The 58,271-nt window shown below is 41.1% G+C and overlaps 4 protein-coding genes across 5 annotated transcripts; 3 read left to right on the top strand and 1 right to left on the bottom strand.

Moving 5' to 3' along the window:
- Positions 1-529: 529 nt before the first annotated feature.
- Positions 530-21,893, bottom strand: LOC114366151 (mediator of RNA polymerase II transcription subunit 13-like). The gene is made up of 2 exons (XM_028322928.1): positions 21,672-21,893; positions 530-889 (listed from the first exon to the last, which is right to left on the bottom strand). Exons 1-2 carry the CDS (start codon positions 21,738-21,740, stop codon positions 530-532), a joined length of 429 nt encoding a protein of 142 aa, XP_028178729.1. The 5' UTR covers positions 21,741-21,893.
- A 272-nt stretch (positions 21,894-22,165) lies between these two features.
- On the top strand, positions 22,166-23,497 carry mRpL50 (mitochondrial ribosomal protein L50). The gene is made up of 5 exons (XM_028322940.1): positions 22,166-22,345; positions 22,460-22,545; positions 22,621-22,817; positions 23,037-23,156; positions 23,321-23,497. Exons 1-5 carry the CDS (start codon positions 22,301-22,303, stop codon positions 23,434-23,436), a joined length of 564 nt encoding a protein of 187 aa, XP_028178741.1. The 5' UTR covers positions 22,166-22,300; the 3' UTR covers positions 23,437-23,497.
- A 1,158-nt stretch (positions 23,498-24,655) lies between these two features.
- On the top strand, positions 24,656-53,089 carry LOC114366150 (protein KIAA0100-like). The gene is made up of 27 exons (XM_028322927.1): positions 24,656-24,822; positions 24,911-25,037; positions 25,189-25,488; positions 25,659-25,913; positions 26,094-26,258; positions 26,346-26,435; positions 26,880-27,041; positions 28,005-28,146; positions 30,291-30,458; positions 31,189-31,392; positions 31,620-31,747; positions 32,247-32,580; positions 32,831-33,178; positions 33,581-33,770; positions 34,199-34,367; positions 42,160-42,282; positions 42,727-42,965; positions 45,183-45,355; positions 45,893-46,057; positions 46,466-46,666; positions 48,028-48,221; positions 49,527-49,642; positions 49,917-50,064; positions 51,039-51,263; positions 51,955-52,155; positions 52,699-52,806; positions 53,051-53,089. Exons 1-27 carry the CDS (start codon positions 24,764-24,766, stop codon positions 53,087-53,089), a joined length of 4,773 nt encoding a protein of 1,590 aa, XP_028178728.1. The 5' UTR covers positions 24,656-24,763.
- LOC114366158 (uncharacterized) lies at positions 35,899-42,088 on the top strand. Of its 2 annotated transcripts, XM_028322936.1 has the most exons (5): positions 35,899-38,188; positions 38,494-39,305; positions 39,339-40,004; positions 40,146-41,689; positions 41,841-42,088. In XM_028322936.1, exons 1-4 carry the CDS (start codon positions 35,995-35,997, stop codon positions 41,661-41,663), a joined length of 5,190 nt encoding a protein of 1,729 aa, XP_028178737.1. In that variant the 5' UTR covers positions 35,899-35,994; the 3' UTR covers positions 41,664-41,689; positions 41,841-42,088. The 2 variants fall into 2 exon arrangements, with proteins under 2 accessions (XP_028178737.1, XP_028178736.1); XM_028322935.1 differs by having other exon boundaries at positions 38,494-40,001; positions 40,143-41,689.
- Positions 53,090-58,271: the final 5,182 nt, after the last annotated feature.

Genomic DNA, 58,271 nt, shown 5'->3' with positions numbered 1-58,271 from the left:
GTAACATTTTATTTTAGTTGGAAAAAGACAAAAAGTGGTAAATGGGTTAACGTGCGGGGGCTGCAAAATCATGTTGTGACGTCACGCGCGAATATTAGAAATTTTTGAAAATTTTAAAATGTCCGTAAACTTCTCGAGGCTCTATCTTCGGTAATACTGGATGGATTGAGGTGAAATAAAAACTAGTGTAATGTGTGTGATCTAAACTTTAAATTAAGTCATAATTTAACTTAATATTACAACTTATGCGTGTTGTCCATTATTAATGGAAACTGTGTTACGGAGCAAATGTAGTCATTTTGTTACAAAGCAAACTGGAGTGTTGCTAATTAATCATTTAAAATATTAAGTTATGTTTTCTACATTATCGCCTGACTCGAGACGAAATTATGGTTGTTGTCGCTTACATTTGTTTACATATTTCATAAATATGTATAGGTTCCCACGATAGAATATGACATGCTTTAATGCACAAAGGCATTCGTAATCCACAGTCATAACAAAGTGCATTAGGGGATGCCTATGTTTATCAGTCGATTGATTGAGGCTGTTGACTATAAATCACTGAGTACTCACGGCTGGCGATCAGCTCCGGCGCAACCAAGCCATTCAGGTCCGGCTCCTCGCCGTACCAGAAGATCCAGAGCTCCTTGGCGGCGCGCAGCGAGAGCGGCGGCGGCGGCGCGGGCGCCGGCGTCTCGTAGATGTTGTCGGGCGGCGGCTGCGGCGCCGGCACGCGGCGCCACACGCACAGTATGTCGCCCGCCAGGCAGCGCGCGTAGGAGCTGATGACAGGATCCGCGAGCGGCGCCGCGCCCTCCTCGCCGTCGCCGCCGCCGGTTGTCTCGCCCCATACCAGCTTACGCCATTTTATGCCATACAGCTCCGTCTGGAAGAGAAGAGATTGCCATTAGTTCAGCTTCATCAGGTCGTACAGTCACTGCAGAAGTGTAGCTGTACTAAGCAAATGGAAAACTTAGGTCATTCATTGTTATTGGAAAACCAAGGGTCTCTCTTCTCAGTCGGTACACTCGTGCCAGAGTGGTCGTGGTCATCATTGTGAATCACGATCAGTGATGTTTTTTGCAATACGGCCAAACCCAAGGCCAAAACCAAGGGTACTGTGATTTTAAGGTTCTTAGAACTTTTAAGGAATTGATATCAATGACGTTCCCCCGAAATCAACTACACAACAGAGTCAGCACTCTCTACACATCCGTACAATGTATTGTGTTTAAACATTCTTTGCAGCGAGCCTAGTGTTTTTAAATTTGTAGAGCTGTTCTTGAATACAATTTTCTCCACATTCTTAATGCTCAACCTAATATTAGACAAACAAATAGGCCCAATGTGTTCACAGGTGCTATGGCATTATCTAAACTAGAATCGCCAGCCTTTTTACTGCCAGCTGTCAACACGCAGAGCATCGCGATGATCTTGCACAATTAAAGTTCACGGCGCGAATTAAAACTGTATCCAACAACAGAACGTGATACATCGATGATTGTTTTTTGATATGAATGATCATTCAAAAAAATATCAGATAAGAGTTACGGATACGGATCAATAGTGCTTTAAGCTTTTTTTTGAGATTCAAATACATAATTGATTTAAAGTAGACTAAATGTCATGCCACTTGTGTTGTTATTGTTGTTATTCAGGTACTTCTTTACAAAAGGAACAGGAACACAGCCTAATCCATTAAAGACGCGAAATGAGTAACTAGGGCTGATATCGAACCGCTATATCTGGTAACAACAATTTCGTTATGGAGACTAGGTAAACGGAGCGTGGTGTTCTCATTTGGAATTATTTTGAATCCACAAGGATGATGGAGGATGCGGCAGGCCTCGAGATCTAAATGTGGTGTTGGCAGCGGGCCAGCCGAGGTGCACAAAGGTGTCCCGTACTTTGCATATTCCATGCGGAAATGACTGCGCGGCATTGTCTTTGTAAGCTCTTAGTTCTGTTAGGACTTAGCGAGCTTATATCTTTTGGCAAATGATAATTTTCGGGAGTGGCAAGGACAAAGAGACAAAAGAATCCTTTATGTTATTGTGAACAAAAAATTACAAGACAACCATCGACAAGTAACACGAAAAGTTTGAAGAGTCACATTTAACGAAGGTCGCGGTAACTTTATCGCTTAGATATTAATACACCTCGTTATTATTGGATCGTCCAAAACTGTACGACTTATTCCCGTCTCGTTTCTGCTGCATTTGGGATGTGGCAACGGGATCTGGGATTCGGTATGCGCCCTATGACGCGGGGCAATAAACACTTCGTTTGCGTCCGTCGGCAGGTGTTGCGGCGACCTTGGCTTCGCACTGCATGCAAATATCAGGTCAAGAACCTCGCGTTCTTCTAAAAAGTATTTTCACCAGAAGTTTTGTAGGTGTCCTTTGGACTTGATTAAGTGATTCCGTCATAGAAAATTTTGAAAACAAGTGACACGTCTCGGGACCATAACAATGCATTTTGCTTCGTAATTGCAACTAAGTAGACCGGTTTGACGTTAATATTCCCCAATAACAAGAGCCGTCTGCGGTACTTCACCTTCACGATTGCGTTCTTCATTGTTATTTTGATGACTAAATGTCAAATGAATTGAATAAAATACAATAACACGTTCAGGCTTTTCCACGGTTAATATAAAGGTTGTAATTTGGTAGTGCCTATGAGTCAGCAAAGCGAACGTCACTATAAATCAATGTGGAATATTCAAAAAACTTTGTAAGATTATTGAAGTTGAGCAAAGACATGTAGGTGATAATTCCTTCAGCGTCTGGTCGAGGTGTGTGGACTTCTTGCCACAAGGTTACATCTGCAGAGGGTCGCCACACCTGGCCGACTGGCCCGTGGGGTCGGCACCGTAAGGGTAGGGTTAATTGCCAACCAGTTTAGCGCCGAAGAGGGTTATTGCTTGTATGTTTGGGGAAGGGCGGCGTGTTACGATACGATAATTATACGATGCCTCGAAGTGTTACCAGTCAATTTTGCGGTCGCTACGCTTTTAACACGTATGCTTTTGCAAATACATAATTTGCAAGTAGTAAAGTTTTGAAAATATAAAGATTGCAAATAAAGACATTAATCCGTTTGCGATCTACATTTATCTAGCACCAGATCGACATAACAGTAGTCATAATGATAGATTTAGTCAAACCGACCCAGACAAGATTTCTGAGATCGCATCTTAAGCAGTCTGCTGACCTACTATCCCTTTTTATTAGTAACTGGGCTAGTTTAACCAAAAACCCTCAGGCTACGAATTTATGAATAAAGCTTCTTCTAGACAAGCTCAAGTAACACAAAAACTTCAAATTTCATAGCTGAGGTCCCGAACAAAGATATCAAGTGCGAGGGAGACCCAGATCGTGGTATTACTACACTTAGTCTATTTTACACATCTATCTATTTAGTCTATGTCACACCGAGTCTATTTTACGATATTGTGAAGTTCTGAAAACCAATCAAACTCTGAAGAAAAGACGAGACAGTTTGTCGGACCATTAAACCTTCCAGAGAAGATTTTTAAGGCTCAGTAGGCCTAAGATGCGCGCCACGATAAGCGGTTATCACGCCATTTTATCGATTTTGCCCATACATTTTGACGTCGATAAAAGTTATCACGGCGCGCATCTTAGGCCTACAGGCTACATTTTATGTACCTACTCGAGAATATGAACACGAAATAGCTCACGTGAATGCAGTACATACATGTGAAAGAATGCGCCATGGCCGGTGTCGTGAACGTTCGGCCGGCCGCTTTCTACCGGCCCGATGCGCCTGCGCCGCTTCACTTTCTATTGTGTGACGCGCCGCGCCGCCATTGAACCAAACCAAACGTCTTTATTGGAGCACTCTTATAATGTTGTCGTGGAAAGATAAGATGCATGTTTAAGATTTAATTAGCAAAAAGGCTTTTAAGTATTCCGCTGCTTAGATTCTTTTGTTGCAAAAAGGATGGACCAAGGATGCGAGGTGGTGGTATGGCTTTGCTATGTATACCTTAATATATTTTTGGAAAGCTTTCTGTGTTGGTTTTGACAACAAACTTTTAGTACCTTAGTACACAGTAACAAAGCAATTAGTATACCTAACAAGCAAGAAATCTATTTAAAATCGGTAGGTATGTCGCATAAATCAAACTTTTCTAGTAATTAGTAAGCAATTTACTTTGAAAAGCTGACAATGTTCAGCGCCGAGTTGAACAAACTAGCAAATATGAAACATGTAGAGATGACATTGATGCCGAGCGATAAGCTGGTAAAAGCTCCGATTAAAATAATTAATTATTATTGGCAGCTAATGATGGTTTGTAATTACAGTTTACAGGGAATAATATAACCAAAATCGAGGTGGTTCTGTTCTATTTGATAATAATGTACCGAAAAAGAGAGCTTTTGTGCTCATCATTCGTTATTGCACTTCATAGAATTTATTGGTTGGTTCAATTTTAATTTGATTTGTATTTAGCTTCATCAAAATAACAATTGCTTGTCTGTTAGGGTTATTGATACTATAAATAAAATTTATAGCAACTAAAAATAACATTTTTGTGTTTGTTACGATGTTTACGGTACGGTTTAATGTTAAAACTTAAAACATGAATGTCTTAGTAAGTCAGTGTATTATGGTAACATTGCTGCTCTAACAACGCCGGGAGCACAGGCTCTCCGGGAAAATCGCGGTTATTTGAATTTAAAATGCGAAACGAGCGACGGATGGACGAGCAGACCCGGCGATAACACCCGGATGAAGCCAACCGAGCCGGGTGCTCTCCGGAAAAATCCGCCCGTAACCGGTTCTAAAGCGGAGTTACGTCACTTGAAGCAGGCTTTGAAAAGTTGGACGCAAATGAGGGTAGCGCTAGAGACCACACAGAAAATCCGAAAACTTTACACGCGAAATAATCTATGCCTTTAAATATTCGTTGATCGTATAATCAAATTATGCTTGTTTGTCATAAATGGGTGTTTCTCTGCTATTTGGAAAATCGTCCATACAAGACTGTCCTGAAGTAATTTTATTAAATGTTGAGAAATTTTGTTAACGAAATTTAGGGCAATAGTAATTTAAATACATATCTAAAAAAAGCCCACACATTTTCCCCTTAGTTTTTGGGTTATTGGCGATTTTTCGCAAAATTGCGACAGGGGAATGTTGCAACCACCCAGGGGAATGTATCATGGACAAAAACAATTAGTATTTTTCTTTGAATAAACAAACTCTTTATTTTTCTTTGCTATTATAAAAATATGTAAGTTTTTGTAACAAAAAATATTATTATTAAAACAAATATTACTAATTTTAACGACTTTTCTTAAGCCTAATAACAGTAGCATTAAACTTAACGAACAATTAAGTTTTAAGACTTAAATTGTATGACACTAAAGTCAGTCTTTATAATAATCAAAAATGTAGTATCCTGCCTTTTAAAACAGAACCAAAAAAATACAAAAAGAAATAAACAAAAAACATTATTACTGCTAATTTTTGTTTTTTGACCCCGTTTCTGGTGAATGTAGTATTGAAACGCTATTCTTGTTATTTTGTGTTGGGTCAANATTCTTTTACGGCCGTCCCCACACGGCACCTTATCACTATCAACATACTGGTCAAAAGCAATTCAAACGATTAAAGTTAAAGTGCGCGGGAGTTGTTTGTAGCTGAAGAATTATCAAGATAAACTCAAGTTGTAGATATAAAACTTATCTATCAACGATCTTAAAGATCAGTATGGAGGAATAGAAATTTGAGTCACGTTTGTAGATTACGCCCATAATTTTGTTAAATGTTCAATGTAATGAGATTTCCCGAATAATTAACTGCCTAACATGGAATTTCCTTTGGCAGGTTTTGTAGAGTCACAATACTCTAAACTATGTTACAAAGTCAGGGAAATAAATTTCCGAATTTCCATTCCTGATTGTGAACAGGAAAACTGTATGTGTAACCCCATAACTATTGAGCATGAGCATCTTGGGATTTTAAATTGCTTTCAAGGAATTAATCAATTAAAATTAAATGTGACCCATCTGACACATTGTGTGATAAAAAAACCGGCCAAGTGCGAGTCGGGCTCGCGCACAAAGGGTTCCGTAGCAGCAAATATAATAAACTTATTATGTCAATTTAATCAACCTATCTCAAAAACTATAAGAGATACTTTGATCAAACCAAAAATCGTTGAAAGAGTTAATTAGCATGCATCACCTCTATTTTTTTTAGAATTTTATACCCCGTAGTTATAAAAATAGAGGGGGGGGGACATACTTTTTACGACTTTGAGAGCTGATATCTCAAAAACCGTTCACTTTAAGAAAAATGTTTTTTAGAAAACTTTATATCATTTTAAAAGACCTTTCCATTGATACCNGCGTGGTTCACCAGATGACGCAGTAGTAGCATTAAACAAAATAGCGGCTGCCCACTAGCTACACAACTGAACAACCTTAACACCTATTGCGTTCCGTTTTGCGATCTAAGTGCTTTGCGCCAAAACTAAATATGACTTTAAACCGGTTTTAAAATTTTAACAGGGGAATGTTTTAATAATTTGAGGACAGCATTCTCAGAAGGATATTTTGAGTAAAATTATATTGTAAACATTGTTTGTGATGTATTAAGATGCTAACTGTTATTGTTAATGTATTTGGATATTTTTTATTCAAATATCAACAGCAATATAATAAACATTTGTAACAATATGTGTAATTCTGGAAAAGGGACGTACCAGGGGACTGTGATTTGAGACGTTTGAGGTTATTTATTCGAATATTCCATGATTAAATTACTAAATATGCTATGTCATGCTAAGAATACCTAATTCTATGTCGGTATTGATACAAAAACCTGAGAAATTTTAAGGTTTACTACATAAATTTAGCTTGGGACAGCGATTTTCCATTTAGTGGAGAAATGCCCAAATACCAATCAGTTCAGTTATTAAATAAAGCATGACGTGATGATAATTCTATTTTTAAGATTGTGTTGTGTTGCGTTGACACAATCATTTGTTGAACCTCAACGCTCTGCGCGGGCGCGTCCTTGCGTTGATGTCTTTTACATGGATGTGTTCGATTTTATGAAAAATCGCGAAAATATACGCTCGCGCTATTAAATATGATAAACACACGAAACATTGTTTAGAATGCATTATAGTACAATAAAATAAATTACTGATACTAGTATTTTTATATCTAAAAAAGGCAATAATTACAGTTGTCTGTAAACAATAATAGCCCCGTAAAGCGATCATAACCGAGAACGGAAAAAACTGCATGTCCAAAAAAGTCGAGCACCGCTAGTCGTGGGAGTGAGACGGCGATATAGCGGTGAGCGGGAGAGCGCGATCGCGAAAGTGAGAGGAGACGAGCGCGATGCGGCAACATCGCGTTACGTTACGAGCGGGGTAAACAATCGCTGTGACGCGCTGCGCGTGCGACCGCCCTCGGCCGGCGCCCGCCGTGCACTCTGCCACTGCATTTTTGTTCCGTGACGTCACAACTATTCTAATTTAAGGGTAGTGGCTTACTGAACACCGCAGCCGATACGATAGTCACAGGCAGAGGTCACACTTTGTGTAGCCTCCCTCGACTGGGGCCCATGACCTGACCGGCTAGTTTGATGGCCTATTGTGTTATTCGTTTACTTATTCCATTTGTTCTGGCAGTGTAAGGAGCATGCTCGCGTCGAGAATATTAGTGGTTATTATAAGCGTGAAGTACGCATAAAATGTTTGTAAACACGGCGATAAATATAAATTCAGCCGTACGAGCTCTCAGCAACGTTGAAATGTATACTAGTTACAAATACATCAATACTATAGGGAATTATGTGCAAGACTCTACTAGACTATTGTTAAACAAATAGCAACATGATGTAAGTACATGCTAAGCAATTATAAGTTAACTGGCTGTTTCCCGCTGTTTTGCACTGGTGGGGTTACGTTTGATATTAGAACATTAGTTTTATTAAATCTTGACTTCCTTACACTTCAAAAAGATGAAACGTAATATTTTTAGAACCAACATAACAATTTTACTAATAAATAAAAAATAATGTGTTATAGTATTAATTTTACTTTTTCAAAGATATATTGCAAGCTCAGCTCATCACAAACAGTTCCTAAAGCTAAAAAGATATTGTTGCAATAAATCCCGTGAAGCGATAATTTTATAGTTCCTAAAGCACCATACAATATTATTGCTGTCAAAAATTTCATGGTACAGCAAAATCAGTGGCTTATACTGCAGAATTGTATTCCATCAATGAAACCGAAACCGCGAACGCATTACATATTTGCAATTACCAGAAATCGCGGCGGTTCGCAAACAAGCCTATGCGATGCGCAAATAGCAAACAAATTAAATGAGCGCGTAATACCCACACAATGCTATTTTACACTTAGCTGGTCAGACAACTATTTTCCGGGGGTTTTAATAATATAATTCATTCATCATTGTAGCGAAAAACAAGTTGTGTAATGTGTAGATTGGTTTGGAAGATTGAAAAGTTTTGCAAGAGCAAGATTTATCCTTTAATCTTATGCTTTTTTCAGCTTGGTAGTTTTACAAAGCTAAAATGGTGGGGTTAGAATAGAAGCATCTTTACCACCTTAATAAAAACCAAACAACCTGGGTGGTCCTATAATACAGGTCCAGATAGCGGTGCAGAAGACATTCCAGCCAGCCTGCTAATGACCTCACTAGAGTACGAGACTAATGCCCGTTTTCACCATCGATCCCTATTTTTTTAAGTGAACCCTATGAAAACAAAATTCCTGTTACGTGTTACCATTATGGGTCACTTAAAAATTTGGAATTGATGGTGAAACCTATCGCCTGCGACCTTTGTATAGCCAGGATCTACAGATAAAATCATACTATTAGCGGTTGGGCGGTTCCTAAAAACAGTAGAGACTGTTTTCGAATCTACAATGTATTTAACCAGAAATATTTAGGAGGCTTTCGAAGCATAATATCAACTTCTCTCAGCTGTAAAGCAAGAGACATGTGATTTAACTTTTCTAAGAAAACATGATAGATGATGATGATTCTTCTTTGATAGCCTTACGTCAATAACAGGAGCTTTCGTGAGCTCTCATCAGAGATCTCAGAACAAACGTGAGAATCACATATTACGTGCGAATACGGAAGTGTTGCGATGGACATCGAAAAGATAGATAAGTGAAACCTTCATATTACGAAGTGAAAAACGGTTGCCGGGGCGAACTCACGCGCAGCTCGCGCGGTGCGTGACAGAAACGCTATACCGCCGTGTCGCCGACTTCCGTGAACATCAGCATTATTATGGGTAGCGCGTTGGTTTACATCAGTCTTTCCCAAAGTGGGCGATAACGCCCCCTTGTGGGCGCTGCAGGCTTAAAGGGGCGGTAAGAGACCCAGAAAAAAAATCAGGACGTTCTGTAGAGGCTTGGGAGGCGTCATCTACTAGGAGGACTCTTAGACATCGACTGAGCTCGACTCTTGACTACAAAAATGGGGGGCGCTAAACATAATTTATTCTCAAAGTGGGCAGTACACTAAATAAGTTTGGGAACCACTGGTTTACATGGTACACCGTTGTCTGCCCCACAGTCAACCATCAAGCCTGATGTACACCTTATCACTATCAACATACTGGTCAAAAATAATTAAAACTTACGAGTGCGCGGGAGTTGTTTGAGACTGAAGAGTTATCAAGATAAGCTCAAGTCGTAGATGTAAAACTTATCTATCAACGATCTTAGAGATCAGTATGGAGGAATAGAAATTTGAGTCACGTTTGTACATTACGCCCATAATTTTGTTCAATGTAATGAGAATTTCCAGAATAATTAACTGCCTAACATGGAACTTCCTTTGGCAGGTTTTGTAGAGTCACATTACTCTAAACTATAAAGTCAGGGAAATAAATTTCCGAATTTCCATTTTTGATTGTGAACAGGAAAACTTTATGGGTAACCCCATAACTATTGAGCATGAGCATCTTGGGATTTTGAATTGCTTTCAAGGAATTAATCAATTAAAATTGTGACTCATCTGACTATTGAATAATTTTAGCTCAGGACACATTGTGTGATAAAAAAACCCGATGAAAATGTATTATTCATAGATTCGCATAAATGGAAAATCACTATTAATGTACAATTTGTAGAAAATTAAAAAACACGAGTAGCTGAATAAGATAACTATAGAAGAGAGGGAGAATTACATCATTCACCTACATACAATAGGCACAATGATACTGGCCAGTTGAAACTATCGCCGTAAACATTAACAAGTAACAACAATAACCGAAGCACCTAGCCCACACGAGTCGTGTCACACATACACGCTGTACATTCCGACATCAAACTGCCATAACTCTGCAGTGGGCGGCAGCCAGCCACTCGCTATACCTTTCTCTATCATCCCAGCAGTTTATAGTACGGTGGAGCGAGACAACACTACTGATAAACACGTCACCAAATCGCACAAACGGTAGTTTCATTTTTCAATGATAAGTGATTACCTCTGACCTTAAGGATTCAGATTATTCCGACTTCAAAGACAGTGCGCGTCGGTTTTATGTAGTTGGCCGAAATAAGGCGATAGACATGGAGTCGAATGATTCGGAACGAGCGGCGAACATCGCTAGAACATTGTGTAGATGAGGAGTTGCGAGGCAAGAAAATGCACGGTGATTTAAACCGAGATTTACATTCTAGTCCGACCACGATGATCGTGTATTGTCGTCAAAGGAGAGGCGGGACTAACATTCCGTACAAGGTTCCGTATCAAAAGTTAAAAGGACATGTTTATTTATAGGGTTTGATGCTGACATTAAAATCAAATCAGAACGCAAATAATATTTTTAAGAGACGTTAAGCAGATTGAAAAGAACTAAGAAGGAAGAGAAGGTTACATTGCATTAAAAATAATATCACAGACAGGGTTCGAGGATATNTACAACACATATTCCCATCAAATTTCATCACTGTAGTACTTATAGTTTCCGAGTAAATCGGCTGTGACAGACGGACAGACGGACAGACGGACAGACGGACAGACGGACAGACGGACATGACGAAACTATAAGGGATCCGTTTTTGCCATTTTGGCTACGGAACCCTAAAAAACCCGATGAAAATGTATGATTCGTTGATTTTTTGTTCGAGACTAAGCTGAAGATTTGCATAAATGGAAAATGACGCTATTATTGTACAATTTATTAAAAATCTGAATGAGAGAACATAAGACAAGGAGAATTGCATCATTCACCTACATACAATAGGCACAATGATACTGGCCAGTTGAAACTATCGCCGTAAACATTACCAAGTAACAACAATAACCCAAGCACCTAGCCCACACGAGTCGTGTCACACATACACGCTGTACATTCCGACATCAAACTGCCATAACTCTGCAGTGGGCGGCAGCCAGCCACTCGCTATACCTTTCTCTATCATCCCAGCACTTTATGGTACGGTGGAGCGAGACAACACTACTGATAAACACGTCACCAAATCGCACAAACGGTAGTTTCATTTTTCAATGATAAGTGATTACCTCTGACCTTAAGGATTCAGATTATTCCGACTTCAAAGACAGTGCGGGTCGGTTTTATGTAGTTGGCCGAAATAAGGCGATAGACATGAAGTCGAATGATTCGGAACGAGCGACAAACATCGCTAGAACATTGTGTAGATGAGGAGTTGCGAGGCAAGAAAATGCACGGTGATTTAAACCGAGATTTACATTCTAGTCCGACCACGATGATCGTGTATTGTCGTCAAAATAGAGGCGGACTACACATTCCGTACAAGGTACAATTCCGCTGACATTAAAATCAAATCAAAACGCAGATAATATTTTTAAGAGACGTTAAGCAGATTGAAAAGAATTAAGAAGAAAGAGAAGGTTAAATTGCATTAAAAATAATATCACAGATATCATTGAAACTATTGAAAGTTAGGCCTTCGTGATGCCATAATATGCAAATGCGTCTAAAGATTAGCATGGAATTGATATGCTGGTAGCCGAGCAGCAGGCACGCGCGATTGGAGGCCGAGCGCAGGCGCATCGCGAAACAAAGTGCTGCTAAATGCGAGTTATAGCGATATCATATTACAATCATTTAACAAGTAAGCAGATCAACCATTGAAATGATCGTAGGCATTAAATAACATTCTCCGAATTTGATTGATAATCCGCAATTAAATAAATTAGAAAAACCAACCATGACAATTTCAAATAAAGGTAACATGGAATTCAATTGTTAGACAAGTACATTCGGCTAAAGTTCAACAAATCATGTCATACAAGATTAAAGATCTAATCACTGTAGGGTTTCATCTGCCTCACAGAACGAATAGAAACATTCGCGACCTTGACAACTACACGAGTGGCTACATTTTATACAAAATTCATCAATGCTCTATTGATTTTCGTCGGCCATTGTGTCCTGTCTGTCATTGGCAAGCAGTATAATGTAATAAAATAGTTTTTTTACTATTGATCGACGACAGTTTGATTGAAAATTGTGTGACATCGAGTCTAGGCCATTGTTTGCAGACCGTACGTGTCATAATGATGGAAATGGATGGCAGGAGCGAAACAATGAACTCGGGGAGCGAACCAGACGAATACATCTTAATAGCAGACGAAACACCCACGTAGGAACGAACGAACATATTATTCAGGTGACCTCGAGGATGAAATGAAGAACGAAATGAGAACTTCAACTAGCAAAGCACAGTGTACATAATTCTGCAGTAAAGTAGAGTCTTAAAAGTTAACCATGATTTTATTTTCAATGTAAATGTTTATTTTTCGACCGCGGTAAGGTCAGTAGCAAATGCAGATGCATGAAAAATAAAGAAGTAGAATTGACGTATTTGAAGTTTTGAAGCCATTCAATGCAAAATGCAATATCTAGTAATATTTATTTCGATTCCTTTAACATCAATTAATGGTTTGACACAAACTAATCAAGCTCTTTTACCAGATAGCACGACTTTTATTGGGTCGTTGAACCTACTTCTTTCATAGTCAAAGAATACTGCAATCTTGCATCAAGTCTAGGCATCAAATATTCCTAGATTTCCACCCCTTTCGGGTCAGGTAGGGGTAGAAGCAGCAGACGCGGTGCGATACGCGCGTAACGGTACACGCCGCGGTCACTGAACTCGCCGAATATAGTCTAGATATTTTGATGGTGTGGCCTACTTTTGACATACATATTTATGATAAGAACACCATGCTTTTTGGGTTCCGATGGTGTTAAAAAGGTGGTTTTGAGCTCCGATAGCGTTAAAAACGGGATGTGAAAAGATTTTTGTATGAATAATATAATGAAATGAACTAGTGATACATATTTCAAGTTATGAATCTAATAAAACTGCTATTAGCTTTTAGAAGCTATTCGGATCGTTACACAAAGCTTTATTTTAGACTCAAGGATGGGATTTGACGTGACTTTTGGTTCAAAAGTGTTTAAAAATCATCATTTTCCTCGTCACGTCCTATACTAGTGTTAACAGCAAAGCTTTGATACTTAAAGTAAGTAAAAAGCGGGAAATAAAATCCCGCGTCATCGGCGTAAAGTAGACTTGACTCCGTAGAGCTTTTGAGCACACAAAGGATTTGCTATTGGCCCGGACAAGCCAAAGGTGCCTCCCACGGAGAGAACCACTCGCATACGGCCGCAAATGCACTAGGAGTAATCGACTTATATGGTTACATTGGCTACGTTGCATTACAAGGGGCTGACTTAACAATGTTACACTTTCTATTGCACAATTAGCAAGTCAAGCCGAATCCGTTTTTGGAGACTTGCATATGAAAGTCATATGACCATTTGATTTCACGAAAGGATCAATCCTGTCCATTAAGACAGAGACTACGGCGAAATTTTACCTTTATCTAGGGTATGTTAAAGAATAATTTACTGGTAGTTCAGAACAGCCACCATTGCNACCATTGGCCACCAAACCCGAGCATGGTGACACGTAAACACGAATCCACGCACCGTTTGGCAAGTGGAGCGCGTCTGGTCCAAGCGACCGGTTTTGCAACGAGCTTGAACCTTCATCTGCGAGCACCGAGCCAATCGCAGCCGCACAAACTGGAGCTCGACCTAATATACTTGCTTGACCATTCTTTTATTTCTCTTTGGGTTGGTAACGCGGCCCTCATTGCAACGGCTGCCGTGACGTAACAGCCCTTTGATACGGCTCTGCTTGACGTCAGACAGTCGAGAAACGAAAGAAAAGATTACTACAAAAGTTTGTTCACTGTTGGATTTTAAGCGGAAACATTGCTCTTGCTTCTGAAGTTAAATACAAGAGAAAGGCACATTTATTAATAGGCACAACAAAATTGTTCCAACCTTTTGGTACCTCATAAAGATCTACAACAGATTAGCATAATACAATTTTGATTTCAGTTGATAGAGATGTATTACCGCAATTACTATGAGTGACACGCCCAGTACAAACAATGGCCTGTCAACAACTAAAACTGATATGTCCTTCATGGCATGACTCACTACAATTGCAAATTCAAGACGCGGGATCTCACTAATCCTATTTAAATAATACTGCTCCTAATTCTGGTGTCACAAACACGAGCTGCCATGATCGTAAGTCTGTTTGATACGGCCGTGTTTTTGTAGACCGGTTATTTTGCGGAACTACCATTCTTGTAGTTATGTAATCAACGTTTTTAATGGTACTCGTAAGCGTCTACGTCAAGGGACTATAGACTAAAGAAGATGGAATAAAAGTTCTAGAAGCAAAGAGATCACTTTGGAATCGTTGGAATTCGATGTCAGTGAGTGGCATGAACGAGTTCTCACCTTCGCGCCGCTGTCGGAGGGGATACAGTGAAAGCGTTTTAAATTTAATCGCACGCCCTCTGCGGCTGACGTAGCTTTCGGCAGAATTCAGAGGCCCTTGTTTACGTCTAAAACATGGTTGCGCAAACAACCACCAGGCCATTCACAATTCTAACTAGGTATACAGAATTTAAAACAAAAATAACATAAGTAACGGTATTTGATTTTCCAAAATGAGGTCGAGAAGTAACGTGAACCGCAATCACACGAGTAATATTATGTAACCTCGGAAACACCTACTTGTTTATACTCTTTTGAGTAACAAACGTCCAAATTAAAATGCCATCTATGGTAATTTATTGCCGATATGAAACTGCCCTGAATACTAGATTTTATTATTCAATAATCGAGCTGCATAATTTACATCAAACAGTTTATTATTCATTATTATAATATAATAAATATTGGTTGTTTTGCCCCATCACACTGAGGTGTATAATAAGACCAGACATCTGCCATCGTACGTAATTACGAATACAAGTTACAAACAAGCAGATGACATGAATCCTTCTTGAAGATCAAAGATATTCGTATGAGTGGCGTGTTCATGGATTATTCTGGGCTGGCTTGGCACATTCAAGCTCGTTTTCGAGGTAGTCACTCACGTAATATTTTAAGTGTTTTCTTTTAACGCCCAATTAGAGACTGTTAAGTGTGCCCAGCCCGGTCAACAGCGCGGGTTCGTCGCGTGTGCTAGGGCCTTAAGTATAAATAGCCGGGGTAAAGTCTCTGAAGTCTGAACATCTTGCATTCTTTGTGAAACCTAATCGTGAGGTAGTTGCATGAGTATCTGCACTTTCATTGTACAATGAGCCGGATTTCGCGGCTCCAATATCAAGGGAATATTCGAATTTTTTTAAGTTGCCTCGACAAAAACAAATGAAGCTGAGAAATATATTTTTTGCAAAACGATATAAGGAAACGAGATTATTTTCATAATTTGCAAATTATNAAGGCACATTTTTATTAATAGCCACAACAAAATTGTTCCAACCTTTTGGTACCTCACAAAGAAGTACAACAGATTAGCATAATACAATTTTGATTTCAGTTGATAGAGATGTATTACCGCTAGAGATTGCAAAATCCGGATTTTTTTTAAATCCGGTTTTCCGGATTTGTGTTACGTACAAATCCGGATTATCCGGATTTTTCGAATATTGGGTAAATTTTTTAAACCATCAATTTAATTTAAATAAAACGTAGTTTTTTTTCAAAAAGATGTAAGTATTTGAAGAAAAGCGTTTTATTTTATTATCGCGCATGGAATTTATTCCTCTTATTTTCGGTTTGCGCTACAAATTTCGAAATTATTTGAACCTTGCATTATTTTTTTTCGTTTTAGTACAACTGCATTTCAGAATAAAAACTTGCTTGTACCTATAAAATATTTTTTTTTCTTGTCGTGTCGATAAAAAACCTATACAGCGACCAGCCCAAAACTCCGCCACTCCGTTGTCAGTAGCCTTCATTAAATCTTCCTGCTTGCAGTTTTTTGGGCAGGCAGGGTACGACATCATGTGCTTCGTCGAATGGGGAACAAAACCACACTTGCACTCCAAGTTTGATCCACCCAAGAATCCCCACCTGACACCTGAACAGATTGTCCTTACTACGGCAGACCTGTCCGAAGTCTATAAAGATTTCCAGGTAGGCCAGGGGAGCTAATTTTTTTATTATAATTTTATTTTACACTTTTAAGTTGTATTTAAATCTCAGGGCCCTTGTCATTATTTACGACCAAAGTGCTCGGGAAGACGAATCCAACGAACTCAAACTCTATAAGTTTCTGCCGTTTCGGTTAGGAGTTCCTATGGCNCAAATTACTTGTATGGAAATGTCTACGCTTCTAAATGCATGCCTGCCTTATTGGCATGTTTACATTTAGGTTATTTCTTGTTTACAAAGCAAATCTCAACATTTCAGTCTCTACACATACAGTATATTTCGAAATATGGAGATCACAATCGGCTTTAACTTCTCAAGTTTTGTGGAGCATCATAAAAATTATCTACGGCATTGAGATCTTAAAATAAGTGGCACAGACAACTGGTGTGATTAGCGGAAGAGTGTATGAACAGTATGAAGCAAGACTCTTTGATACGAGTGTTTGTTTGTACAGAATATCAAAAGGAAAGGCGGGTTGGATGAAGATGCGAGATCGTAGATCGAGAGGGGAGGCGCGGGGGCGAGGTGCCCACTCTTCGTTGTCTTGACCCACATACTGCGACCGCGGTCGCGGCCACACCGCGGCGCTAATCTAGCGGAAGAACTTAATTGGAATTTAATTGGACATACTTTTTAAGGGACGCAAAAACCAATACACCCCCAAGACTAAAAACTGGCTGCTAAACAACCTCCAAATCAGGCCGCTACCAATCGATCAACATGGAAAGCATTGGGGGAGGCCTATGTTCAGCAGTGGACGTCCTGTGGCTGAAATGATGATGATGATGATGATGATGATGAAACAACCTCCAAACACGGCAGCAAAAATATAAAAATATTGGGTCAGCCAGCAAGAATCGAGTGCTTGTTCATGATAACGCGAAAAGCAGCATGTGAGTCGTCCTTGCCTTTTTAATCTATACGAGTAGGTCACATTAAAACGACGACAAATGATATTGAAATAAAAATAGCACAGATCGATTTTCAATTTCAGGGCAATTCTACAGCTTTAGTCATCGCTGAAAATGGGCTCATTCGGAAGTATGACGAATATTCGCAGGACAGAATCTTATTGGAGTTAAAATAAGGATTCTCAAAAGTGTGTCGGTGACATTAATTAGGGCGGTGTTCAGTGCGATGTGAAGACCAAATAAGAGCACGACAATGTTTCCCCNGTTTTCCCAGACATCAGTACATCAAAACAGAGCCTTGACCTACAATGTGTTCGTAATAAAACAAGAGGAAAGGACAACTTGCATGTTTCTCGGGCCGCATTGAGTAACAATGTTACGGGTGAACTCGGTGCTGACGTCACCTATTACTTGGCTGTTTATATCTCGGGTTAAACATTAATAGATTTTATAACAAGGAAAGTTTACTGCGCACTGTCACATTATGGCAATCATGACGTCAGACGTGCTAATAGCCAATGAAATCAAGTAAATCAACTTCACTGCTATCAGACAAAATTTAAAATATCATCAACATTTAAAGCTCGGTTTATCACAACTTTGTAGAAGATTTATAATGATACAAGGAGTGGTACAAGCAATACGAGACCGAATGTGTACTTAGCGTATTGAGGCGAAGGGCGCCGAGGATCGAGGACTCCCACCATCAAGGACTTCGAAAGGAACCTTGAGATGGAGATTAAGCTACAAAAATGTAAAGTAAATTATGTTTTTTTTACTCCAATAGTATTCGTAGTAAAACTAATGGATCGTATGTAAGTGACTTGCAGCTTCAAATTTATTCACATTCATTTGAACTCGTCTGCAAGTTAGTTTAAAATTTGTTTCCTTGTTTGTCTCTTACGTAAGTGAATACTGGTTCGCATGACGTATTAATGCTCCATATCTGACTTAACATGTGTCATGACATGAATAAAGTTTGTATTTTTCCACTTATAATAAATAAAGTCAAAGCTTTGAGAATAATTATGAAAATCAGGTTTTAGTTTTTTTTATAGAATACAAAGTGGATTTAATATTATCTACTATAAATATCCACCTCAATTCAAGGACATCAAAACTTATCGGATTCTTGAAAATGCGTTCATAAGATGTTCATTATTTCGTGGCAAATACTTCCCTCGTACATTTGGCCATTTGCATTCCATTTCACAGTATTTGAGCGCATTAGGATCATATGGTTGGTGTTAAACACATGTGCGAGCAGCGCAACAAATAATAATAAAGAAGCGGTGATAACGCCACCGCCGCGGCTGCTCTTATCAGCCGCGATAGCGCCGTGACGCGGCTCCCGCGGCAAACAATCAGACGCCATGAAAACCGCGAAATAAACAACGTTACATTCAAAACGGTTTCAGGAACAATATCTATTGTGCCGTTCAACAGTACACCTGAACGTAACAAATACATCGGCACAAACGTGCGAGTCACGTGCTTCTGTATTCGTATCTGTACTAATAACAATGCGTTATCAGACCGATAACTTCAATTTGGGAGTAATGGAAACATTAAATACATATTCGCCAATTTCCTATTTGTTGCTTTACTGTTATTATTTTTCAATATTATTTTTGTATCCTAAATCAAAGAATCCGAGTAGTGTGACAAACATAGTTTTCAATGAGACTTTGATAACGTGGTGATAACCGACAAGTCGAAAGACGACCACACAACATAATGTTGTGTAATTTGGATACTTTTCTTACATTACAGTTTAATTTGTTTGCGTTATTTTCGTTCGTTAAAGAACACAATTTACTGTGTTATCGTGTGTTCTCTGTAGCACTCATTGGGCATTACCAAATGACTTTAGCGACCCATAAACACTAGTAGGGTATTTAACAAGGAGGTCATTAGTCGTCTTGTGTTAAACTAACACGTAATAGACTTTTTGACATTGCAATAGAGTTGGTATTTGTTTATGATGTCTGGTGTCAGTCAGGTAACAGAATACACAGATCCGTAGCCAGGTAGTTTTTGCGGCGACCTTGGCTGCGCAGGCGCACCGAGCCACCGAGAGCAATCTTCTCTTGAACATAATTGCCTGTTTATTTACTTTGCAGTGCTTCAGCATCTGGTTACAACGAAATAACTATGGGCCAGATGTTTTCAGTCAGTAAACTGTGGTTAAACTGACAAAACATTATGGACTTATCGAAAAATAAAGAAAACATTCAACCGATAATGTGCAAATAGGTACGCGCACTCAGTAGGTCAACAAATAAATTGAGCATACTATTAAAATCTTGGAATTACTGGTTTTGATTCGAGTTTTAGGCGGTGCACTACGGTTTAAAAATACGGAAACATTCGTAACCTTATAAGTGTTATCGTGTAGATTATTGTCGCGTTAAATAAAGGTTTCCAGTACGCATTTTACCTCATTGTATACCCTTGAGTCATCAAGAAGGTTCTCTTTTAAAGTTGATAATAATAAAGCAATAAAAGTACGCAACTGATAGGAAATCTTTATTAAAAGGTGGAAATCGGAAACGGGGTTAAGAAGAAAGCATTCAGAACAAGATTGGGCATGGTTCGTGTGCATAGGGAGGGCGATAAGGGGTGGATTCCGACGACCCATGCCAGCCATGAATAATTTACACGTGAATTTTGAGAGACCATTGACAGTGGCGAAGACTAGGCGTGTCTGTTTAACTGATGGCAAATGAGTCGTTTGAAATACTTTGCCACAATTCGCAAAATATCATATTCGGATGATAAAGTTCAATGACCTTAGGTCACTGCAATGTTTATGTTTTCCAAAACATCCTATTTGAACTGGGAAACTCGCCTTCTGATTGAGCAAGGCACATTTATTATTACAACGGATATGCCGTGACGTTGAAATTAAAACCTGCGTAACAGAACAATAACTCGCAAGTAGTATGACAAAGTACTAGCAGAACAAAGACAAGTATGCCAACCAATCTCGGTGCACGCAATTGGGGCCTGGGCGGAGGCCCGCTTATGGGAAAGTTACAATCATTACGACCATTCATAAACGGTTGAATGAGCGCAAGACGCCTGCGCAGCCGGCAGCGCGCGACCCCGCGACTTCACAGATGTCGCCGCACATACCAACGACTCAAACTAACCGCCACTCCAGATCATAGCCCCTTGAGCGAAATGTTATGTAAAAACAATGCTCTTCGATGTTTCCAAATACAATCAAAGTCGCGAGTGTATTGAACTCTCGCAGTGACGAGCTAGCACCCGATGCGTCACCGCTACGGGCGAGAAAATTCCTGAGGACAAAAGCGGCGGTGTCCGCAAACGACGCATAAATAATTAGACAATAAGCAGGGCAAGAAATCGGTAATTTGTATCGCGGCGAGATAGGCGGAGCAGAGCGGGCGAGCGACGGGCGGTGCAGCGCGCGCCGGCGAGATGTGGCAACACGTCAGGTGGAAGTGGCGCCGAGTTGTTCTGCGAGGACGACCGACCGCCCCGGCACCCCCCGCCACCCGCCCCACACACCCGCTAATCCTCACCCGAACACAATCTGATAAAATTCGCGCCAGCTATGAACATTACGCAAAGCGGCTCCACACTACAACACTGCGATAATGAATGACCCCGACTGTTTCTTTGCATGCTCCCGCGTAAACATTTTCCATGACACCGAGACGAGAGCGTAGCCTCACAAAATGTATCAAGAAAGTTATTTCCTCGAGCTGGCGAAACTAGTCTCGCTAACGCATTACGGTCCGCGTTACGGCCAGGTGAATTCAAAATGACCTCTATGGGCCGGTGGCTTCTTGTGGCCTCGCTCGCCGAAAGCGTTGACATTTTGTGGGTTAGCAACGCAACATGCCTCTGTTCTGTGGTGAGAACGATGCCAGGATGACTAACGGTCGAGCGTCATTACTCGACTAAACATAAATTGATCCATACAAAAAATTTAACGCAATAGATCGATGCGCTTGCCGTAACGCAATAAGGTAAATTTTGTGTATCAGCGTCCGATGATGAGAGAATCGGAACGTCTACTTAGACATCGTGGACTAGTTATTTAGGAATTCCAAAACGTATGATATGACCTCACAGAATAACAACGCACAATACTGATATCACGTAAATCATACTGATTTCGAAAGAAAAGTACATACGAGTTCTTTCATCAATGTAAAAGTGACTTACCAAGGCGAAGAAGTTTGTGTGGCAATCCTCGAGACTTGCACCGTTTGTTTGGTGATTTTGATGCGTCATGGTAGTCCTGGACACTTCATTTTCATTTCACAACACTAAAAACAGGTTCAATCTTAAAGAAACCACTCAAAATCTTAAAATCATCACCGACATTTAGCGTAGTTTTCACCTTTCAATGGCGACTGGAAGATGGCGGATAGGAAACAACAACCCAAGCCGACAGTGCTGCGCACAGCGGCATAGTTGGGAACTAAATTCGTTCAGAAATTTACGTCGCTCCATTTCACGTCTTCAAATTATATTCGCGGGGTTTTCCTAAAATGTATCAAATAAATTTCCAAATTTCAAGAAATATAAAAAATTATACTAAAATTACCTTAAATCACACGTATTTTCACAATTAATTATACTTGATGTATGTTATTCCCGAAAATTAAATAAATTTATTACTAATCTACGTTATACGGAACGCCATACTTTATCAAGAAATGACATCTATTCACAGCATCTATTTTCAATGGAAAAACACAAAAATATTGTGGAAAAACTTAATTAATTACGCAGAAAAACTTGCTAATTATCGCATCATAGATCATCATTAGAAAACAAATAACTGTGAAATGCTTAGAAACGTGATACTGCCGTCATTACGCACCAACTTTCAGGTTAGGTTTGGTTATAATTTTATATAAAGTTAAAATTAAAACCTGAAAATATTTTATTTTTACCTATGGCTGTTATTCATAGCAAATACAAACCTACCATTAATATATTTTCAGGTGATGTGCGTCAGATATAAGAAGAAAAAGGTGCCAAAAATTGACAAAAAACTCCAGGCAGCCGCTGAGTCCTTAGCTGCTAGAGGGTAATTTCTTCACTTTTATCAATATTTACCATAAAATTAATAAAGCTAAATTGTAATATAATATCTATGCTTCAGTTTCTTACGGCCAAACAAACCATGGGATCCTCCAGCCAACATCGAGAATACAATCCTGAAGATATGTGCAGACAACGGTTTGAAACCTGAAGGCGAATTTGAGGGACTTGATACCAAGTTTGTGGTACTCAACGCCTGCTTCAAAGAAACTGGCCATAGCGTGCCAAACTCCTTATTGCACACAATTGAAACTGTTGGTGAGTTTTATTTTATTTAAAATCTTTTTTGCAGACAAAAATTTAACATTTATTATAGAATGTTAGGATTTTTCTATACTACTAATAAATTCATATTCATATTGAAATACATAGTAAATATGAATTAATATCTTCAGACTCCAGATCCAACTTAAACTGCTCTAATGGGTTACTAATTGGATTTCTACATTATACAGTTCCAATATTGTTATTTTTCAGATGACCTAAAAGAATTTTATAGAACACCAGTAGATGTTGTAACTCCATTTGATGCACTTAAGAAAATGGAACTGCCCAAGAACCTTTATGTACAAGAAGATTATGTACGCTTCCACCCTGGTGAGTAATATCACTATAAATAAATAAATATTGTACACTAAGTAGGTACTGTAACAGTAATGTTTTTACGATCGTCAGTATTTTTGCCTCATAAACAGCTTCGTTTGCATTGTGATAGTTTGTCATGGATTTATTAAAATGAAAAAAATATGTTTTTGTTTCAGATAAAGACACCATGTTTAATGGTTTGTCAGCATTTCCGAAGAGTTCCACCATTGTGACAGGTCTGAAATACAGGAAGAAGTATGAAGGATATGCTGCCAAGAGGTCTTGGCCTTGATAACACAGTTTTGTAAATAGATGTTTAGTTATAGATGAAAATAAATTATGTGAACTGAAAATATGTTTGTTTTGTTCAGGCTATCTTTACACCTGTAAATTAAAGTTTATAGAAAACAGAACACTATTAGAAAGCCAAGCTAGCTTTGTAATGTATTACTTTTCTCTATGCTTTGTAAGCAGAGTGTAAAGCCGGGTCCAGACGGGTGTAACACGTAATGTAATTTATCGTGTAATGGAAATAGTATGGGTAGTACAGGTAGTACTTTACAAGTAATGCTCGTAGTGCCGTCCATACGTAGAATTCAATACTCAATACTCAATACTCAATATGTTTATTGCTTCCTTAAGTACATTTAGGTGTTACATATATTTGGAGATCATAAGGACCCTGTTGGGCGCTGCAAACTTAAAATCTAAGGAGAGGAGGCTTCTTTTTATAGATAGAAAGTTATAGTTTAGTTAGGTACATCGTTAATTAATTTTATCGTCTAGATATTCTTTTATGGTGTAATAGCATTTCGTAGTTAATAGCTCTTTTAGTCCTGTTATGAATGTACTATTATTATTTTCTTTTAATAAATGATCGGGCAATTTGTTATATATTTTTATGGCCATATTGTAGGTGCTTGAAGAAGATAAATTTAGGCGGATGGTTGGTATTTTTAATTTATTTTTATTTCTCAAATGATATTGTGGACATGTTCGTGTTATTGTACACGTATTAATATCTTAATTTAATAGTATGTCGTACGTCTGGACCTGGCTTAACTCTATTTAATGATTTTAAGGTTAAAAAGTCTTATTTCGTGACAATGACGATACCTGCGCCCGCAATAACTTTCCCCATGGCCCATAAAGTATGGCCACGTCGTTCAGGAGAACGAGGTTGAACTGTTGAGGCTTCAGTCCTCTGAGGATAATGCTCCAAGTTTGAGGCATATGGGAAGGGATATTCATATATACTTATGTGATCATGGTCAGATGATCCCCTTAAGAGTTTGTTAATGTCCTTCATCCTTTTTGTAGAAACGAAGCGGCTTTCTCATGGACCAAAGGCGTAGAGCCCGAGCATTCGCAACGCAGGCCAGGTGGGAGTCGGGAGCTGGGACCAGATGGTTTATTACAAACTCCTAAATAAATATCATGTCGATTTCTGAACGAATAGAGAGTTGTCAGTTGGTAATGCTATTGACATTGACATTTATTTGACAGTTCATTAAAGTTGTGGAGTGTCGAGGTTATCGTGGACAGTTTTATGGAATTATTATCTGGAAATTCGCTTGAGATCTCTTCGGAAATAAACGAGATGTTATAATTATCTCAAGATGAATGCTCTACTGATATTAGGTTTCATTTTTGTGGCTATTTACTCCTGCGTTTCATGGTTAGTATTCACCAACAAGGTGACGTCGCTATTTTCTGTTATTGTTTTTGTTTTGTTTACAATTTATTTTCGTTCTGTATATTTTTAGGCTCTTACCAACTTTGTTGTCATGGCTGTTCAAGAGAAAATACCATATAAAACTAAAAATAGGCAGAATCGCGGTATTGAAACTGATCCTGAAAGACGTCAGTCTGTCGAAGGATAGATACTTTGTAGTAAGTTGGAGTACCGTTATTAACTGTATATGATGCTCATAAGTAACTAAATAAAATATTTTTTCACTTCATTAGATGCTCTTATAAGAAATAATATCTTTACTTACTCGTAAGCTATGTCAACACTAAAAAAACCTTAACATACTTGCAGCACATAGATGAAATATCATTCCGGAGCAGTTTCTTCAATTCGGAGATAAACAAGCTGGTTTGGGTGGTGATCAAGGGTGTAGAGATCACCAATAAGGTAGAAGAGAAGCGTAGCGTGGTTGTGGAGACCATTTTGAAGCCCCTACTTTCTAAACAGAACTCTCTCTCAAGGTCTGAAAGAGGGTACGATGTAGGAACAAACCTGGACTCTTTAAGTGCTGACTTAAGCAGAGCAGCTAATCAGGAGTTGCTAGATTTTAGAGACAAGAAATTACCTCACAGTTTGATAATGTTTGCACAGGTTTGTTATATTTGAACATGTTTGTTATAAGTAGGTTTTTAAAAATGTGTAACAGTTTTAGAACACTTATTTTATGTGTTCAATGAAAGTAATGGCACTGTTAGTTTTATCCACTAGAATTTTCTATCATTTATGATTTGTGTGAATAAAATTTCATTCAATTATTTCAGTTTATGGGTGTCCACATATTCGATGCATCAGTGACAATACGTAACAGTATCGCACCCAACGGTTCCATCCAAATGACTGCGTCTGAAGTGCATGCGGACGGTGCAGCAGGCGGCCCAGCAAGAGCTCTGGTGTTCTCCGCCAACCTGGTAGACGTCCAAGCCAGGATGTTCAAAGACAACCACTGTTTAGGACACGCTGGGTGTAGTCTGTTGGTTGAGGGCACTGTGAAGGCAGATGGACCTCTAAATGTTGAGGTAAGTAGCTAAATGCACTTATTCTAACTGCAGTTTTCTTTTAAGTTTCAAAATTTAGAGTAAACTTCAGATTAATTAGAAAGTGTTTTTAGGTGGCATGAGGTAAACCCAACATTTTTAATAAACAGTTTATTAAAATTGAACCTTCAGATACATCTTTACATTATAATTGACTTTCAGAAAATACATGCTGCAATAAGTACCATGTATGTGTCATTAGAAGATGAGCTGTATAACTTCTTACAAAAGCACAAAAAACACAAACCAGCCAGTGTGAGGCCAGACATCATCAGTGAGGACCACATCGCCACCATCATTCCAAGATTATCACCAGTAATACCAAAGGTAATAGGCTAAAAAGGAAGGATAATTCAAAATTAAGACATTTCTAAAAGTTTCAGAAACATGAAGTATTTTTTATCTATGTTACAGATATTTAGTTTAAAAGCAGACCACACGACACTGGGCTGTGTAGATGACGTCACGAAAACAATATTTCAGATGTCCTTACAAAGTTTACAAGTAAGTATAGTGTCAAATTAATAGTATTATTTACATTTATGAAACCATTTCAACTAGTAAAGGATAGATTGCGTCAAGAGAACTTCCAAATAGCTATTCATAAATCTATTACCCATAACTTTGGCCATTATCACACGTGGAAACGACAAAACTGTTGAGCGACTTGTCGTGCAGGGGAAGGTTGAAAGCACAAGAGCGCGCGGCAGGTCGCCCATGAGTTGCAGCCTTGCCTATCTTGTACACTCCACGAGTGTACAAAAAAGGCTGCAATGCGGGCGGAATGGCGACAGATTGTGAAGCTTGCCACCAAACCAGGTGTGACTACCATGACCACTCTGCTGAGAGTATAGCGACGAATAAGAAAACCTACCCATAAAACCCAAAAATCTAAATGTGTTTTGTTAAAAGTATTTTCCTTCCCACTATGAGTCAAGTTACTTTCAGGTGAACTCCCGCTTCAGCGCCGCTTCGGTGATGGTAGACGCTAACGGGGCCGAGACTGCGGGGCTTCCCCAGGTGTACGTGGCGTTCCAGGCCGACCAGTACCAGCTGACGGCGGCTGGCGAGACGCTCGCGTCGCTGAACAAGCTCAAACTTGACGCTAAGGTATGCTATGTCTGAACCATTGAAGCAGGAGACAGGACTATTTGAACTATTTCCCACCTCTTATTGACGGTGTCCATCGGAGCCCAAAGAAACGGAACCGCGAGCTATTGTCCTAGCTCGGACATTCGTCCGCAGCTCCGCCTCAGGCTAGAGCCTCGCTTACAAACGAGCCTCTCCGACTTCGATGGAACCCACAATCCCCTCCTCCAGTTGTTTTTATAGAGGTTTTCTCCTCGTGGCCCTGGTACAAGAGGACCCCCCGCCGTAGCGGGTTACTGTCTGTTCCAAGCCGACCGTATGCGTATGCGTGACGCGGCGGTGAATTCCCGCTTCAGCGCCGCCTCGCTAACGGGGCGGAGGCCGCAGGGCTTCCCCAGGTGTACGTGGCGTTCCAGGCCGACCAGTACCAGCTCACAGCGGCTGGCGAGACACTCGCATCGCTGAACAAGCTCAAACTTGACGCTAAGGTATGTTGTCTCTGAATCTTTGAAGCAAGAGATAGGGCTATTTGGGAAATAGTATATTGACCTACCCACTAAAACCCGACGGTCTCCGCTGGAGCCCAAAGAAATGGAGCCTCGAGTTATTGTCCTAGCTCGGACGTTCGTCCGTCCGCAGCTCCGCCTCAGGCTAGAGGCTCGCTCGCATTCCCGCCTCAGCGCTCGCTGCCCGTGAATGAAATTCTTAAACGCAAAGCTAAATTATTTTTTTACCAGTTGATAGTGAAGAATTAGCTACCTACCCAGATTTTTTTTAGATTTTTGTGATGGCTAGAAATATCCCATTCTTGTTGCTTTTTGAACAACCCTAGGCCAGATGGCAGTGAAGTCTACAACCTGATAGGTCTCAGGGGAAATTTAACTACTAGAATAGCTGTTTTTTTACATGATAAAGCATAGGATCCCACCCAATATGTTTCTGACTAAATAACTTGTTTTAAATATTTTAATTTTTCACTTCCAGCTGGAAAAAGGCGTTCTGAACTTATACCTCATAATAAGCACGCTGAATGTTATGTACGAGCACAGTGACGTCTTCAAGTGGTACTCGTCCCTAAACAAGAGGAAACAATTGAAGCCTTTGCACCTTAGAGAAGAAAATAAATGTAAGTACATTATTACAAGTATTAGGCCACTTTTTGATTTAATCCAAGCTGAAACCTTTTGTCAAGCTCATATAAATAAATAAAGTGCTTCCAAATAAACGCCTTCTGGGGCTTTCGCGGAAGACCAGCTTCTTGACATGCCTTTACGAGCTAAATGCTGAGTGGGCCTAATGGCGCAGTCGTAGCCCACTATTTTTTTTTTACTTGTTGTATTGTTTTTGTTTATAAATTGTTCTTACTGTGTTCAATAAAGTCTTATTCTATTCTATTCTTCTGCAAAAATTACATAATTTTTCAGTTTATATTAAAGCAAAACTTCTACTTGCATGGAACATTGTATATTAGCACACTTCGCCTTAAACCTTAGGAATTAGCGAGGCAAATTAACGAGTGTAGGAATTAGCGTCATAAATTAACGGCTCTGATAAAATAAAACTGATAACGTCAGTTCTGCAAGGTTCATTGTCAAGAGCAAATCAGTATAAGGTTATTATTAACTACTTGTAATGTATGTGATACATTAGTTTAAACCAGACAGAAGCATGGATTTTCCTTATTTTGGAATTGTGCTAAAATTAATATTGTTTAAAATATTATTTACCGCGATACTGATTAAAGTACGCCCATAGCGTCATAACAGCGATAAACATAACACACAAAGTAGCCAAACAGTTAGCACACGTCTTTGTTACAACTGGAATAAGGGTGTGTTATCAAATTTTAAGTCACTTTGAGTGTTTTGACGCTGACTGTACTATAAAATATCTATACTCGACGCAAAGACTCGTGGCAGGCGGGCCATCATAAGTAATTTTCGAAACATATGTAGATGCACATTCGCCAATATTTTATTAATTACTAGCTTTTCGCCCGCGTGGAATTTTGTCTGTCACAGAAAAACAATATCGCGCGTATTTTCTCACGGCTTAGACCTACCCTAGACTACGACAAACATTTTAAAACCAAAATCAGCTCAATCGGCCCAGCCGTTCTCGAAATCTCGAGTTTTAATCAGACTAACGAACATCAATTCATTTTTATTTATATTGNGAAGCATGTCTGTCGTCGCAGGAATACGGTGTTATATTTATTTGATTTGCAGATTTTCTGGGTGCGTGTGTTAAGATTTTTTGCGTCGTATGTTAGGTGTCTGTGTTGGCGAAGTGTAGCATGCAGGACAAATAGTTGTCTTACGGTTAAGACTTTGGTTTCCTCGTACAGGCTTTGAGTTGGGTACCTGTAGGGCTTGCGCAGCATTACCTTTAGCAGAGACCTTTGGGCGCGCTCCACTTTTATTAATTTTGTCTTGCATGCTCCACCCCACACCGGTATACAGTAGCTCAAGATGGATTGTACCAGTGCGTAGTAAATTGTTATTAGCAGATTAGGTTTTAAGATGTTTCTTAGCTTTTTGAAAATCCAGATCAATTTGCGTGTTCGAGTGGAAACGAGTTCTATTTGTTTATGCCATGACAGTGTTTCGTCCAATTGGATGCCAAGGTATCGGTTACTACTTCACTATGGCACACGCCGCCGCTCATACAAACCTACATCGCGGTGACGGAGTTTTATATCCTGCCAAGTATATAATAGGCAAACCAAGATGGTGAAAATTGGACCTTGGTCCCCGAGCATAACACCCGCTCGGAAGGAAGCACTAACATCTAGCTTCCTTATTGTGGACGAACATCATATCCCACAAACATAACACCCAAAGAAGCCAAAAAGATTACCACACGTCTTGTTATCAAATTTTTGGTCACTTAAGGTGCGTCGATTTATTTGACGCTGTGCCATGAAATATCTAACTAACTTATGTTTCTGATGGTATTGAGGGATGTTATGGATATGTAGTTTCGGTTATGGATATAGGAATAATATTATACCGGTTTAGGTTACGGTTACGGATATTTTTTTTATTTCGGATATCCGAAAGTTTCAGTTACTAGGCCTTTACATAATAATGCTATACAAAAAACAATTTAAACTGCCTACACCCGAAACTATTCAAAACTTTTGAATCGGTTACGGTTACGGTTTCGGATACTTTTTTATTCGGATATCCGAAAGTTTTGGTTACGGTTACGGATATCCATAACATCCCTGGTATAGACTAATATTTTTATTCCTAATTTTCTTGATAGCATGGTCAGGTTCTTCGCTCCTGTCGCGGGCGGTGAGCGGATGCGTGGTGCAGGGTTGTGCAGAGGTGCGCGGGGTTCGAATCCTGACCAAGCTGGCCAGGGATAAGGCCCTGTCCTTTGGCTGCGCGGGGGTCAAAGTCAAACTCGACCAGCTGCTGGATACTAGAGGTCAGTAGTAGCATGGTCAGGCTTCTCGCTTCTCTCGCGGGCGGTGAGCCGATGCGTGGTACAGGGGTGTGCAGAGGTACGCGGAGTTCGAATCCTGACCAAGCTGGCCAGGGATAAGGCCCTGTCGTTTGGCTGCGCAGGGGTCAAGGTCAAGCTAGACCAGCTGCTGGACACTAGAGGTCAGTACGCAGTAGTTATAAGGAGTCTTCATGTATGAAGTATTCTACCGATTTGTTCTTCATGGAGAGACGACGACTAAGAAATGTGGTAAGATTATTACAGGGTTTTTATAGGGATCAATGACGTGGGAGGAGACGGAAGGGTTCAAAAGCAAAACATTCCGACGGGTCGAAATAAGGGGGAATTGTTTGCTTTTGAAAAAGTTTACATTTAGGTGGTTATTGTATCATGTTCAGTTTTTTCAGCCATCTACATTATAAAAAGCATAAAAATACACTCTAAAGGCCTTTTCAAACCTGAGCGATATTAGCTGCCGCTGTGGGTAGAGGTACATACCGTGCGGGTTTCGCTCAGGTATTTAGTATCAAGTACCGCGGCTAGAGCGTTTTCTCTGCCGCAGACGGTAGCGAATACCGCTTAGGTCTGAACAGTATTATTACCGCATACCCACTGGGTTTTCTCTGCCGCAGAATAGGCCTTTAACGTTTGAGTAGGCAAAGTTATATCCTATTTTGGACATGTCTTATCTAACAACCGGTCTGTTCCCCAGACGAGCCGTACCAATGGGCGATGGCCCGCTGCGTGGTGGGGCGGCGGCACTGGAGCGCCGAGCTGCTGGTGGACGGCGGCTGGGCGGCCCCCGGCGGGGCCCCGGCGCCGCCGCCCCCGCGCAAGCAGCACGCCTGGGGCTCCGCCCTGCTGGCTGTGGCGCTGGTCAAGTGGGGCAGCCACGGGCCCACTGACTCCAAGGTAGGTGCTGTCCTAGTGTGATCTAGACGAGCCATACTAATGAGCTGTGGTCCGCTGCGTGGTAGTCGGTGGCTGGGCGCCCCCGCGCAAGTAGCACGCCTTGGGCTCCGCCCTGCTGGCTGTGGCGCTGGTCAAGTGGGGCAGCCACGGGCCTACTGACTCCAAGGTAGGTGCTGTCCTGGTGTGATCTAGACGGGCCATATTAGTGAGCGGTGGCCCGCTGCTTGGTAGACGGAGACTGGGCGGCCCCCGGCGGGGCCCCGGCGCCGCCGCCCCCGCGCAAGCAGCACGCCTGGGGCTCCGCCCTGCTGGCAGTGGCGCTGGTCAAGTGGGGCAGCCACGGGCCCACTGACTCCAAGGTAGGTGCTGTCCTAGTGTGATCTAGACGAGTCATACTAATGAGCGGTGGCCTGCTGTGTGGTAGACGGAGACTGGGCCTATTGACTCCAAGGTAGGTACACAATACTTGACAATAATTTGTCGCCTTAATTTCAAATGCCTTGAAGAGTGGCAAACAACGCCAGTTGAACACTTTTGACCAGTGGTAACACGTTCTTAGGCGGTTATCACACTGCGCCGCGCTCCGTCGCGGAGCGCGGGGCGACAGATTTAATAATTGTATGCAAGTACCTCAGTTTGTATGGAAAACACGCGCGGCACTTCACACTGACAACGCGTCCGCGTGCGTGATTTTTTATATGAAATCACGCGCTCCGCGGCGGAGCGCGGCGCAGTGTGATAACCGCCTTACCGTAGATAGAAGTTAAGACTCAAGTTTAAAAGGAAGTTCAAAGTTGCATACTTTGGTTTTAAGGCCAATTGTTTTGATGTTTACATTTATATTTTTTCACTTTCTAGGTGGAAGCCATGATGGACTGTCTCCGTCTCGAATGGAGTACAGCCATCGCAGAAACCATAATCACTCTCGTGGACTGCCTCAACGAGTACCGGCCTACCAAAGTAACCCAAGCCCCGCCCCCTTCGCCCGAGGGCGTGGCCTCAGAATCAGCGGACCAATCGCCGTGCAACATCGCCGTGAACGTAGCGCTGTCGCATATCAACTTATTCTTTATTATTGATGAGAACATGTGCTTGATGACGAGGGTTGATGCCGTGACGTTGGAGAAGACAGTCAGCAAGTCTGGCGCGGTCGTGAGCGGGCTGAAGGCTGTTGATATGGTGCCTTATAAAGGTGAGTAGACAAACATTTCCAACTTATTATTATGGTAAGCAACCAGAATTGACCAGCAACCACACTTTAAAGAACTCAGTGTACTTACAGTGTAATTTTCCTATAACGTCATTACTTTGTGTGTCTTATTGAATTCTATCCAAAGGATTTCCTAAATAGTTACTTATGCTAGACACAAAGTTAAACATTTAACAAGGATTTTCTCATGAAATTATTATAAGTTTCATTACACTTTGTTTTTTCCCCACAGGTAATTTCCTCTGCCAAAGATCCGACGAGATCCTCAACTCTTTCTTCCACGTGCGTCTCGCCAGAATCGAACACGTGCCTTCCAAGGAGCGTTTCTCCTCACTACTAGACTTCCAGTTCATTGAAACCGTCGAGTTCGAATGGAGCGCGAATTTGCACCTTAAGATACTGACTTTAGTGCGAGCTGTCAAAGGATTTAGACAGGAACTGAGAAAGAAAACCGCCTCTCCTGAGTCTTCGGTGGATACGAAGACGAAAGGGAGAGCGTCGGATTGGAGAGTCTCGTTCAAGGGCGAGACCAATTTGGGACTGCATTTGTCGAAGGAGAACGACATGCTGTTTACTACCGGTAAGTTTCGACTTGAGAAGTAGTTATTAGTAGTTCTAGTAATTTGTGAAGCCTATAGGTAGCTCTTTTAGCGTGGGAAGTTCACCTAAAAGGTGGACCGACGACATCGTAAAGGTAGCGGGGAAGCGCTGGACGCAGGCCGCTGCCAATCGATCAACTTAGAGGGCATTGGGGGAGGCCTATGTTCAGCAGTGAACGTCCTGTGGCTGAAATGATGATGATGATGATAGGTAGCTCTTTTATATGCCCAAAACTTTACTTTCACGTAAATGTAAACATAATTACTGCAAGAACCTCTGTTACAACCATAATGTTCTCACGAATTGGTGACGAGGCAAATGTTTTTGGGATAAAATAGGCCCTAAAATAAATAAATAATCAGATTCTTTTTCCGTTATCTAGATGACATGACGATATCCTACGATCACGAGGCCGGCTTATCCATCATATGGGTCCAGATGAAGATGGTTCTCAATGGCGACGAGATTATATCCGTGGATGGATATTGCATGGAGCGAGCGACGAATGACCATGAGGTCAGGGTGGAACGGAAGGCGAATGAAGGCTTCGTGTTGGCTTGGAATAAAGTATGGTAAGTTTTAAAGATATTAATACTACAGGGATTTGAATATACGAGTTGTGTGTCATGAACTTCGCAACACCACCTAGTATCGTAAAAAGTAATTAAAAATAGTGCGTAACTGACAATCCCGGTGAAATAATATTGGTTCAAGTATTTGTTATAAGCTGCATGTAAACGTGATTTCAATGGATCACTGCATGGTTTAGCACTATCCATGTTTATTTCTGAAATCATCTCAGGAAAGAACGAGGGAGATGAACAGCCCGCAAAAATTTTATCAAAACTTTATCAGTATTTTTCCATTGCAATTTTTTAAAATATGAATCTGAGCACGCGCATGTGTGGTTTACAGTGATCATAATCTTTTCAATCTCTTTTTTTTATTAAGTTGAAAGATTACTGTCACATAGAGAGCACTTTATTAAATATTCTTGCAGGTCAGTGAACGTGGATTCCATCCGCGTGGTGTTCCCGTACAAGCACCGGTTCGCGGACGCGGTGCAGGGCGACTTCGTGTCGCTGTTCAAGTGGGTGAAGCTGGTGCACGCCATCAAGAAGAAGCCCTTCACTGCCGAGAGTCCGCTGCCCAGCGACTTGCATATCAAGGTCACTATAGTCTGGTCTGCGAGCACGTACAATTTTGTCCAATGACTCCAAGCTACCCATCCTTATCGCGCTCGCACACTCACTGCGGGCGCCCGTCGCACAGTCGCGACAGCAATATAATTACGCGCGAGCGATAAGGATGGATAGCTTGGGATCATTGAACAAAATTCTACGTGCTCGCAGACCGAGCTTTAGAATAGTTCTTTAAGGCTTTTTATCCACTGTAATTTGAACCTTATTCACTACAATAAATTTTTTTAACATGCTGTGCACTAAGTAAGTATGATGGTTTTGAACGTTTTAATGCAACCTTACCACTTCGGGATAATGTGACCCCTAGGCCACATACATCGTGATAACCCTGAAGATTCGCGTCATCGCAATGTGGCGCTTTTTTGCATAGTCGCAAGGACTTCGCTCCGCTGTCGCTCGAATGTTATCGCAATGTGTGTGACACAGGTGTAAACATAATGATGAAAAGAATTGCCATAAGATACATACTCAGTCAGTTAGATAGTGTTGCGGCTCAATCCGTCTATCAAGCGTCTCTAGTACTTAATTGCATAACTTATAATTAAATAATCAATTAACTTCCTTTCCTAACTAAATCGTAATTTCTAATACATGTAATTGTTTGTTATTGCTTTGTCGCAGGCGTTTTTAAACTTCATACTATTTTGTACTGTCAAAATCACTTACCTTCCAGTCGCCGCGCGATACGCACTATTGTAATACATTTTCAAATAATACGAAATATTCATCAAACCTGAGTTTTATTGGCTCCGAATGTCAGCGAAGACATAAATTGGTGGCCCATGAGGGGAATCTAGCCACGAAACCAAGAAGAATTCGCCAATATCCTGCAAAAAGTTCGCCGCGTCATCGTGCTGACCAATACTTCAGGAAGACGAAATCCATCACCGAGGACAAGGGAACACCGATTGAGCTGCTGATACTGGCACAGGAGTCGATCTAAAGCTTCACACCGGCTGCAGTTCATGAGATAAGTGTCCAAATTTCCAAAATCCTTTCCTCCTATCATTCCTACAACCTATCGCATTCCATAATAACGTCCATTATCCAATTCTATTTATATACTAAAGCTTGTTGCATGCAATCGTACCTATTCACAAATAATTAAATCCTCAATTTTATTCGTAATTTCCAAATTATACAAGATTTTAGTTTGCATAAAACCGTTATATTTTTCTACCTTCAAATCAAATATAAAAATAAAATTTACATATTTTCACACTTCAATTTAAAATCATCTTCAATTCATTCAATACAATAATTTACTTGGTAATTAAGTTACTTTTGCACAACTTCATACGTAATTTAACGCCAAGTTGGTGGCCCATCTAATCAATTTACTTGCACTTCACCGTGCCAATTATTTCGTGTCGGCTAAAACTATCTGCCGAATATTCCAGCTGTTCCGGCTCCGGCCTACACTCAGCCTTACGCTGCATCACCAACGAGTGCGTAGTTCCAGCTATCAAGACTACCGCCGAGGGAGGAGCGTGAGCTTTTTTTCTTTATATAACTTGATACCTAATTACCTCAATTCATATTGCAATTTACAGTTAATTGGAATTTACATTTCATTGCAATTTAATTTAACATCATGTCTACCTCCAGTGAATGCAATTATAATTTTAAAGAATTAAGTGTGAAGCGAAAGTCGATCAAAGGTCAAATCACTAAATTTAGAAACTTTTTATGCAATATACAGCAAAAAGATGAATTAACCAGTGTTGATTTGGCTGAACTTACGCTCAAACTTGGAAAGTTTGAGTCTTTATCATTGAGGTTTGACGATTTGCAAAATCAGATTGAGGTGTTAAATTCAGATAATTTAGACAGGGAAATAGACGAACGGGAGAGCATCGAGAATGATTTTATAATTAATATTGCAGCAAGTAAGAAAATAATTGATTCTTATAACTGTGACATTCAACAAAGGCGCGAATCTATATTTCATGATGTCACTGCTTCTGCTCAATGCTCATCCGATCATAATATGGGGTTCAAGTTGCCACAGATACAAATTGCGAAATTTGGCGGAGCATATTTCCGCTGGCTGGAATTTCACGATACCTTTGAAAGTTTGATTCATAACAACAATAGGATTTCTAATATTCACAAATTTCACTATCTTGTTTCGTACTTAGAGGGAGAGGCGGCAAGAATTATATCTAACTTCGAAATGTCATCAGCCAATTATGAACAGGCATGGCAGCTTCTCTGCAATCGATACAATAACAAACGACTTTTAACAAATCATCATTTAAATTCCTTACTAAGTATTCAATCAATAACTCGGGAATCAGAAAAGTCGTTACGATTCTTAGTAGATCACATGACAAAAAATCTACGTGCATTGTCCAGTTTAGGCCAACCTACTGACAAGTGGGACATGCTTCTCATTTTCATGCTTTCATCTAAATTGGATAATCGTACTCTTACTAAATGGGAAGAGTTTCGTAACACACTTGAAGATATGCCGACTTTAGCTCAATTTAATAAATTTTTAATTGACCGAGCTGACGTTTTGGAATCAATTAATAGAAATAAATTCGATAGCAACAATAATTTCAGTAAAAATTCACCCACAACGTCACGCAGTTATGGACAACAATCCAATAATAATAATTACAATAAAGGCACTACTTACACCAAAGCGCTTACTAGTGTAAATACACAAAAGCCTCACAATATGTTTGTGTGCGTTATATGTGGAGACAATCACAGAATATATGATTGTTCTGTTTTTAAGTCCAAAAGTGTACAAGATAGGCTAAATGATGTAAAAAATCATAAATTATGTAGCAACTGCTTACGGCAAGGTCATTCATTAAATAACTGCCGCATGGGACCATGTCGCGAGTGCAAAAAGCGACACAATACGCTTCTTCATGATCCCACAATATCATACAAGTCTAACATTTCAATCAATGATTCTGAATCTACAACTATTGTCAATCATTCCATACAAAACCAACAAGTAATTCTGTCAACTGCCTTAGTAGACGTTCTCAATCCCATCACAAACCAGTCAATAAAGGTGCGTGCATTGTTGGATTGTGGAAGCCAGTCATCTTTTGTCACTAAGTCATTACAAAATAAACTAAAGCTAAAATCAAACCGTCTAAATAACATACAAGTTATAGGAATAGGCAACAGCTGTTCTAATCAGCCCATAGAAACTTGTAACGTTCAATTACAGTCACAAAATATATCGTTCAGTACACAATTATCATGCTTCGTACTGAATGAAATAACTACAGAGCTGCCAAGGGCTCCTATCGATATCAAAACTCTAAAATTACCATCATCCATCATACTGGCCGATCCCACCTTTAACCAGCCCTCCAAGATTGATATATTAATCGGGGCAGACATTTTTTGGGACATTCTTGAGAACGAACAACGTTCTTTGGGGTGCCCAGGTCCTAAATTGCATAATTCTAAATTAGGGTGGCTAATTTCCGGTCCTATATTTACACAAAATTCATCATCTAAGTCAGTACAATGTAACCACGCTTCTATTTCACAAAATTCAAATAATGAAGTAGACAAAATGCTTCCTATATTTTGGGATCTTGAAGAGATTCCCCAAAAACGCATCCTAAACAAAAATGATGAGGAATGCGAAAACCATTTTTTACAAAATACAGTTCGATTAAACAATGGCAGGTTTAGTGTGAAGCTGCCCTTAAAGGACACAGCTGATTATTTAGGTGATACATTCGCTCTCGCTAAAAGACGATTCATCTCACTAGAAAAACGATTCAAACGAAATGCTAATCTAAAGGCAGAATATTGTAAACTAGCTTTCCGCCCGCGGCTTCGCCCGCGTGGAATTTTGTCTGTCACAGAAAAACTTTATTTCCCTGTTTCAAAAACCGGGATAAAAACTATCCTATGTTCTTTCCCGGGACTCAAACTATCTCTATGCCAAATTTCATCAAAATCGGTTGCGAGGGTTAAGCGGGAAAGCGTAACAGACAGACAGACAGACAGACAGACAGACAGACAGACAGACAGACAGACAGACAGACAGACAGACAGACAGACAGACAGACAGACAGAGCTACTTTCGCATTTATAATATTAGTTGGGNAATATTGTAAATTCATAGAGGAATATTCAAGTTTAGGACATCTTTCAGAAATTAACATAAAACCTGATCCATCATATTTTCTCTGTCATCATGCTGTTCTGAAGGAAGTTAGCGAGTCCACCAAGTTGAGAGTAGTTTTTGATGGCTCGGCAGCATCGACTTCAGGATACTCACTTAATGACATATTGAGGTCAGGTCCCAATGTGCAAGATTCCTTATTCTCTATTCTAATTAGGGCTAGGCAATATAAATATTTACTAACCGGCGACATCGAAAAGATGTACCGCCAAGTTGAGGTCGATGAGTCAGACCGCAATCTGCAATTAATATTGTGGAGAAACGACGAATCTCAACCTATTAAAATATTAAGGCTAAACACATTAACGTATGGCACAGCCAGCGCTAGTTATCTGAGCACTCGATGTATTTATCAACTAGGTGACGAGTGCGAAGATGAAATAGTGAAGGAAATAATTAAAAATGATTTTTATGTAGACGATCTAATTACAGGGTGTGATCAAGAAGAGGATTTACGCAATTTACAATATTCAATTTCTAAAGTATTAAGTTCAGGATGTTTTAATTTACGAAAGTACAAAAGTAATTCACGCACATTGTTTCAAAATTGTAACATATCAGGTAATCAGGAAAATTTAATATTTAGTGAATCAACCTGTACACTCGGTCTAGGATGGGATCCATCCACCGATACCTTGCATTTTCCAACAAAATTCACCCCGCAAGATAATAATGCACCAATTACTAAAAGGTCAATTATGTCTCAATCTTTCAAGATATTCGACCCACTAGGTCTATTAAGTCCTGTTATAATACAGCCTAAAATGCTATTGCAAAAAATGTGGCTACAAAAAATAGACTGGGATGAACCAGTGCCACAAGATATCAAAAATAGTTGGGAAATATTTAAAAATAATATAACATATTTAAATCAATTACGAATTCCACGATTAGTACTGTGTGACAACCCTATTTGTATTGAATTACATTCATTCAGTGACGCATCTCAATATGCTTACGGTGCTTGCATCTATATGCGTACGGTGAACGCTAATGGCAATGTGAGCGTTAAGTTGTTGTGTTCTAAATCGAAAGTCGCTCCGGTAAAACCTACAACAATGCCGCGTCTTGAGTTGTTGGGTGCCTTGCTCGCCGCGCGATTGTGCAAGTCAGTCACAGATGCGTTACGATGCAAACCGACGCGTATTATTCATTGGTGCGATTCAAGCATTGTTTTGGCTTGGCTAAAACACGATCCAAGGCAATTAAAATCTTTTGTAGCCAATCGTGTTAATGAAATTTCAGAAATAACCAATGTTTCATCTTGGCGTTACGTGCCTACGTCACAGAATCCCGCAGATCTAATCACTCGTGGTGTAAACACAAATCAATTAATATCTATGAATTTATGGTGGCAAGGCCCAGAATTTTTAACCAATGATTCATCAGATTGGCCGATTTTAAAACAAAATAATCAACAAATATTACATGAAGGGCTGATTTTTCAATCGTTGGTTAAGTTTTAACTGAAGAATAGAACTGTCATTTTGACTTATTTCCCATACTAAAACTGTCAATATGCCAAACATATTCTTCAGTTAGAAGTTATCCAGCTATTGAAAAATCAGGCCGAAATTAAATCTAATGCAGTTACCATTTTCGAGTCTATAATTAATTTTGATAATTATTCCAATTTCAACAAATTATTGAGGTCATTTGCTTATATAAAAAGATTTATCAATAACGTAAAAAATCCAAAAAACAAACAATTAAATTCTTTAACCGCTGAAGAACTAAATAATGCATTCCATTGTTTATGTTCCATTGCACAACGTCAATCGTTTCCCGTAGAATATGATAATTTAATAAATAACAAATCATTGAAGTCAAAATCTAAAATACTTTCATTATCGCCATTTTTTGACACAGATAAGCAGCTCATACTGGTGGGCGGGAGGATTGATGCCTCGGCATACACTTATGAGAAAAAACACCCTATATTACTTCATGCCTCCCATCGTTTAACAAAATTATATTTTGAGCGTGAACACATACGAAATATGCATGCAGGTCCCTCATTATTGTTAGCCACTGTCCGTGAAACCGTATGGCCAGTGAACGGCAGGCGTCTTGCCAGGCGTGTTGTAAATAACTGCGTGCGTTGTAGGCGCGTAGTAGGTAAAACGTTGTGCCCAAAGATGGGTAACCTTCCAGCCCAAAGAATAACACCTGGTTATCCATTTATGTCTGTGGGTTTGGACTATGCAGGACCATTTTATATTTTAAATCGAAAAGGACGAGGCAGTCGTGTCATTAAATGCTATTTATGTTTGTTTGTTTGTATGCGATACAAATGCATACACTTAGAAGCGGTCAGTGACCTGTCCAAAGACGCTTTTCTAATGACATTACGAAGATTTATAGCTCGTAGAGGAAAGCCAGCAGAGGTATTTTCCGACAAAGGTCGTAATTTCGTGGCTTCCTATAAAGAAATTAGTCAGTTTTTAAAGGAAAATGAATCTGCTCTTTGTGATTTTGCAAATCGCGAAGGTATCAAGTTTTTTTGCTCTCCAGCATACGCTCCTCACTTCGGAGGTATTTTTGAAGCTGGAATAAAATCAGCTAAACATCATATTAAACGTGTAATGGGAAATACCCACCTTACTTTTGAGGAGATTTCTACATTGTTTGCGCAAGTGGAGGCCATCTTAAATAGCCGACCCTTGTATCCCTTATCTTCCTCACCAAATGACTTCCTTCCTCTCTCCCCAGGACACTTCATGATCGGCAGACCGATGACATCGTTGCCAGCGCCAGATCTACACAACTCTAAAGAAACCAGTCTTCGACGATACGAACGTCTTGAGAAGCTGCGACAGCACTTTTGGAATAGATGGCAGAAGGAATATATTGGAGAACTACAACAGAGGACCAAATGGAAGGACAATATCACAAAACTCAAAATTGGCGACATGGTACTGATACACGAGGAACACGTACCACCTCTGAACTGGAGACTAGGCAGAGTCGCCAGACTATTTCCTGGTACTGATGGGATCTCCCGGGTAGCAGATGTCAACACCGTGCGAGGATGCGTAAGAAGACCGCTCACTCGTCTATGTCCACTACCAACCGAAGATTCTTCATGTTGAAAGTTCCTTTCAACGAGGCGGGAAGANTCAGTTTGTATAGAAAACACGCGCGGCACAACACACTGACAACGCGTTTGCGCCCGGGCCGGGATTCGTTAATGTCGCCACGCAGACCGCGGTGCAGTGTGATAATCGCATTGTCAAAGCCATGATATTACTTAAAATTTCGTTTGTGATTGTTGCGGCTCAATCCGTCTATCAAGCGACTCTAATACTTAATTGCATAACTTATAATTAAATAATCAATTAACTTCCTTTCCTAACTAAATCGTAATTTCTAATACATGTAATTGTTTGCTATTGCTTTGTCGCAGGCGTTTTTAAACTTCATACTATTTTGTACTGTCAAAATCACTTACCTTCCAGTCGCCGCGCGATACGCACTATTGTAATACATTTTCAAATAATACGAAATATTCATCAAACCTGAGTTTTATTGGCTCCGAATGTCAGCGAAGACAGATAGATATTTATTGGTTGTGTTTTGTTTTTGCAGATTCAAGAAATCTTAATCGAAATGAGTGACGATCCGTTCGAAGTGAAACTGCGTGACAACTACGAGCTTTTAGAGGACGAGTACAAGGAAAGTCAAAAGAGACGGACTATGCTTGACGCTAAGGTAAACCAATCTTATTACAGTTGATTTTGACAAACATAACTGGATAGCTGAATCGAGTCAGCCACTTTAGGCTTAGAGAGTAATCTGTGCTAGGCTGATTGTTAAATCCATATTCAGAAATCAGACACAGGTTAGCGTATCATCCTTACATTGCCGACATTCCACCAGCTCGCACTAAATGTTTCGCTGACTCTTTTGTAATGCGAACAGCTTTGGATCGATTCGAAATGGAAATCGCTGTTTGCTGTCTCCAACACTATAATCCAGGTCTCTTCAAGGTGAGAGTGAATAGGCATTTAGCCATTTGCTGGGCAAATATGTACTATCCTGGATTGCATCTCATTTGGCATCAAGTGTGATTGCAGTCATCATGTTCAATATACTTCCTTGTTCTGCATAATGAAATAGTGGCTGCCAAATAACAACAAAACGTTTGCCTTTCAGGTGCAAGAACTATGCAAGCCCCACCTATTCTTGCCCGCGGGTAAAGTCGAGGAGCTATACTCGGCCTTACGTCAGAAGGACGCTCAGATCTACGTGCAGCGTTGCCGAGCCGCGCCGCCGCCACGCACTCGGCTTGTGGCTTGTTGCCTTAGTGGCTTCAGGCTTATAGCATTAGCTGACCCTTCCATACATGGCGCACAGAACGCGCAAGCGAAGATGAGAGATATAGATTTTGACAGGTAAGCTACTGTGACTTTGCGAGTGCGATCTTTTGCTGATGTAGTATAGCGGTGTACGCGCCTTTTGCCTGCTGCCTTTCTGACTTCAGGATTATAGCATTGGCTGATCCTTCGATACGTGTAGCACAGAACGAGCAAGCCACGATGAGAGATATAGATTTTGACAGGTAAGTTACTGTGTCTTTACGAGTGCGATCTTTTGTTGATGTAGTATAGCGGTGTACGCGCCTTGTGGCCTGCTGCCTTAGTGGATTCAGGCTTATAGCATTAGCTGACCCTTTCGATAAATGGAGCACAGAACACGCAAGCGACGATGAGAGATATAGATTTTGACAGGTAATTAGATTTTAAAAGGCTTTCGATCATGTTATCGTTGCTCACGCGTATCGTGATCTGTTGCCTTTCCGGATTCCGGAGTAAGTGCTAAAGCAGACGCTGATCCATCCATAAACTGTGCGCAGAACCAGGCCTGTTCATCTCCGCGAGTTTACATCGAAAACAAAACACGCACGATGGCCCACCTACAGGATACTATTCGACAAGGCCTCACATACGAGCGAACATTGACTCACGCACGCGTATTCTTGTGTACCTATGATGGAAGAAAATAAAAAAATGGTGTACTAAATAAATACTGTGCAGTATTTAACTGCCTAAATAATAATAAAAACATATAATGTACTTTTTTAAGTTGCCTCAAGACACTGAGAGGTAAATAAGTACTTAATATTATGCATGATAATTCATGCTAAATCCGCTAAATCATGTATTTCCTCTGCCATTTTCCGCAGTTTGGCACCTCACGTCACATCATTTTACCGAAGTCAGCCCTATAGCTTCGGCGCAGTGCCGATCACTGACGTTTGTCAACAAAATGGTGCTTGACTCTTGAGACAGGCTAATTTACACCATATTGTTAATGACATTGAGCATACATTTTTTTAAATACCTTCGCGAAGTAAAACTTCTGTACGTAGTACATACTTATTATTATTCTGTGGCAGAACGTGCAAGCGAAGCTCAGGGATATTGACTTTTACAAGCTCTTATTGTGTCTTTATTAGTTCGATCGTTTTCTGATCTAGTTCTGTCGCGCCACGTTTTCGCTACGCATGCGCCTCGTGGCCCACTACTTGCAACGTAATAGCCCTATAGAAGGTTATAAGAAGATTAGTTTATCTTAATTTTTAGATAAATTCTCGTGACTTTGACGTAATTAAAAACAACTTGAGACTTATTTTGATCACGTATCTAAATTCCATTTCACCAGCCCGTAGCCAATAGTCAGCTCTATAGGCGCGCGTGCAGCTGGGATTAAAAAAACCTATGATGTCTACTCATGCGATTGCTTAACACCGGTCAACAAAAAAAAAAAAATTTTTTTTGCGCATGGATTTTACTTATTATGTTCTGATTATATAAGCAAATTTATATAAAAAAGTGCGATTACAAATCAAAAATATTTGCTTTTTAAGAAGTTATAGCGATTTGAATTTTCCATCTTCATAGTAGAATGTCTCTAAAGATGCACGTCCCATTCTCATTGGGATATAATATTATAAATAATTATGGGGGCTTATTCGCAAGAACAAGGGGCACGCTTTCATCAAAATATAGTGAGATTTGAGAGACGACGTTACCAAGGCCAGTATACTGAAAGCATGATAGGGTTAGATTTTTATGCGAAAAATCTTCTATGGAACATGACAGGAAATTGGAACTTTTCATTTTTAATAAATATTTGGACTCTATTTTAAATATTCTCTTGTGAGAATGAATCTTAAATGAATGTTTGGTATGTTTTAATAATTAGAAAGAATGAAAGAAAGAAAGAAAAAAATATATTTGGCAACAAATTGAATCATCTCTATGTTCATGTTTCATACATTCATTGATATGATTTTTTCTATTTTTTACACTTATAAGCAAATTCAGAACAACTTTTTGTTGTTATTCTTATTTCTAGGTCATAAAGCAATAAAAATAAGCTATGCATAACCCGTGCGCAAAAATGCTGCAGACAGTTGTAATTTTAAAATATATTAAAATAGTAAGACACGGGTCTTAACGCGACGTTTATCAATGAGTTACATTATGTATGGCTGCAGCATCGCAGCCGAAACGTCAAGCCGTGAGTACATAATGTAACTCATTAATAAACGTCGCGTTAAGACCCGTGTCTTACTATTTTAATTGAAATGGAACGTTATTCTTTAGCCCGTGGCCGGAGGACGGCATGGAGTTCACGACTCTGTGGGCGCGCGGCGTGCAGCTGGGCGTGGCGCAGTGGCAGCTGCTGCTGCGGGACTTCCCGCAGCCGCTGCTCAGCTGCCGCGGCCTGCGCATGTGGGGCACCGTGGCCGCCGCCGAGGACCAGCCGCCGCCCAGAGGTACATTGTACTAACATCATCATCATTAGGCCTTTTAAGCCCGGTTTCCCGGAGCCCGGAAAGGAGTGGAGACGAGAAAAGTTGTGTTTTAAATAACCAATGAGATTTCGTTATTTCCACATCTCCTCTCCGCTCAATTTCGGTGAAAATGAATCGTTCCCCGCTGCCTTCTCCGCACACCCGAAAGCGACATACGATTCGTAGACAGCAATAGACTGACAGCTGACAGCTACACACAGCTCACATCTCTCCGCTCCGCTTTGATGGAAACCGGGCCATAGGAAGGCCAGGAAGACGATCCTCTCTAATTTACCACGGGAAGATCTTTATGCTACACCCCTTACGCTGGGTAGATGGGTTGGGGAGGTCTGATGTTCACATGTTTGTCTTTTAATCGCCTCTTATGACAGTCACAGAAAGAGAGATGGTGGTCCTATTCTACTCTGCCGAAACCACACGACTATATCCATGCATTTTTGCAACATTTCTGTGGAGTTGGGAACAGTTTTGTAACATTGTCAATGTTGTGTGTTCCAGCGGTTCGCACGGTGACAATAGACCAGGGCGCGCCGTGGGGCCCGTACGAGTTGGAGCGTAGCATGATGCCTCTCAAATGGTATTACGACTTGTGCTGCGAGATGGCTCAGTACAGCTACGCCTTCGGGCCCTGTTGGGAACCGGTCATCGCACACTGCAACCTGTGTGAGTGGAAAAAGAAATTGCTATATTAGTTTTAGATGTCACTAAGGCTAGACGTACACGTGTACTGTTCTCCAACGTATGAAAATATTATTTAACGAACAAATTACTGTACCTACTATCGGCAACAGTGTTAACTACCCATTGCCGGTCATGTCGTCTCGTTCTATCGCAAAGAATCACCATTTGATGAGAGCGAGAGTAAAAACGGAAATGGATAGTTAACACAGTGGCCGATAGTCCCTACATGAAAAGCTTGAAAATCTGCATGAAATTCGATTCAATCGATTTAAAATGTACAATACTGTGTATAATACAGTCTACTCGATTTATGAAAACTTAAAAAATATGGTTGTTACCCGTCGGCCCTGCTGGTGTGGCACGATCACTAACTCATACCATCGATTCCAGCTTTCGACCAAGTGTCCCGGCCCTCCCTGGACCCCTCTGCACCCTTGGCCTGGTGGGATAAGGTCCGGTTGCTCATGCATGGGCGGCTGACGGCCAACATCGCGCGCTTCACGTGCCTGCTGCACGTGTCGCTGGACCCCTACAACACCACCGAGGAGATGGAGCTCACGTGGAGCGACCTGGTGCTGGACTGGACCAACGGTGAGCGGCGGCAGGTAGTGGGGGTCCCGGCCCCCTGGACCCCTCCGCGCCTCTGGCCTGGTGGGACAAGGTCCGGCTGCTCATGCATGGGCGGCTGACGGCCAACATCGCGCGCTTCACGTGCCTGCTGCACGTGTCGCTGGACCCCTACAACACCACCGAGGAGATGGAGCTCACGTGGAGCGACCTGGTGCTGGACTGGACCAACGGTGAGTGGCAGCAGGTAGCGGGGGTCCCGGCCCCCCCCTGGACCCCCGGGACCCCCGGCCCCCTGGTCCCCCGGGACCCCTGGCCCCCTGGCCTGGTGGGACAAGGTCCGGCTGCTCATGCACGGGCGGCTGACGGCCAACATCGCGCGCTTCACGTGCCTGCTGCACGTGTCGCTGGACCCCTACAACACCACCGAGGAGATGGAGCTCACGTGGAGCGACCTGGTGCTGGACTGGACCAACGGTGAGTGGCAGCAGGTAGCGGGGGTCCCGGCCCCCCCCTGGACCCCCGGGACCCCCGGCCCCCTGGTCCCCCGGGACCCCTGGCCCCCTGGCCTGGTCGGACAAGGTCCGGCTGCTCTTGCACGGGCGGCTGACTGCCAACATCGCGCGCTTTACGTGCCTGCTGCACGTGTCGCTGGACCCATACAACACCACCGAGGAGATGGAGCTCACATGGAGTGACCTGGTGCTGGACTGGACCAACGGTGAGCGGCAGCAAGGTCCCGGCCCCCCCTTAAGCTCGCTAGTCTGGTGGAATTTTTCAGAAAGAAGACATCATTCTAATCTTGAAATGTCCACGTGCCTGCACGAGTACTCGGTACTACAGTGACCAGGTCTAGAAAAACAGTAATCCGGCTCGAAGGACCATTAAGATGTACCGTGAGAGTAGTAACACCCAAAGAATTGCTAAATAAAATACACACTGCCTGCCCTGTCATTTTGCGTGGCTGAAAATTGGTGAAAAGTTAGTCAGTAAAATAGTGCCGTCATCGGCTTGGTTTATGTAATTCCTTACGAAACTTTACACTGTGATTTTGTACTGTGTAACCTTGCGGTGATTTTGTGATAATATGTAACCTTGTGATTGTGACAAGCAAGTACGACGAATGCCGCGTCTTATATAAGATTTTAAACTTTCGCGTTCCATTTCAACTAAAATAGAAAGACACGGGTCTTAACGCGACGTTTATTAATGAGTTACATTATGTACTCACGGCTTGAGTCTTGACGATTCGGCTGCTATGCTGCAGCCGTGGTCACAAGCAGACTGGCGGCTCGCGGCGTCGTCCGTTCGAGCGCGTGTTACTTAACCGTGATTTTACTGTATGATTTTGTGATTTTTGGATTGTAACCAGCATTCTCCCCCAGGCAAGCTCGGCTTCCTCGGCGAGCTGAACGTATTCGTCCGCACAGCGAGCAAGTACGACGACTGCCGCGTGCTGCGCGTGCCGGCGCTGCGGCTGTGCGCCAAGCTCGGCTGGCAGTGCGTCGGCGACCCGCGCGACCACCACGCGCAGGCGCCTTGCGCGCCTACGAGATTGCCCGAGTACTCTAGTAACCAGGTGTGTGGAAAGTGTGGAAACCCTAAAGTTTTATAGTAAAGTAATTTAGTAAATTTAGGTGACACGTGAACACCGTGCCTGCCCGCTACTCCAACAACTAGGTCTGTGGAAACCCCAAGGGACTATGCTCCCGCTCCGTCCGACGCGCGCCGCGGTCCCCTTCGACCCGTCCCTTTTTCTCGCAGTATCGGCACGTGCCCGGCCGCTTCTCTCCCCAAACCTATGTTAGGTTACCGTCCCCCAGCAACGCCCTAGGCCGAGGTTCAAGCCTCACTCGGGAGCGCCCTTAGGCTCGTTGCTTAAATTTTGAGGTTGAGAGCTATCTGCGCTCACCTATTGTCCAATGAAGCTGAGAAAGCCGCTTACGGCTATCAGCATAGTCCTTCCGAAAAAAAATCCGTCCGACGCGATAGGTGCCAGCTGCGTGCGCCCGCATATTAACTTAATGGGTTAATTGCACCCGTATTCACAAACGATGCTTGCTTAAGTGAAGCAGCAAATCGAACGCACAGCGTTGAATAGAACTCTGTCGCCCGTATTCACAAACATTACTATGAGGTGTCACAGAGCGCATTGACGCACAGGGTGACACACGAACAAATCACAAAGCTCTATTCAACGCTGTGCGTTAGATTTGCTGCTTTACTTAAGCAAGCATCACATGTGAATACGGGTGTGTGATCCTGTGCATCCACGCGCACTGTGAGACCTCATAGCAATGACTGTGAATACGGGCGTTAATATGCGGGCAAGTACGACGATTGCCGCGTATTGCGCGTGCCGGCGCTGCGGCTGTGCGCCAAGCTCGGCTGGCAGTGCGTCGGCGACCCGCGCGACCACCACGCGCAGGCGCCCTGTGCGCCCACGCGGTTGCCCGAGTACTCTAGTAACCAGGTCTGTAAAAACTAATCCGGCTCGAAGGACCATCTTTAAGAAATTACCTTAATTAGCTTAGGTGAAATACTGCAGATTGTTATAATAAAGAGTTTCTTGCTATATGCCGTAATTTACAACGATAATGGTTATGCTAACTTTTGGCACTTGCATACAAAACTACGAAGCGGAAATGTCGCTGCATGCAATCTTCATGCTTCAACGATATTTGGAAGTCAGAAAACGTCAAGCGTAGAATGACGAAGCTACGAGTACGTGTGAGGCACTTATTGTAAGGCTTTTAAGTCAGTAAATGACATTATAAGAATATTCACCGCGATATTTATGATATTGGGCGACAACCTTGAGAGGTTCCTAATTTGATTGAAATAAACTTTTGTGTGTGTGTCTAAAATAAACTGTAATTTTCAGGAACACGACTCTTACCGCGCATTCCGGTCTCAAGGGCTAGATATCCACTTGAGTATGGAGACAAAGCCCATAGACAGGGATGGACCTGTGCTGCTGCTTTACGGGAGCACTTTAAGGTAAAGTTTAAAAAGTTACAAGCTTTTTGAAAAATCAGTAAAAATACTTAGAAATAGGTACTTGGTCTGCCTGGCTAGCTACCATTATCTTTCCAACTCTGTCGCCATAACAACAATGTAAAAAGCATATTGTGTTTCGGCAGTTGAAGGTAACATAGGTACTCAGTTTTTTTGTCATTCATTTCGGATTAGGATCATTTCCACTTTTGGTCTCACTGTCACTTCCAATCAGATGAGAAGCAGGCCGTTGTGGTAAATAATAAACTTTTTTCAGGTGGTTCGAGAGCTTGAAGTTGATTCTATCCGGCGTGACGCGGCCGACACGGCGCGGGCGCGTGTTCAACAATGTGCGCCCGCGCAAGCCGCAGCTGTCGCGTCACTACCGCAACGTCAGCGTGTCTCTCACGCTGCATAACCTGCAGGTGCGTGCTAAGATTGATTTTGAACTTTAGGTTAAAGAGTTACAGTTCAAAATCCATCCATTTGGTGTCTGTGTCATTCGAAGCACGGATTTTTTTAAAACAGACGATTTTCAGTTCGTCAAAGTATCTAACTTTACTGCAACAAAAATAGAAACAGATTACATAAATTGATTTTACGCTGTGTGCATTCCAGTGGATCCAAAGTCTCATTACTAGAATAGAAGCTACGATCAGCAGTGAACTTGTGGCTGAAATTACGATAAGGTTGAATGCAGAAACTATTCATCCGCGGAGTAGGTGTTTTACTGTCCGCGCGATGACGTGATGAAAACAATGAAATATAGAAACATTACTTCATCCTCACAGGTTTTCTACTGGTCATCATCATAGATGCAGCGCGTCATCAACATTAAAACAAAATAATATAGAAACAATCTTCATCCTCGCAGGTGTTCTACTGATAATCATCATCATCAATGCAGCGCGTCATCAACATTAAAACAAAATAATAAAGGAACAATCTTCCTTCAACCTCCCAGGTGTTCTACTGGTCATCATCATAGATGCAGCGCGTCATCAACATTCATCATTATCATCTCAGACTTAGGACGTCTACTGCTGAACATAGGCCTCCCCCAATGCTTTCCATGCTACCCGGTTGGTAGCGGCCTGCGTCCTCAACATTAAAACAAAATAATATTGTCTACTCACGGACATTGCCCGCGGGCGGCGTGACCGGAGGGAGCGGCGAGCGTTCGGCGAACGAACGAGCAATGTTCGGTTCGCGAGCGAACATCTAAGAAGACGATCCTGACGCACTCTCTTCAACGACTTTGCACAAAACGGTCTCGATAACATTGTAAATTTATACCGAATAGATAATTAATTTCATACAGTCCACTCTTTTCATTTATAAACTTCCACTACACTCACTATCGAAGTAACAAATATAGAAACAATCTTCATCCTGCCAGGTGTTCTACTGGTCATCATCATCCATGCAGCGAGGCATCGAGATGCTCGGCGTCCGCGTGACATGCGGCTCCAAACACCGGTTGACTCTAGTCCCGGCCGCCGACGGGTTACTGCGGCGTCCCCGAGCTAACTGGACCACGGTGTATATGAACTGTGATTTGAATGACGCGGAGATCTGGCTGAAGACCACCGCTGCGGTGGCTGAGGACAAGGATAATGATGCGGTGAGTGTTACCATGTGTACGCGTGTTTTTAGGATATCTGAAAAAGTAGCTGTGTAGTTGTAATGAGTTGTTTGGGGAGGTAGCAGGATCTCCCTGGTGAACCACGTTTTAATTAAATATCTATCAGTTGTGACATGTGACGTTTATATGGGCTTACTTTTAACGAGAACGAGATTGTAGTTTCTGGGAGAGCAGTGGACTGTCATTGGTATGATGATGATAATGAAGGGAGGATATCGTCGTTTACCCGTTGTTGTAGATGAGCGACGAAACGCAACATGAAGCGATGCGGATGCCACGTAATGCGACTAATCTTCATGTGACGTCTGTAATACGCGACTACGTAGGCCATTACCGACTATCTGGTGTTTTCGCATCGCGTCATATTGCGTTATTTGTATTATTGCGTTTTTCGTCCAAATAAGTGTTCTTATACACGAGCCGCTCATAGCCGATGGCAGTGGCAACGCCAGCTGTCGCATCCTGTACAAAGAAACAGTTACAACTGCAGCTAACGCCACCTGTCGGCGACGACTGCCGTCGACGAGTCGACAGCTGCTGCCAAGAGGTGGCGACAGCTGCCGTTGCCACTGCCGTCGGCTATGAGCCGCTCGTGTATAAGAAGCCTAAAATAATGGATCAGTCGTATTCTCACTGCGCATATTTTAAAATTGTCAATATTTTGTCCCAGAACTCGTCAGTCCTCCGCCCGCCAGAAGTAGAGAAATGGTACTGCGTGTCAGTGCGGCGCGTGTCTTACGGGCGCGAGGCGGCGGGCGCGGGCGCGGGCAGCGCCACGCACCGGCTGGCCGTGCACGACCTGCGCGGCGCCTGGACCAAGCTCAACCGCGACCTCGCCTTCGCGCTTATTGACACCTACATAAAGACGCAGGTGGGTGTTGTTTAGACCCCCTAAAGGTGCGTACGGATTGCGCGTATCCGGAACGCCTAGTCCATACCTGCAGCTACGCGTTCACTTGGGGTACGCGTACCAACTCGCAGCGCGAGCCACCGTCTGTCGGTTTTTGGTCGCGCGTCAAAGAGGACGCACGCGGCCGCGTAAGTATTATTTTTGCCGTCCAAATATAGCGTAGCCGGCCGCGGATACGCGTAAACTGCGTACGCGTATCAGAGTACGCGCAATCTGTACGCACCTTAACAGCGTCGTTTGACGTCATCATCCTGGGCAGCGTCGACAGTGAGCACAGCGGAGTGAGAAGGTGGCGTTACTTGTCTGAAAATAACGTTGTGTTTGGCGCGGTCGCGACTGTGCGATGGTACGCGGGCGCTGCTGGCAAGATGACGCTCGAAAGACGTTAGTGTGACCGGGATCTTTGATTGTCAATTCATCTGTCTTTTTTCGAATTGAATCTTCAATAGTGCCTTTGCATTGGAAAGAAATCGATCCTTTAAACTCTTATTTTCTTAATTTCAGCAACTGAAGAAAAATCTGTCAACAAAAGCTTTAAAAGAAGAAGAGAAGCCGAACTCGTCCCCGAAGAGAGAAGCAGATGTAGTGTCTCCACCGCCATCCAATGCTCAGGTAATTGAGAAACAATATGATTGTTTCCTTCCAACCAGTTGCTGGGTTGCTAATAATTACTTTCTCTTTGGTATTTCATAGTTTCAAAGCGCTTAAGCGCTACGTTTTTCCACCATGTTTCAGCGTTGTACCATGACGGTAGTTAACCATAAATAAAATTGAGCGCCAGCGATATCAGTGAGGCTCTCTCATGCGCGGCCCGTTATGAAATAACTTGCCGCTATAAACCTTTGTGCTTGTCCAGATGACGCGTTTCGTGCATGAGCGCGTTTACAATGTTTGAACTATTTGACAATTGTATTCTATTGTATTACTTATTTCAAACTAATTTTATTTCTGTAACTTATTTAATTTATAATAATATCTCTAATTATATAATCGTTAATTTATGTTCTAATCTAATTATCTATATTATTTATTACAATATTTACATGATATTATTATCAATAATTATGAATCACACTTTGACATCCCGCTATTGTCGTTTATTTACATTACCCGATTCACAGGCCTTAGGCTAAAAAATCTATTGTTAGGTCTATATAATGCAGGGTCTCTCTGTACAGGACATGACGAATTTACCGCTGCGATGGTGGAAATCGCTCCTGACATTATGGCCATAAATGAGACCTGGTTGCGATTGGGAGAGGAGGATAGGGCGCCTAAACTTTCAGGTTATCGTTTGAGACATATTCCGAGACATATTCAAGTTCGGGGGGGTCGGGGAGGGGGGGTAGGTTTTTACATACGTAAGGGTTTAAATGCCAAACAATTGGAATTTCCTACATCTATCCCACCTGTCGAGCAGATGTGGCTAAAAGTTCACGCACACGGTCAAAATATAATCGTTGGAACTGCATACAGACCACCCTGGCAAGACATAAATATGTTCCTAGAGGCTATCACAGACTCAGTCACCTCTTTCTCGCACTCTGACGGCATAATAGTGATGGGAGACTTTAATATCAATCTCCTTGATAAAAGCAGTCGCGGCTATGGGGCCTTCATGCAATTCATCGAGAGTTTAAATTTAACTCAAATGGTTGAGGACCCCACTCACTTTACTGACCATAGTGCCACTTTAATAGATGTGTTGTGTACTGATGTTAGGGTTCCCAAGCTGACGGTGAGGCATTCGCCGGATCGAGGAGGGCATGCTATGATACTAGCAGAGGTCAAAATTAAAGTGGATAAACCTAGTCCTAGATGGGTAACATATAGACCGCTCAAGAACATTCTCATGGACCGGCTGAACGCAGATCTATGTGCCATACGGTGGGGAAATTTTAATGAAATCAACGAAGTTAACGAACTAGTAAGAGCTTTTACAACGTGTATTATAGGGTTGATGGATTTACATGCCCCAATAGTGACAAAAAAGTTTAAAAACCCTCCCCATCCGTGGGTAACGGACACTGTCAGAGCCATGATGCGTATTAGGGACAACTACCACAATAAATACAAAAAACTCAAAACATCTACTCTAAAGGACTGTTACAGACAAATGAGAGGGATGGTACTGGAGGCCTTGGAACAGGAGAAAAAATGTTATTTTGAAAAGCATATAAATAGTAATATAGGCAATTCTAAGAGATTATGGAGGAATCTTAAGAATACTGTACTCCCTAACAATGGGAAGACTAGTGAGCTGCCACCTGAGTTTAATGACCCTAATGCTATAAACCAGCATTTTCTGAACATACCAGGCTCAAACAAAGTGTCAATTTCAGCCTTATCTTTTTATGAGCATAACAGGAGAGGGTTGAGGATGCAAGGAACTTGGGTATGGTGCTGGACAGTCATCTCAAATTTGAAAAACATATAACTGAGTGTGCAAGGAATTGTTTCTATAGGTTGAAGCTCCTGTACAGAATAAGACCATATTTGTGTGAAAAACTGAGGATAAACCTTTGTGAGGCGCTTGTCTTGTCCAAGCTGAACTATTGCGACACTGTATATGGGCCATGTCTACTGGCAAGTTCAGCAAAATTGTTGCAACGAGTACAGAATGCATGTGCCCGTTTCTGCTTCCACATCCCACCTCGATCTCATGTAACACCATTTCTAATTACTGCCAATCTGTTGAAGATGGAGGCCCGTAGAAGGTTGCACTTAGCTACATTGTTGTTTGGCGTTGTTAACACAGGACGGCCGAGGTATCTCTTTGACAAGCTAGTCCAGGCCCCAAACCGAAATGAGCATGAGAGAAGAGTGATTACTCACGTCTTCCTAACCCCGAGGCATCGCACGGCGGCATTTCGGGGCTCGTTTAGATTTGCGGCGTCTCGATGTTGGAACGACCTGCCCCCGCCGCTGCGTGCTCTGAAAGTAAAACACTCTTTCAAAATACATGTAAAGAAATTCTTACTGTCTAGGCAAAATGAAACTTATTGATAGGCGTACCATCAGAGTATGCACGTCGTATATGCGGGTTTTGAGGTGCCGTTCCGGCATTGGGAACGCAGCTCATCGTGGTTGCCCTTTTGGATGCTCTGCCTGCCTGCTCTGGGATGCTCGGACGATTGCAGTGGCTGCGAGGAACTGCCATGACATCGAGATTTTTTGTTTTTTTTCCCTGATGAGTGCCCTGCAAATAGGCAAATAGGTAAATTATTTGTTACCACTGTGCGTGCGGGATTGTTAACTCTCAACTAACAAGCCACTCACCATTAGTTCACGGCTTCTGGGTGATGGAGTTCATCCATCCGTCTGTCAATCCATTTATTTTTTAACACAGTAGACATTAAAAAACACATATTTAATTAGTACATTGTTAAAGTGAAAGTGTTCTGTCGCTACGTGGCTGATTTACGTGGCAAACGTGAACGTCAGGTGACTTTTTCTTGTCACTTTTTTATTATTTTTTCTTCATTCACGGCCCGTCACCTGACTCTTTGGCCGCGTTCTTCGACCGCAGCCAAGCGGCGTTTTGTTTTGTTTTGATTTATTTTCATGATTATTATTATTTATTACATTTGTCTAATTAAAATTATTATTGTCCTGTCTGTGTCGTTAATTTGGTATTTTATTTTTTAATGTGAATTTTAATTTATTTTGACATGTTTATTTGAAATTAATTGTATTGTTTTTTGTTTTTTGTTTTTTTCTGTTAATTTTGTTAATTTTATTCTTATTGTAATTTTTATTTTATTGTGAATTTTAATTTTTATATATTTTTGGACATGTTTATTTAAAATTTTAGTTATTGTATTGTTCTTTTTTTTTTAAATTTTATTGTAATTGTTATTTTTAATTTTATTTCAATGTGAATTTTAATTAATTTGAATTTATCTTATTATATTTTTTTTTGCCCCTGCGTACAAGGCACCCACTGAAAACCAGTGTCTTGGCACTTGGCAGTAAAATGTCAACTGTCAAGATAATACTGAGTGGGTGACCTCTTTGGCAACATTTTTTTTTTCTCCGCCTCGTTGTTTTTTGTGCTTTTTAGTTGTCAAATAAATAATTTTTCTTTCTTTCTTTCTTTCTTTCTTTCTTTCTATTTATATCTATGAGCATAAAGTTGAAAATCGCAAAATAATTTGAAAGACAAGATTGCACATTTCCTAACACGTTGATTTATTTGTTTATGCCAGTTTGCTGTCAATAAAAATACGGTCTAATAGTTCTTTGTGGGGTAATTAAACAGGCTATTAAATTACTATGTGGTGATTTAATAAGGCAGGTAAATATGACGGCTCATCGAGGAAACACTGTGGTATCTTGTGTGATTAAAACACAAGCGATTTTGCAACAAAAAATTGTTTCTAGTGACGTCTTTTCTCTAGCTACATCACCCCTACCCCTGCTATCTTTCATTACGGGATATTATGGTTTTTAACCGACTTCAAAAAAGGAGGAGGTTATAATATGTTCGACTGTATTTTTTTTTAAATCACTCCAATCAGGCGACAGGGAAAGTAATGGGGCTACATAAGGCTGTTTTTTTCACCTAGACATTATCAGCTCTCTTTAAAACGTTGTGGTCGACTCATTGTGCATTAAGATGCAAAAATATGTAAATTATTATTACCTTTATTTTCTAATTTAATTTCCAATCACGTAATCTTAATGTTATGCATAAATGCACATTGCACAGGCTATTCACCTGATGCTCGATAGATTAGATAACTTCTAGATTATAATATCAAAGGGAGAGCACTGATGCGTTTATCCCTCAAGGATCTGACTATTAAACTATTAAAGGACTACCATTGGTAGGCTCTAGAATCTCTACTTTATATTTTTTTACCTCAATTTTATTTATGTTTAGTATTATTTGCTGCCAGTAACAACTTTTTATTTTTTTCGTTTGACTTTTGACAAATCTCTCTGCACGGCAAACTAGACTGCATAGTTTATGACTAGCCTACGGCGGCGGTCTCGTTTCAAAACGATTTGAAAAAGGAACCCCGAGCCAAGAAAGAAACAGGCACATAGCTAAATACTTAGGTACAAAAAAAGTTTGAAATTCTGTTGAAGCTCAAGAAAAATATTAAAGCCCGAGTTAGGTGACGGTAATATCACAGAATAATATTATTAAGATTGCACCAATCGATCTCTGAGTTGTAACCGAATCGAATTTCGTTTGTCTTGTAACAGAAATACGAGTCTCGAGTCAGTATTATGAATTGACACTCAACTAATAAATCTAGCACTAACACCAAATTCTAGGCTGTGTCAAACCCGTATTGAAATGCCACCAATCTCATGCGTAAATCTATGTTTGTGTTGAATCAAAGAGCTCGTTTTGTAAGTCTTTAACATTCTTGCAAAAATAATATTTGATTTGATTGCCAAGTTAACAAGTATCACACTACAAAAGTCAATAAGAAGACTTTGCAAAATCTGTTGCCAATCGGTTTTTTCAATAAGACCCGTGATTTACTGGTAGCCGGTTTTTTATCGGTTTTTTCCAAAGTTCCGGATCAACAGACACACAATGAGGTAACTAATCAATTCGATAACCGATGGATTAAAATAAAACGTGACGTAATAGTGAGAGACAAATCTTAAAGGGAGATTCACACGGGACGGGTTTTTGATAGTGTTATGCAATGTAATGATCTTGATCAGATCATCGGATTAATGTCTTTTTGTTTAAGTTACCACGATGTCAGATACTATGGCTTATAAATTATGATGATGACACAGTATCAGTTGTTCCAACCCACATGATAGAAGAGGAAATGGGTCATATGATATGCTTTGTCAGGATAAATAATTTTAAAACGCATAGCAAGAGTAATTACATACAACTCTTTAACTTAATGTTTTCTAAAAATAGTAACATGATCATTTCTCTTCGATGAGTTTTTGTGGTTAAGTAAGTCTACTTAAGTAGAAAACGCGAAGTACACCCGACTCTATCATACGAACTCTATATCAAATGGTACAGGAATCTCAGGATCTGACGAAGAATAATGAAAAAACACTTAAACTGTAGTAATGCGTACTCAAGACAT

Source organism: Ostrinia furnacalis, unplaced genomic scaffold (assembly GCF_004193835.3).
Source record: "Ostrinia furnacalis isolate ACB-3 unplaced genomic scaffold, ASM419383v2 OfSCF0550, whole genome shotgun sequence".
NCBI lineage: Eukaryota > Metazoa > Arthropoda > Insecta > Lepidoptera > Crambidae > Ostrinia > Ostrinia furnacalis.
Note: the sequence above shows the minus strand (reverse complement) of the source record. Positions and strands in the feature narration are given on the sequence as shown.

What these genes read in the sequence shown, in the direction of transcription:
- LOC114366150 (XM_028322927.1), top strand. Translation starts at nt 24,764, where the DNA reads ATGAATGCTCTACTGATATTAGGTTTCATTTTTGTGGCTATTTACTCC. An exon ending in CGAAGGATAGATACTTTGTA is followed by an intron (nt 25,038 to 25,188) that starts GTAAGTTGGAGT and finishes ACATACTTGCAG; the next exon opens with CACATAGATGAAATATCATT. An exon ending in ATGGACCTCTAAATGTTGAG is followed by an intron (nt 25,914 to 26,093) that starts GTAAGTAGCTAA and finishes ATTGACTTTCAG; the next exon opens with AAAATACATGCTGCAATAAG.
- mRpL50 (XM_028322940.1), top strand. Translation starts at nt 22,301, where the DNA reads ATGCTTAGAAACGTGATACTGCCGTCATTACGCACCAACTTTCAG. An exon ending in CATTACGCACCAACTTTCAG is followed by an intron (nt 22,346 to 22,459) that starts GTTAGGTTTGGT and finishes ATATATTTTCAG; the next exon opens with GTGATGTGCGTCAGATATAA. An exon ending in TTATGTACGCTTCCACCCTG is followed by an intron (nt 23,157 to 23,320) that starts GTGAGTAATATC and finishes TTTTTGTTTCAG; the next exon opens with ATAAAGACACCATGTTTAAT.
- LOC114366158 (XM_028322935.1), top strand. Translation starts at nt 35,995, where the DNA reads ATGTCTACCTCCAGTGAATGCAATTATAATTTTAAAGAATTAAGTGTG. An exon ending in ATAATCAACAAATATTACAT is followed by an intron (nt 40,002 to 40,142) that starts GAAGGGCTGATT and finishes AAAAATCAGGCC; the next exon opens with GAAATTAAATCTAATGCAGT.
- LOC114366151 (XM_028322928.1), bottom strand. Translation starts at nt 21,740, where the DNA reads ATGACGCATCAAAATCACCAAACAAACGGTGCAAGTCTCGAGGATTGC. An exon ending in ACACAAACTTCTTCGCCTTG is followed by an intron (nt 890 to 21,671) that starts GTAAGTCACTTT and finishes CTTCTCTTCCAG; the next exon opens with ACGGAGCTGTATGGCATAAA.